Source organism: Arabidopsis lyrata (genome assembly GCF_000004255.2).
Source record: "Arabidopsis lyrata subsp. lyrata unplaced genomic scaffold ARALYscaffold_5, whole genome shotgun sequence".
Lineage (NCBI taxonomy): Eukaryota > Viridiplantae > Streptophyta > Magnoliopsida > Brassicales > Brassicaceae > Arabidopsis > Arabidopsis lyrata.
Window position 1 is genome coordinate 427681 of NW_003302551.1, and position 68981 is coordinate 496661.

The 68981-nt window shown below is 33.3% G+C and overlaps 11 protein-coding genes and 1 long non-coding RNA gene across 17 annotated transcripts in view; 5 read left to right on the plus strand and 7 right to left on the minus strand.

The window, feature by feature from the left end:
- Positions 1 to 11974: 11974 nt before the first annotated feature.
- LOC9311160 lies at positions 11975 to 14307 on the minus strand. Its single transcript, XR_002332230.1, has 3 exons — positions 14124 to 14307; positions 12218 to 12284; positions 11975 to 12133 (listed from the first exon to the last, which is right to left on the minus strand). It is a non-coding gene; the product is annotated as an uncharacterized LOC9311160 (long non-coding RNA).
- Positions 14308 to 15132: 825 nt separating this feature from the next.
- On the plus strand, positions 15133 to 19129 carry LOC9312844 (microtubule-associated protein 70-3). Of its 2 annotated transcripts, none has more exons than XM_021025393.1 (12): positions 15133 to 15318; positions 15389 to 15670; positions 15831 to 15916; positions 16466 to 16531; positions 16613 to 16783; positions 16883 to 17053; positions 17153 to 17308; positions 17417 to 17563; positions 17674 to 17745; positions 17829 to 18353; positions 18449 to 18642; positions 18744 to 19129. In XM_021025393.1, exons 2-12 carry the CDS (start codon positions 15421 to 15423, stop codon positions 18784 to 18786), a joined length of 1881 nt encoding a protein of 626 aa, XP_020881052.1. In that variant the 5' UTR covers positions 15133 to 15318; positions 15389 to 15420; the 3' UTR covers positions 18787 to 19129. The 2 variants fall into 2 exon arrangements, with proteins under 2 accessions (XP_020881052.1, XP_020881053.1); XM_021025394.1 differs by having other exon boundaries at positions 15134 to 15318; positions 18747 to 19129.
- Positions 19130 to 19192: 63 nt separating this feature from the next.
- Positions 19193 to 20009, minus strand: LOC9311161. The gene has a single exon (XM_021025397.1). The coding sequence runs from the start codon at positions 19951 to 19953 to the stop codon at positions 19414 to 19416; it is 540 nt and encodes a 179-aa protein (XP_020881056.1). The 5' UTR covers positions 19954 to 20009; the 3' UTR covers positions 19193 to 19413.
- Positions 20010 to 20093: 84 nt separating this feature from the next.
- On the plus strand, positions 20094 to 21873 carry LOC9312845 (two-component response regulator ARR14). Of its 2 annotated transcripts, XM_002875047.2 has the most exons (5): positions 20094 to 20335; positions 20411 to 20566; positions 20650 to 21051; positions 21134 to 21210; positions 21287 to 21866. In XM_002875047.2, exons 1-5 carry the CDS (start codon positions 20227 to 20229, stop codon positions 21701 to 21703), a joined length of 1161 nt encoding a protein of 386 aa, XP_002875093.1. In that variant the 5' UTR covers positions 20094 to 20226; the 3' UTR covers positions 21704 to 21866. The 2 variants fall into 2 exon arrangements, with proteins under 2 accessions (XP_002875093.1, XP_020881054.1); XM_021025395.1 differs by having other exon boundaries at positions 20094 to 20566; positions 21287 to 21873.
- On the minus strand, positions 21874 to 23773 carry LOC9311162 (vacuolar iron transporter 1). The gene is made up of 4 exons (XM_002876731.2): positions 23391 to 23773; positions 22805 to 22890; positions 22612 to 22726; positions 21874 to 22288 (listed from the first exon to the last, which is right to left on the minus strand). The coding sequence occupies exons 1-4, from the start codon at positions 23720 to 23722 to the stop codon at positions 21991 to 21993; spliced, it is 831 nt and encodes a 276-aa protein (XP_002876777.2). The 5' UTR covers positions 23723 to 23773; the 3' UTR covers positions 21874 to 21990.
- Positions 23774 to 25849: 2076 nt separating this feature from the next.
- On the plus strand, positions 25850 to 30391 carry LOC9312847 (PHD finger protein At2g01810). The gene is made up of 3 exons (XM_002875048.2): positions 25850 to 27630; positions 27702 to 27945; positions 28734 to 30391. The coding sequence occupies exons 1-3, from the start codon at positions 27312 to 27314 to the stop codon at positions 30268 to 30270; spliced, it is 2100 nt and encodes a 699-aa protein (XP_002875094.1). The 5' UTR covers positions 25850 to 27311; the 3' UTR covers positions 30271 to 30391.
- A 1934-nt stretch (positions 30392 to 32325) lies between these two features.
- LOC9311163 lies at positions 32326 to 34553 on the minus strand. The gene is made up of 4 exons (XM_021024080.1): positions 34328 to 34553; positions 33583 to 33849; positions 33262 to 33420; positions 32326 to 32680 (listed from the first exon to the last, which is right to left on the minus strand). Exons 1-4 carry the CDS (start codon positions 34334 to 34336, stop codon positions 32447 to 32449), a joined length of 669 nt encoding a protein of 222 aa, XP_020879739.1. The 5' UTR covers positions 34337 to 34553; the 3' UTR covers positions 32326 to 32446.
- Positions 34554 to 36561: 2008 nt separating this feature from the next.
- LOC9312848 (receptor-like kinase TMK3) lies at positions 36562 to 40137 on the minus strand. The gene is made up of 2 exons (XM_021024758.1): positions 37568 to 40137; positions 36562 to 37399 (listed from the first exon to the last, which is right to left on the minus strand). The coding sequence occupies exons 1-2, from the start codon at positions 39861 to 39863 to the stop codon at positions 36855 to 36857; spliced, it is 2841 nt and encodes a 946-aa protein (XP_020880417.1). The 5' UTR covers positions 39864 to 40137; the 3' UTR covers positions 36562 to 36854.
- Positions 40138 to 41968: 1831 nt separating this feature from the next.
- Positions 41969 to 47557, minus strand: LOC9312849 (histidine kinase 4). 4 transcript variants are annotated; one of them, XM_021025871.1, is made up of 11 exons: positions 47340 to 47556; positions 46204 to 46741; positions 45755 to 45991; positions 45492 to 45661; positions 45126 to 45344; positions 44806 to 45044; positions 44484 to 44713; positions 44307 to 44405; positions 43528 to 44228; positions 42713 to 43222; positions 41969 to 42541 (listed from the first exon to the last, which is right to left on the minus strand). In XM_021025871.1, the coding sequence occupies exons 1-11, from the start codon at positions 47399 to 47401 to the stop codon at positions 42310 to 42312; spliced, it is 3237 nt and encodes a 1078-aa protein (XP_020881530.1). In that variant the 5' UTR covers positions 47402 to 47556; the 3' UTR covers positions 41969 to 42309. The 4 variants fall into 4 exon arrangements, with proteins under 4 accessions (XP_020881530.1, XP_020881531.1, XP_020881533.1 ...); XM_021025872.1 differs by having other exon boundaries at positions 42077 to 42541; positions 46204 to 46736; positions 47340 to 47557; XM_021025874.1 differs by lacking the exon at positions 47340 to 47556 and adding an exon at positions 46868 to 47225 and having other exon boundaries at positions 42077 to 42541; positions 46204 to 46736.
- Positions 47558 to 63905: 16348 nt separating this feature from the next.
- On the plus strand, positions 63906 to 66021 carry LOC9312850 (probable xyloglucan endotransglucosylase/hydrolase protein 27). Its single transcript, XM_021024336.1, has 4 exons — positions 63906 to 64212; positions 64290 to 64390; positions 64509 to 64717; positions 65320 to 66021. Exons 1-4 carry the CDS (start codon positions 64029 to 64031, stop codon positions 65825 to 65827), a joined length of 1002 nt encoding a protein of 333 aa, XP_020879995.1. The 5' UTR covers positions 63906 to 64028; the 3' UTR covers positions 65828 to 66021.
- Positions 66022 to 66604: 583 nt separating this feature from the next.
- LOC9311164 (pentatricopeptide repeat-containing protein At2g01860) lies at positions 66605 to 68681 on the plus strand. The gene is made up of 2 exons (XM_021024335.1): positions 66605 to 66944; positions 67066 to 68681. Exon 2 carries the CDS (start codon positions 67095 to 67097, stop codon positions 68553 to 68555), a length of 1461 nt encoding a protein of 486 aa, XP_020879994.1. The 5' UTR covers positions 66605 to 66944; positions 67066 to 67094; the 3' UTR covers positions 68556 to 68681.
- Positions 68561 to 68981, minus strand: part of LOC110228117 — a 796-nt gene continuing 375 nt past the window's right edge. The window contains exon 1 of the mRNA XM_021024338.1: positions 68561 to 68981. This exon is cut by the window's right edge and continues 375 nt beyond it. Within this exon, the coding sequence (XP_020879997.1) occupies positions 68677 to 68981 (305 nt within the window). The 3' untranslated portion in view covers positions 68561 to 68676.

Here is a 68981-nt window from a genome sequence, read left to right on the forward strand (position 1 = left end):
ATTGTTTGGCTATAACAAAACAAAAGAGCAAAAATTAACGGTTTTCTGCATTATGATGAAAGAAATCTTGATAAACGTAGAAATTATATGCTGATTGATGAGTTTAGGCTATAACAACGATAACGAAAAAAGGAGCAAAATTGACGGTTTTCAACAGACTCCTGAAAAAAACTCTTGACAAACGTAAAATCATTAGATGATGAAGAGTTTGGCTATAACCATGATAACAAAGAACGAAGAGCAAAATTGACGTTTTTCTCCAGGCTCATGAAAAATCACATGATAAATGTAGAAATTATTTGCTGATGATGAGTTTGGCTATAACCATGATAACAAAAAAAGAGGATATTGACGGTTTTCTGCCATCTCAAGAATGAGTTCTCTATAAACTTAAAAATCATTTGCTGATTGATGATTTTGGGTATATAACCACTATAACCGAAAAATGAGTAACACTGAAAGTTTTCTACAGCCTGATAAAAGAGATGTTGATTAACATAGAAATCATTTGTTGATTGATGAGTTTGGCTATTGCCACGAAAACAAAAAAAATTGAGTAAAATTGACGGTTTTCAACTGTGTAATGAAAGTGCTCTTGATAAATGTAAAAATGATTTGTTGATTGTTGAGTTATAATAATGATAACGAAAAAAGCAAAATAGACAGTTTTTCTGCAGCCTAATAAAAGAGTTCTTGATAAATGTATAAATCATTTGTTGATTGATGAGTTTGGATATTACAATAATAACAAAATAACAAAAAAATAAGCAAAATTGACGGTTTTTGTAGCCTAATGAAGGCGTTTCCTAATAATCTTAGAAATTGTTTGTTGATTGATGAGTTTGGTTATAACCATGATAATTAAAAAAAAGGAGCAAAATCGACTGTTTCCTGCAACCTAATAAAGACCTCTTGATAAATGTTGAAATTATTTACTGATTTTTTAGTTTGGATATAACAAAACAAAAGAGCAAAAATTGACGGTTTTCTGCATTCTGTTAAAAGAGATCTTGATAAACGTAGAAATCATTTGTTGATTGATGAGTTTAGGCTATAATAATGATAACAAAAAAAAGAGCAAAATTGATGGTTTTCTACAGACTCATGAAAAAACTCTTGATAAACGTAAAAAATTATTAGATGATGATGAGTTTGGCTATAACCATGATAACGAAAAAAGAAGAGTAAAATTGACGTCTTTCTCTAGGTTCATGAAAAATCACATGATAAACGTAGAATATATTTGCTGATGATGAATTTGGCTATAACCATGATAACAAAAAAAAAGAGGAAATTAACGGTTTTCTGCAGACTGAAGAACGAGCTCTCGATAAATGTAGAAATTATTTGCAGATTGATGAGTTTGGCTATAACCATTCTAATGAAAAAATGAGCAAAACTGAAAGTTTTCTACAACCTGATGAAAGAGCTGTTGATTATCATAGAAATCATTTGCTGATTGATGAGTTTGGCTATCGCCACGGTATAAAAAAAAAATTGAGTAAAATTGACGGTTTTCTATTCACTAATGAAAGAGCTCTTGATAAACATAAAAATTAATTGTTGATTGTTGAGTTATAACAATTATAACGAAAAAAGCAAAATAGACAATTTCTCTGCAGCCTAATGAAAGAGCTCTTGATTAATGTTGAAATCATTTGCTAATTAATGGGTTTAGATATAACAATAATAACAAAAAAATGAGCAAAATTGGCGGTTTTTGTAGCCTGATGAAGGTGTTTCCTGATAAACGTAGAAATCGTTTGTTGATTGATAACTTTAACTATAACCATGATAATAATAAAAAAGAGGAGCAAAATCGACGGTTTTCTGCAACCTAATAAAGAGCTTTTGATAAAATGTAAAAATTATTTACAGATTTATTAGTTTTGCTATAACAAAACAAGAGACCAAAAATTGACGGTTTTTTACATTCTGATGAAAGAGATCTTGATAAACCTAGAAATCGTTTGCTGAATGATGAGTTTGGCTATAACAATGATAACGAAAAAACTATTGACAAACGTAAAAATCATTTACTGATGATGAGTTTGGCTATAACCATTATAACAAAAAAGAGGAGAAAATTTGACGGTTTTCTGTAGTCTCATGAAAGAGCTCTTGATAAACGTAGAAATCGTTTGCTGATTGAATTTTTTTGCTATAACCATTATAACGGAAATTGAGCAAAATTGATAAGTTTTTACAGAATGATGAAAGAGCTCTTGATAAACGTAGAAATCATTTGCTGCTTGATGAGATAGGCTATAACCATGATAACAAAAAAAATGAGCAAAACTAACAGTTTTTTACAGCCTAATGAAACACATATTGATAAACGTAGAAATTATTTTCTGATTTATGAGTTTATAATCATGATTAAAAAAAAAAACAAGAAGAGCAAAAATGAAGGTTTTATGCAGCCTCATGAAAAAGTTCTTGATAAACGTAGAAATCATTTGTTGATGGTGAGTTTGGCTATAACTTGGATAGCAAAAAACAAGAGAGCAAAATTGACGGTTTTATCCTATTTGATGAAGGAGCTCTTGATAAATGTATAAATTATTTGCTAATTGAAGAGTTTTGCTATAAACATTATAACGGAAAATGGGTAAAATTGACAGTTTTCTGCAATTTTATAAAAATGCCCTTCATAACCGTAAATATCATTTGCTGATTGATGAGTTTGGCTATAACCATGATTAAAAAAAAAAAGTTGATGGGTTTCTACAACGTAATGAAAGAGCCCTTGATAAACGTAAAATTTTTTTGCTCATTGATGAGTGTGGCTATAACCATGATAACAAAACAAGAGAGACAAAATTGACGGCTTTTGGCAATCCGATGAAAGAGAACTTGATAAACATAAAATCATTTGCAGATTGATGAGTTTGACTAAAACTATAATAACGAAAACAATGAACAAAATTGACGGTTTTCTGCAAGTTCAAAAAAATAACTTGATAAACGTAGAAATTATTTGCTCATTGATGTGTTTGGATATAAGCATGATAACAAAACAAGAGAACCAGAATTGACGGCTTTCTATAGTCTAATGAAAGAGATATTAATAAACCTAGAAATCGTTTGCTGATTGATGAGTTTGGCTATAACAATGATAACGAAAAAGGAGCAAAATTGACGGTTTTCTATAGGCTCACGAAAAAACTATTGACAAACGTAGAAATAATTTATTGATGATGAGTTTGGCTATAACCATGATTAAAAAAAAAAGTTGATGGGTTTCTGCAACGTAATGAAAGAGCCCTTGATAAACGTAAACATTATTTGTTCATTGATGAGTGCTGCTATAACCATGGTAACAAAACAAGAGAGACAAAATTGACGGCTTTCTACAATCCGATGAAAGAGAACTTGATAAACATAGAAATCATTTGCAGATTGATGAGATTGACTATAACTATAATAACGAAAAATATTAAATAAAATTGACGGTTTTCTGCAAGCTTAGGAAAAAAAACTTGATAAACGTAGAAATTATTTGCTCATTGATGTGTTTGGCTATATAACCATGATAACAAAACAAGAGAACATGAATTGACGGCTTTCTATAGTCTAATGAAAGAGATCTTGATAAACCAAGAAATCGTTTGCTGATTGATGAGTTTGGCTATCACAATGATAACGAAAAAGGAGCAAAATTGACGGTTTTTTGCAGGCTCACGAAAAAACTATTGACAAACATAGAAATCATTTACTGATGATGATTTTGACTATAACCATGATAACAAAAAAAAGATGAGAAGATTTGACTGTTTTCTGTAGTCTCATGAAAGAGCTCTTGATAAACGTAGAAATCGTTTGCTAATTGAAAAGTTTTGCTATAACCATTATAACGGGAAATGAGCAAAATTGATAAGTTTTTACAGAATGATGAAAGAGCTCTTGATAAACGTAGAAATCATTTGCTGCTTGATGAGATAGGATATAACCATGATAACAAAAAAATGAGCGAAACTAACGTTTTTTTCCAGCCTAATGAAACACCTATTGATAAATGTAGAAATTATTTTCTAATTTATGAGTTTATAACCATGATAAAAAAAACAAGAAAAGCAAAAATGAAGGTTTTATGCAGCTTCATGAAAAGCTCTTGATAAACGTATAAAACATTTGTTGATGGTGTGTTTGGCCATAACCAGGATAACAAAAAACAAGAAAGCAAAATTGACGGTTTTCTCCTATTTGATGAAAGAGCTCTTGATAAATGTATAAATTATTTGCTAATTGAAGAATTTTACTATAACCATTATAACGGAAAATGGGTAAAATTGACAGTTTTTTGCAAATTTATAAAATTGCCTTTGATAAGCATAAATATCATTTGCTGATTGATGAGTTTGGCTATAACCATGATTAAAAAAATAAAATTGATGGGTTTCTACAACGTAATGAAAAAGCCCTTGATAAACGTAAAAATTATTTGCTCATTGATGAGTGTGGCTATAACCATGATAAGAAAACAAGAGAGACAAAATTGACGGCTTTGATAAAAGAGAACTTGATAAACATAGAAATCATTTGCAGATTGATGAGTTTGACTATAACTATAATAACGAAAAACAATAAACAAAATTGACGGTTTTCTGCAAGTTCATAAAAAGAACTTGATAAACGTAAAAATTATTTGCTCATTAATGTGTTTGGCTATAACCATGATAACAAAACAAGAGAACCAGAATTGAAGGCTTTCTATAGTCTAATGAAAGAGATCTTTATAAACCTAGAAATCGTTTGATGATTGATGAGTTTGGCTATAACAATGATAACGAAAAAGGAGCAAAATTGACGGTTTTATGCAGGCTCACGAAAAAACTATTGACAAACGTAGAAATAATTTACTGATGATGAGATTGGCTATAACCATGATAAAAAAAAAAAGTTGATGGGTTTATGCAACGTAATGAAAGAGCCCTTGATAAACGTAAAAATTATTTGTGCATTGATGAGTGCTGCTATAACCATGATAACAAAACAAGAGAGACAAAATTGACGGCTTTCTGTAATCCGATGAAAGAGAACTTGATAAACATAGAAATCATTTTGCAGATTGATATGTTTGACTATAACTATAATAACGAAAAATAATGAACAAAATTGACGGTTTTCTGCAAGCTCATGAAAAGAACTTGATAAATGTAGAAAACATTTGTTGATGGTGAGTTTTGCTATAACCATTATAACGGGAAATGAGCAAAATTGATAAGTTTTTACAGAATGATGTAAGAGCTCTTGATAAACGTAGAAATCATTTGCTGCTTGATGAGATAGGCTATAACCATGATAACAAAAAAATGAGCAAAACTAACGGTTTTTTTACAGCCACCTATTGATAAACTTAGAAATTATTTTCTGATTTATGAGTTTATAACCATGACAAAAAAACAAGAAGAGCAAAAATAAAGGTTTTATGCAGCCTCATGAAAAAGCTCTTGATAAACGTAGAAAACATTTGTTGATGGTGAGTTTGGCTATAACCAGGATAACAAAAAACAAAAAAGAAAAATTGACGGTTTTCTCCTATTTAATGAAAGAGCTCTTGATAAATGTATAAATCATTTGCTAATTGAATAGTTTTGCTATAACAATTATAACGGAAAATGGGTAAAATTGACAATTTTCTTCAACTTCATAAAAATGCCCTTAATAACCATAAATATCATTTGCTGATTGATGAGTTTGGCTATAACCATGATTAAAAAAAAAAGTTGATGGGTTTCTCCAACGTAATGAAATAGTCCTTGATAAACGTAAAAATTATTTGCTCATTGATGAGTGTGGCTATAACCATGATAACAAAACAAGAGAGACAAAATTGACGGCTTTCTACAATCCGATGAAAGAGAACTTGATAAACATAGAAATCATTTTGCAGATTGATATGTTTGACTATAACTATAATAACGAAAAATAATGAACAAAATTGACGGTTTTCTGCAAGCTCATGAAAAGAACTTGATAAATGTAGAAAACATTTGTTGATGGTGAGTTTTGCTATAACCATTATAACGGGAAATGAGCAAAATTGATAAGTTTTTACAGAATGATGTAAGAGCTCTTGATAAACGTAGAAATCATTTGCTGCTTGATGAGATAGGCTATAACCATGATAACAAAAAAATGAGCGAAACTAACGGTTTTTTTACAGCCACCTATTGATAAACTTAGAAATTATTTTCTGATTTATGAGTTTATAACCATGACAAAAAACAAGAAGAGCAAAAATAAAGGTTTTATGCAGCCTCATGAAAAAGCTCTTGATAAACGTAGAAAACATTTGTTGATGGTGAGTTTGGCTATAACCAGGATAACAAAAAACAAGAAAGAAAAATTGACGGTTTTCTCCTATTTGATGAAAGAGCTCTTGATAAATGTATAAATCATTTGCTAATTGAAGAGTTTTGCTATAACAATTATAACGGAAAATGGGTAAAATTGACAGTTTTCTTCAACTTCATAAAAATGCCCTTGATAACCATAAATATCATTTGCTGATTGATGAGTTTGGCTATAACCATGATTTAAAAAAAAGTTGATGGGTTTCTCCAACGTAATGAAAGAGTCCTTGATAAATGTAAAAATTATTTGCTCATTGATGAGTGTGGCTATAACCATGATAACAAAACAAGAGAGACAAAATTGACGGCTTTCTGTAATCCGATGAAAGAGAACTTGATAAACATAGAAATCATTTGCAGATTGATGAGTTTGACTATAACTATAATAACGAAAAATATTGAATAAAATTGACGGTTTTCTTCTAGCTTATGAAAAGAACTTGATAAACGTAGAAATTATTTGCTCATTAATGTGTTTGGATATAACCATGATAACAAAACAAGAAAACCAGAATTGACGGCTTTCTATAGTCTAATGAAAGTGATCTTTATAAAACTAGAAATCGTTTGATGATTGATGAGTTTGGCTATAACAATGATAACGAAAAAGGAGCAAAATTGACGATTTTCTACAGACTCACGAAAAAACTATTGACAAACGTAGAAATCATTTACTGATGATGAGTTTGACTATAACCATGATAACAAAAAAGAGGAGAAGATTTGACGGTTTTATGTAGTCTCATGAAAGAGCTCTTTATAAACGTAGAAATTGTTTGCTGATTGAAAAGTTTTGCTATAACCATTATAACGGAAAATGAGCAAAATAAGTTTTTACAGAATGATGAAAGAGCTCTTGATAAACGTAGAAATCATTTGCTGCTTGATGAGATAGGCTATAACCATGATAAAAAAAATGAGAGAAACTAACGGTTTTTTTACAGCCTAATGAAGCACCTATTGATAAACGTAGAAATTATTTTCTGATTTATGAGTTTATAACCATGATAAAAAAAAAATAAGAAGAGCAAAAATGAAGGTTTTATGCAGCCTCATGAAAAAGCTCTTGATAAACGTAGAAACCATTTGTTGATGGTGAGTTTGGCTATAACCTGGATAACAAAAAACAAGAGAGCAAAATTGACGGTTTTCTCCTATTTGATGAAAGAGCTCTTGATAAATGTATAAATTATTTGCTAATTGAAGAGTTTTACTATAACCATTATAACGGAAAATGGGTAAAATTGACAGTTTTCTGTAACTTTATAAAAATGCCCTTGATAACCGTAAATATCATTTGCTGATTGATGAGTTTGCCTATAACCATGATAAAAAAAAAATTTTGATTGGTTTCTTTAACGTAATGAAAGAGCCCTTGATAAACGTAAATATTATTTGCTCATTGATGAGTGTGGCTATAACTATGATAACAAAACGAGAGAGGCAAAATTGACGGCTTTCTGTAATCCGATGAAAGAGATCAACTTGATAAGCATAGAAATCATTTGCAGATTGATGAGTTTTACTATAACTATAATAACGAAAAACAATGACCAAAATTGACGGTTTTCTGCAAGCTCATGAAAAATAACTTGATAAACGTATAAATTATTTGCTCATTGATGTGTTTGGCTATAACCATGATAACAAAACAAGAGAACCAAGAATTGACGGCTTTCTATAGTCTAATGAAAGAGATCTTGATAAACCTAGAAATCGTTTGCTGATTGATGAGTTTGGCTATAACAATTATAACGAAAAAGGAGCAAAATTGACGGTTTTCTGCAGGATCACGAGAAAACTATTGTCAAACGTATAAATCATTTACTGATGATGAGTTTGGCTATAACCATGATAACAAAAAAATTAGCGAAACTAACGGTTTTTTACAGCATAATGAAACACCTATTGTTAAACGTATAAATTATTTTTTTTTATGAGTTTATAACAATGATAAAAAAAAAAAAAGAGCAAAAATGATGGTTTTATGCAGCCTCATGAAAAAGCTCTTGATAAACGTAGAAATTGTTTATTGATGATGAGTTTGGCTATAACCAGGATACCAAAAAAAAAAGAGCAAAACTGACGGTTTTCTCCTATTTGATGAAAGAGCTCTTGATAAACGTAGAAATCATTTGCTGCTTGATGAGATAGGCTATAACCATGATAACAAAAAAACGAGCGAAACTAATAGTTTTTTTACAGCCTAATGAAACACATGTTGATAAACGTAGAAATGATTTTCTGATTTATGAGTTTATAACCATGTGAAAAAAACAAGAAGATCAAAAATGATGGTTTTATGTAGCCTCATGAAAAAGCTCTTGATAAACGTAGAAATTATTTGTTGATGATGAGTTTGGCTATAACCAGGATAACAAAAAGAAAAGAGATCAAAATTGACGGTTTTCTTCTGTCTGATGAAAGAGCTCTTGATAAATGTATAAATTATTTTCTAATTGAAGAGTTTTGCTATAACCATTATAACGGAAAAATGGGTAAAATTGACTGTTATCTGCATCGTTATAAAAATGCCCTTAAAAACCGTAAATATCATTTGCTGATTGATGAGTTTGGCTATAACTATGATAAAAAAAAAATTGATGCATGTGTTTCTGCAACGTAATAAAAGAACTCTTGATAAACGTAAAAATTATTTTCTCAATGATGAGTGTGGCTATAACCATGATAACAAAACAAGAGATACAAAATTGACGGTTTTCTACAATCCGATGAAAGAGAACTTGATAAACGTAAAAATCATTTGCAGATTGATGAGTTTGACAAGAAATAGTCAGTATTACCGACGAGATGCTTTGTTGGTAATTATTTTTTGGTTTTTTTTGGTTCACAATCAAAACTCTAAAGTTGGCGACTGAACGTTAACTGTTTCTGGTGTTCTAAATCGGATGTCATGAATCCTGAAAACTGTTGGGGTCAGATCCCACACATTTTTGGTAGGATCCACTTGGATCTGTCCACGTCACAATTTGGTATGCGTAATCCGGATCTCAGTATTACCGACGAGTTGCTTTGTTGGTAAGTATTTTTTGTTTTTTCCCGTTTATAATCAAAACTCTAAAGTTGGCGACTGAACATTTACTGTTTATGGTGTTCTAAATTGGATGTCAGGAATCCTGAAAACGACCAAGTACCTATCATCACACGCAAGGAGAATGCCATGGAGTGATGATGTTCGTTGATTTCTTATTTTCTTGCAATTTTGTTTAGAAGATGATTTATTATTATTTTCTTAGCATTTATAATATTATTGAATTTTTTAATTTCAACATTTACCATATTTTATTACACTAAACCCTAAACAATTTACCATATTTTCTTACACTAACACCTAAACAATCCCTTATCTCACATGATTTTACCATTCTCACAGCATTATTCCCGCGCATTTGCGCGGGCAATCACCTAGTATACATAAAATGTTAAGAAAATGGTAAGAGCAACCCCAATGAATGAGTCCTTAAAAGGATCCTTAAACATATTTTAATCTTACTTTTCAATAATTTTAAAGTTAAGAGTTTTTGATGAATCCTTAAAATTTTCTTTGTCCAATGGTGAGTCCTTAACTAGGTTTCTTAAAAAATATATATTTTTTAAAATGGAAAATTATAAACATTTTTATATAATAAAACTTAATAAATATTACAATTTTCTAAGAATTTTAAACATAGAAGGCATAAAAGCAAAAAAAAAAAACGGAATAACGAGTAGTTGTTAGCTTAGTTTATGCCAAATTGTCGCCAAACATGCTCAACCAAATCAGCTTTCAGTTGTTCATGCTTAGTCCGATCACGTATTTCGGATCGAGTGGCCATCATATTACCGAGATTTGAAGGCATTTCTGTAGAGTAGGTGAAATCCACTTGTGAAGATGTGGTTGATTCCGGGTGTTCGAATTCGGTGACATCAAACTGAGTGTACCCATCTCGTTCATCCTCTACTATCATATTATGAAGAATTATACATGCTCGCATAATCTTTGCTATTTTTACCTTATCCCAAATAAGAGCCGGATTTTTGACAATGGCAAATCGAGCTTGCAAAACTCCAAAAGCACGTTCAACATCTTTGCGGCAAGCTTTTTGATTTGTAGCAAATAAAGAAGCTTTTTGACCTTGTGGAATAGAAATAGATTGGATAAATGTAGCCCATTTAGGATAAATGCCATCTGTGAGATAGTAAGCCAAATGATAGTCGTTCCCGTTGACTACGTATTTCACTTTCGGAGCTTTACCTTGTAATATATCATCAAAAACTGGTGATCGATCAAGAATATTTATATCGTTTAAGGTACCTGGAGGTCCAAAAAACGCGTGTCATATCCAAAGATCTTGGGAAGCAACAGCCTCTAAAACGATTGTTGGTTTGCCGGATCCACGTGTATATTGCCCTTTCCAAGTTGTGGGGCAATTCTTCCACTCCCAATGCATACAATCTATGCTTCCTATCATCCCGGGAAATCCACGTCCCGCTCCAATATGGAGTAGTCGTATAAGATCTTCTCGTGTGGGTCTTCTTAAGTACTCATCTCCGAACAAATAGATGATTCCATCAACAAAATGGTGTAAACATGACATCGAAGTACTTTCACCAATTCGGAGATATTCGTCAACCGCATCAGCCGCATGACCATATGCCAACATACGAATTGCTGCTGTAGCCTTCTGTAGTGCCGAGAAACCGAGCCTTCCGGTAGCATCTCTTTTTTGTTCAAAGAATGGAACTTCATTGGAGAGTCGATCAACAATACGCATGAACAAGTGCTTGTTCATTCTGAAACGGCGTCGAAATATATGCGGAGGGAATGTTGCATCTTCAGAGAAATAGTCGTTCCATAACTGGATGTGACCTTGTTCACGATCTCTTTCAATATATGCTCGTTTTTTCTTTTTCTTGACTTGTTGACGATCACCATAATTCTCTAATGTTTCGTCGATATATTGATCAAATTTATCGTTCAACATTTCGTTGAGATTATAATTTGAAGAAGATCCCATTTTGAGAAATGGTATATTTTTTTTTGGAGAAGAAAATGAATGTTTTATATAAATGGTTTAGATTGTTTTGGAACAGAAAAAGAATGTTTTGGAGACAAAGTAGAATGTTTTGTATGTAGATTGAGAAGAAGAAGAATGCGTTGGAGAAGGAGTAGAAGAAGATTGTTTTGGAGAAGAAGAAGGAGAATATTGTTTTGGAGAAGAAGAAGAGAAGTGTTCGTTTTGTATATATAGAGAAACTAAAGCACTTGGCCTTGAAGAACAGAAAAATACATTCAAACCAATTTACAAAAGAGAGTCACGAGTGTATTAAGAGATGTCGACATAAAAATACAAAAGAGAGTCACGAGTGTATTAAGAGATGTTGACACAAAAACACAAAAGACTCAAGTGTAACTGTTCTGTCATATACAAGTGATGTCGGCACAACCATATATAGTCTTCCACGTCCCTGAAAACATTAAGACATTGAACTTATAAAAGTCATTAGACCAAACATTACTAATAAAAACAGCAAACACAAACTCAGTTCATTGATCACAGAAGCGAAATACATATAAGTTAACATTGAAACTAAAAACATAAACTAAAAACATGCATAAACTAAAACAGAACCTGAAATACATACTTAAACTTACTTGCATAAACATTAAGACAACTCTGTCTCACTGTTGTCTATTACACAAGTGAAGTCGGCACTAAAGCACAAAAGCATTGGTGTCACATGTGTCTCTTACACAAGTGATGTCGGCTCACCTGCATCATACACAAACCAGAAACTTAAAACAGAAGCACAAAACATTCAGAAACTTTAAGACAACATTAATAGAACATACTTACACTTAAAACATAACCACAAACTTCATTCATTAATCTTAAAATAGTTATGAGCTTGTTTTTCCACGTCCTGCAAGTTAACATTCAAGTTAGTTATCATTGAGTTTAAAACAAGCATGAAAGTAAGAGAATCCAGATAATTCTTTCAGTTTAAGTCAACATTCAGTTTAAGTTAACATTCAGTTTAAGTTAACATTCAAGTTAGTTTAGTTTCAGTTGAAGACAAGCATAGCTTAAACAGAAATCATTTCATTAATAGCAAAACACATTCAGACATACTTCAAACAGAAACTAAAGACATAGTTAAACTTAAAACAGATAATTAAAACATACTTAGCTTAAACAGAAATAAAAACAAACTTAAGCTTAGGACAACATATCCATTATGAGCTTGTTCTTAAGAGTCATCTCTATGTCAGTTAGAGGCTCTGTTTTTAGCATCAAAGTGTCAAGTAGTTTAGTCCTACTAAGCTTCTCCTTAACATTGATTAGCTTCTCTTTGAAAGCTAAATCTTTCTCCTTAATCTCCCAGATATAATGTAACTCCTTCAGAGTCTTGTCTTCTTCTCTAATCACAGTGGTTGTCTTTGCTTTAGCTTTGGCTTTGGCTGCCTTAACACCAGTGGGACGTGGCTCTTCCTCTTCAATGTTGATTGGCATAGAGGATGAGGCCTGTGCAGAGCCGACCTCAGCCCTTTTTCTCTTTTCTGACCCACTGTCTTTACTTGTTGACGATCCGCACCACTTCTGATCATGACGAAGCTCCCTCCAAGCATGCTCAAGGGTGAACTTGGCCTTGTGATCATTGAAGAAAATCTGGTGAGCCAAGGTCACCACATCATTCTCATTTTGGCCACTGGTTTTCTGTTTAGTTGCAGCCTCATAGCTTCCTACAAACTTGCAGACCCCCTCATTTATCTTTGCCCACCTCTGTTTACAGCATAATGGAGCTCTCTTTTACAGACCTTTCAGCTTGGGACTTGCTGCAACGTAGTCGGCTATGCGTTGCCAGAAAGTTGTGGCTTTTTGCTCATTGGAGACTACATGATCCTTGGAGGTGTTGAGCCAGGCACTAATGAGAATCACATCATCTGTTGGTGACCATTTGCGTCTTGTTTTGCGGTCTGCAACAGGCACTTAAGCTTGGCTGGGATCAATCCAAGGTGCACTAAAGCTAAAGCCATCATACTGATTTGGTGGAAGCATGTGATTATCTTCTTGACTGCTTAAGAGGTTTACAAAGCTTGAAGGATTGGTATATGGATTCCTTGAATCCATATCAAACAATGAAGGTTCTGGTTTGTGTTTTTAATAAGACAAGTGAGGGAAAGAGATTAAGTTTTTTTCTGGTTTATGTTTAAGATTCTCTATTTTTTGAAGACAAGTGAGGGAAATAAATAGCTTCAGTAGTTAGTGTAAAAAAGAGCTTCAGTGTTTAAAACGACTGAAGTTATGGTTGGATGTTAGGTTGAAGCATTGATCACAAAGAGCAATCAATAACATTATTAACTTTTATCTAGCCTAATCTAATCACAGAGAGCAATCAATCAAATATATGCAATCAAAGAGAAGCAATCAAAGAGAAGCAATCAATGACATACTAATAAGTATGATTTAGACTTCTCAGACTTTAACCTAATCTAAACAAGTCATAATCATTTATCACAATGCATTCAATTAAAGACAGAACTACATTAATTATGAAAACACCACCAATCAACTCCAAGTTTCTTCAAGAACTCAAAATTAGCTCTCACTACATTAATCACACAGCAGAAAATAAACAAGTCATAATCGTTTTGTATCAAAGATGCATTAATCACACAGCAGAAAATAAAAAAACTGATGTATCTAAATGCATTAATCTCAAAGCATCTCAGGAAGTAAAAGAAAAAGAGGAAGAACTCACTTGCACAATTTTGGAGGACAAAGTGCTTTCTTTATCTTTACATTAGGTCAGTCTTTACATCACTTGCACAATTGAAAACCTGTTTCTCGCCTAGCTTGATGACACTGCTCTCAATCATTTCTCTGTACAAGTCATTGCCTTCACGGGTCCGTTCTGCCACGCCAGAAAACACAGAGAAACCACCTATTCATCACAAGACTGATTCTCTGTTGAACAAAAACATGTCCGGGAGTAAACAAACAATCTATGGCACCAATCGTCTTAGAACATGACTAATAACAGTTTAATAGACTGATTATCTATTCAATAACCCAAAATTGCGTTTACAAATCAAAAACCCTAATTTCTAGAAAATCAAATCTCAATCCACAAACCCTAATTTTGATTACAGCTAATAACCGTAATCAAAAGTCACCGTAACAACTAAACAGAGAGATTCGTACCGTGATGAGGCGATTGGAGCATGGAATCGACTAACTCTCCGATTTTATTAGCTTTGAGCATTGATTAGGTCGGTTTCTGAAGCTCGACACCGATCTCTCCCGAGAGCAATCAACTTTGGTTCGCCTTTAGCTTCCAATTTGATGATGTATACGCCGGTTTCTGAAGCTCAACGCCGATCTCTCAGAAAATCGTCGACGGAGAGAACAAGGTGAGAGAGAGAGAGAGATGCGAGAAAAATGAATCGGGTGTGGTTTTTTTTTGTTTGTTTTCTTTGATTACTAACCAATAGAACGATGCCACGTCAGCGCACCTTAAGAGGCCAAACAACTCTAAAGAAAGAAACGTTGCTTGGGTTTAAGAACTGTTTTGAATTAAATTTGGGCTTAAAATTTTTAAGAAATTAGGCTAAGAGCCCTTTAAGGTGTGCCATTGCTGTAGCAAATTAAGTAGCAAAAAGTGTGTGACGCAAATTATCTCTCTCTCTATTCGCTGTGACTTCATTATTTTTACACACAAAATCACTATTACCAAATTAGCCATAAACCTCTTTTAAATCCTCCTTTTCTTCAAAAAAAAAAAAAAAAAAAAAACTTGCTGATTCTCTCTTGTTCTTGTAGAATCTCTTAAGCTATTTAGCGCCGGTGAAGCCAAAATTCAAACCCTAAACCCTTTTGGTTCCTCGATTCTTCTTGACGATTTCAGTCTTATTTCTACATTTTGCTTTCTCGATTTGAGAATGTGCTGATTTTAGGTATGTGCCTTTTCGTTTGTGTTTTTTTTTTTTTTCATTGGGATTCGATAGTTGGGAATTTGATGTGTAGATTAGAGAAGTAAGCTTTATAGATCGGTGAAAATGGAGGAAGGGGGATATGCGTTTGAGGTTAATAATGGAAAACCAACAGCGAGTGAGTTTGGTACGACGGCGAGGACTTCTTCACCGTCATTGACTATGTCATCGTCTTTCCGTGAAGGAGGAAGTAAGGGTTTAACACGACGGAGGTCAATGAAGCCGAGTTTTGACGCGGATAATGAGTTCATTACTTTACTCCATGGCTCAGATCCGGTTAAAATTGAGCTTAATAGGCTTGAGAACGATGTCAGAGGTATACTCGATGTGTTTATTCTATTGGTTGATTTCAAGTTTCCGTTGACATTTTTGATTTTGTAATTTGGTATAATTGGGTTTTGGATATATGTTTGAAGTTTTCCTTACGTGCATGAGTGTCATTTCTTGGTTTTAAACATTGACTTTTTGGTGCTCAGATAAAGATCGGGAATTATCTGAAGCTCAAGCTGAGATCAAGGCATTGAGGTTGTCTGAACGACAACGAGAGAAGGCTGTTGAAGAGGTTAGTTAGTCCTTCTTAAGATTGTCTGAATTGCGGTGTATCTACTTAGTGGGTTATTTGTTTGGGTCATCTCAATGGTTAGGAAGAAGTTAAATTTGTGAAGCACTGTTTGAATTTTAGATTCTGAAAAGCTGTTATCGTTCGGCTATAAGTTTTTGTTCAAGTTGCATTGGAGTTTTTTATTATGTAGTATAGGTGGTTGAACGAAATAACTCTTGAGTTGGTTTTCTAGATCGTGATTAGTTTTCCGATATGTGGCTGTAGTACTTTTCTGTTACAGCTCCTTTGTAAACCTGGTTTCACTCTTGTTTGGCCTGTGATCAGTCGCTCTACGAAGCATATCTATATATATTCTTGAATCCCTGTTTCTTAATAGATTTGTTATGATTTGGCTCCCGTTATTGGTTATTGCTAGATTTAAGAAAAAAAGTTGTGTTTGTACCTGCAAAAATCATATGTATATTAAGTTTATACACTCTGCTACATATATCATCCTTTTTTCCATCTTTGTATATGATGACGCTCTACTTTTTAATTTGATTGCTTAAGCTTACCGAAGAGTTGGGAAAGATGTCGGAGAAGCTCAAACTGAGTGAAAACCTTCTTGACAGTAAAGTATGCTTGCAATGTTTCCCTCAGTTACCTTTTATTTTTCAATTTCTTTTCTATATTTGATGATAGCACATGTTGTAACAGAACCTTGAAATCAAGAAAATTAACGAAGAGAAAAGGGCTTCCATGGCAGCTCAATTTGCCGCAGAAGCCACTCTGCGAAGAGTTCATGCTGCTCAAAAGGATGATGATATGCCTCCTATTGAAGCTATTCTCGCCCCTTTAGAGGCTGAACTCAAGTTGGCGAGACATGAAGTATTGTACTTCCTTTCAATCAACTATATCTCTTATATCTTGGCTTATTGAGTCTTGGAACCTTTTTATAAAACTGGGCATTGCTTTTTTCATTTGTAGATCATTAAACTTCAAGACGACAACAGAGCATTGGACCGCCTAACTAAATCGAAGGAAGCAGCTTTGCTTGATGCTGAAAGAACTGTTCAGTCTGCTCTTGCGAAGGCTTCAATGGTTGATGACCTCCAGAATAAAAACCAAGAGTTAATGAAACAGATAGAAATTTGTCAGGTATTACTTTCACCTCCTTTACTCAGCAGTACTTTAAATTCCTGGATCTCTCTCCTTCGTTATCGTGAGCATGCCTTGTTTATCAATTGTTTAAATTAGGAAGAGAACAGAATTTTGGACAAGTTGCACAGACAAAAGGTTGCAGAAGTTGAAAAGTTTACCCAGACTGTACGAGAGCTTGAAGAAGCTGTTCTTGCTGGTGGTACAGCTGCAAATGCAGTGAGGGATTACCAGAGGAAATTCCAAGAAATGAATGTAATAATCAACTTACACGTATAGTGCCTCAGTAGCCTATTGCTACCCTTGTACTTAAAATTCAATTCCTGTGCTAATCATAGCTATGGCCATTAATCCTTTCCTTAGGAAGAGAGGCGAGTCCTTGACCGGGAACTGGCTCGTGCCAAAGTAAGTGCAAGCAGGGTTGCAACTGTAGTGGCAAATGAGTGGAAAGATGGTAGCGACAAAGTGATGCCTGTGAAACAATGGCTCGAAGAGCGAAGATTTCTGCAGGTTACTTTTGATATTTTCTTTTTGGGCTTCTGTTACTGCTTCGAGTTGTGATTCATATCCACCGAAACCAAGTGTATTCTTTGACCATTTTCCTGTTTCTTTTTGGACAGGGAGAAATGCAACAACTACGTGACAAACTTGCCATAGCTGATCGAGCTGCAAAATCTGAAGCTCAGCTGAAGGTTTGAATCTTAGTTAGGATCAATATAGCCTTAGTCTTATGTATCAAGGCTTTAATTAGATTTGCTGCTTTTGACTTTTTCAGGAGAAATTTCAACTGCGGCTTAGAGTCTTAGAAGAGAGTTTAAGAGGGCCTTCAAGCAGTGGCAACCGATCGACACCTGAGGGAAGAAGTATTAGCAACGGGCCTTCTCGTAGACAATCCCTTGGCGGAGCTGATATTATTCCAAAATTGACAGCAAATGGATTTTTCTCCAAGAGGACACCGAGTTCTCAGTTTAGATCTTTGAATGCTAGTACAAGTACAATATTGAAGCATGCTAAAGGAACATCCAGCTCGTTTGACGGAGGCAGCAGATCTTTAGATAGGAGTAAACTACTAACAAACGAACCCAGATCGAAGTTTCCATCGAACCAATCTTCTGAAGAAACAAGCGGAGGCGAGTCACCTAATTCAACAAAACAAGGAGATTCAGTGAAAGCAGCAGCGACAAATAATGATAGTGTCCCAGGAGTATTACATGATTTGCTTCAAAAGGAGGTGATAACTTTAAGGAAAGCTGCTAATGATAAAGATCAAAGCCTTAGAGATAAAGACGAAGCTATTGAGGTCAGTCATTGGTTTTACACCTTTCGAGGAAACGTTTGCTTCTATCTATTCATAAATCTCTGTTGGAAATAACTCGGTAGTGTGTTTGCTTTTAGATGTTGGCCAAGAAGGTTGAAACACTAACAAAGGCGATGGAGGTGGAAGCAAAGAAGATGCGAAGAGAAGTAGCAGCAATGGAGAAAGAGGTTTCAGCTATGCGTGTGGATAATAAAGGATCAGATAGTAGAACGAGACGTCCCTCTACTAACTCAAAAGGAGCTTCAACAACTGCACAGTTGCTTTCTGGAAGGTACTTTATTATAATGATCCAATTATTATGATTTCAAGATGGTTAGGTTAGTTCTTTGACTTTAATACGTGAATGTTTTGTTTGCATAATCGGTGTTTTAGCAGAGGCTCAGGACGAATGGGGATGACGAGGAGCACGCAATGATCAAAGAAGTCGATTCCACGAGCAAAATATGAATCTCAATCAGTGGTTAATAGATTGAAGGAATGACAAAAAGCATACAAATGTAGAAATCCAATATGGGAGGTTTGTGTGCTTCTTCTCTAACATAGTAAGATTTCAAGGTAAAAAAGAGAGAGAAAAACTGATTTTTAATTTCTTGGCTGATATGTTTATTGTTTTCCTTATATATATAGAAAAGAGTTAGGTTTGTGTTTTTACTACCAATTTGAGCTTAGTGTGTGATTTATTTTATCTCTCTATCTTAGCTTTGTCCAATTTTCTTGTAACATTTACACATAAATCTGATATTCAAAAAACTTAACTCTTTCTCATTTTGAGGTATGTTATAGATTTAAGAAACCTGAAACCTTAAATAACTAAGTGGTTCTTTTTTTTTTTTTTTTGTCATCTGAATTTATATATAAAAACATAGAAGGATACATTTTGAGATTACATACGCCGGCGGAAATAACTAAGTGGTTCTAGATTAAGTTTTTCACTACTGGCTTTTACTGAAATTAGTTGAGAAACAGAGGTGAGAGTTATTAGTGGGTTTGTAATAGTGAAAAAATGAAATTTTCATTGATCCAAACGCAACATTCATGAACATTAGTTGAACTTGAATCTGGTGTCCTTGAAGGCTTGAAAAGAGATATCCTTTTGAATGTAATGAATCTGTGAAGGATCAAAAGGACCTCTCACTCTATCAATCTTTGTAATCACTGCTCTCTCCGGCAACACACTCCTCGCCGGATCCACCGCCGTTTCTCCGCTCAAGCACGCCGACACTCCTTTAAAGATTACAACTTCCATTTCTTCATCGTCAACAATGGCCGTCACTATAAGCGCTTCTTCTCTACACGACTGGCTATATATCTCCAACATCGCCATCTCCTCGTTGTATCCATACAATTCATCTTCATCTTCACCTCCCTCATCTCTCACCCTTCTCCGAGCACCGCACCGGAATGCTTTCATAGCTCTTCTCTCCGCCACCGGAGGGACGGTGAAAAGGGTGTTTCGGTAGTTATTCGAATTTGTGAGCGAGGGTATTTTCGTCATTCTAGCTTTCTGTCCGAAAACGAATAACCCGGCTATGCCACCGCATAAACTCGCCGGCGTGATAAGCATTGTGATATAGTAGTGCATGAGGACCGTTGGAGAGACCAAAGATTTTGTTTACTTTGTCTCTAGATAAGATTTTTTTTAAGGACTCATCACTCATGTGTATAAAGGGTAGTATCAATTGGATTAATTACATCAGAGTGCCACTACAGCTATTACCAGTCGCTTTCGTTGCCTCTCTCTTCAAACCAGTGGCTACACTTACTCAACATAGTACGTCTTCAATCATTTCTTCTTCTTCTTCCCCAAAATCTCTTTCTCAGTTCTCTAGGGTTTTCAATATTCACACGAAAGCTAATGGCGATCAACGATCAGTTTCCTAGTGGGTTAAGAATTCTCCTTGTAGACGATGATACTTCATGCTTGTTCATTCTCGAGAAGATGCTTCTCCGTCTCATGTACCAAGGTCTAATTCTTTATCAAAGTTCCCACCTTTCCATAGATTTTCTCAAGAAAGTTCACATTTTTCTTCTTTTTGTAGTTACAATTTGCTCACAAGCTGATGTTGCGTTAACCATTCTAAGAGAAAGAAAAGACTCTTTTGATTTGGTTCTAAGTGATGTTCATATGCCTGGTATGAATGGTTACAAACTTCTTCAACAAGTTGGTCTTCTTGAATTGGATCTTCCTGTTATTAGTAAGACTCTGTTTTTATTGTTTGTCTCCAAAGATTGAATCTTTGTATCAATCAATGTTTCTTACATTTGCTCTGTTCTATAGTGATGTCTGTTGATGGAAGAACAACTACAGTCATGACTGGAATCAACCATGGAGCTTGTGATTATCTAATTAAACCAATTCGTCCTGAAGAGCTTAAGAACATTTGGCAACATGTTGTTCGAAGGAAATGTGTAAAGAAGAAAGAGCTTCGAAATTCTCAAGCTTTGGAGGATAACAAGAACAGTGGTAGTCTAGAGACGGTTTTTTCGGTTAGTGAATGCTCAGAGGGAAGTTTGATGAAACGTAGGAAGAAGAAGAAGAAGAAGAGGAGTGTTGATAGAGAAGATAATGAGAATGATCTTGATCTTCTTGATCCTGGAAACTCGAAGAAGTCACGCGTTGTTTGGTCTATTGAATTGCATCAACAATTCGTTAATGCCGTTAACAAACTTGAAATTGACAGTATGATCCTGAACACTAGTCCCTATTGCTTATAGAAATTCAAAGTAATTTGTGCTTATAAGAATCTCTCTTGTTGTTTCAGAAGCTGTACCAAAGCGGATTCTCGAGTTGATGAATGTTCCCGGTTTAAGCAGAGAAAACGTTGCTAGTCATTTGCAGGCATGTTTGATTGATTGATTGAATCTTTATTACTAGGCTCTATATGAGGGTTTTGACTGAATCAATATCATTGCAGAAATTCCGAATGTATTTGAAGCGATTAAGCGGTGAAGCTTCGCAGAATAATGACACGGAGTCAATCAAAAGATATGAAAACATTCAAGCTCTGGTTTCCTCAGGACAATTACATCCACAGACATTAGCTGCATTGTATGGTCAACCAATAGATAATCATCACTCTGCTAGTTTTGGAGTTTGGATTCCTAATGATGATCATCTTGGTAGATCTCAAAATGAACACTTTTCGGTTGATGTATCATCCGCTTCTAACCGTCCTGTTTCTGTGGCGGTACATGGTCTATCTTCCTCAGCAAATTTCAGACAGAGAGGTGATGTTAACAACAACACAGACCACAGAATCACACAAGGGTATGGATCAATTGTTAATGAAGAATCTTGGATCTTGGAAAGATCTTCAAGACAACGATATTGAACATCATGAATTGGCTTAAGAAGAGGAAGCTTCTCGTATTGGTTCTGAAACTGTTTGGATTAAAGTCTAAAGTAAAGTTGTGTGTCTGCAATGTTAGCTTAGGACAAGTCATGTATTTGTAATTTGCTAGTTGCTATTAATGGGAAAGTAATTATGTTACCAATCCTAAATATTTTGAATTATTATCTCTTACTTTATTATGGTTGCCTCAAGTTTTAGCCACAAGGCATGCAACAACAAAGTCTCAAATTAAAAATACATCAAACGCAACATTAGTTTTGTTACTGCTAATGTTGCACAACTTTAGCCAAACAAAAAGCAGCCGCTGAGGCAATCGCTCCTATAAAGGCGGTTTCAAACGCACTTCTAAGGGGTTTGCTGCCGGTGAAATGCCCTTTTGCATAGCCAAATATGAAGAGAGCGAACAGAGTTATAACCACAGACGCCACTACCGCATCTATGGCATGCGGTATCAACATGTAGGGAAGTAAAGGTATAAAACCGCCAAGAACATAAGCGATTGCAATCGTAAACGCGCTTTGTAACGCTCTTTTTGGATCAGGCTTCTCTAATCCCAGCTCAAACCTGTATGAAACAATTAAACTTTCACTTATATAACAATGTAACATGCTTATAGTAGGAATATAAACATTTATGTGATATAACAAAATCATTCGATAATTTTTATATTCACGTAATTTGTTGTTTTCTGTTTGTTAATATTCACGTAATTTATTTGTTGGAAAAAAATATTAAAATTGGAAATCGGACCATATAGAATCTTGCCCACACCTGGAAAGTATAAAGCTCAGCTTTTTGCAGAAAACTAAAAGTATCCCTCGATTTTCTCCTTAATTAAGACTATATAATATACATAAAATAATACTAATGAAATTAGTTAGACTAACCTCATCATGAAATCAAGCCAAGCTTGAGGATTCTTACGAAGAGCATTAACCACAGGTGAATATTCATGTGGCTCTATCCCATACTGTGCCAGAATCTCTGCCACTTCAGCTGCCTCTGTTTAAATCCATATCGTAATTAAACTGTGTTAATTTTCTTATGGATGGCTTAGATTGAGTGTAATTTTGGTCTTACCAGTTTCAGGAACGGCCACGATCTCTTCTTGTTCTCGTTTCATCTCCCTCGCGTAATGATCCTCTTCACTCTTTGCCGCTAAATACCTAAATTTGTTTTCTAATTTTTAATCTTGCAATAAACTCATAGTTACATCATGCACTATTTTTCTTACAATATGATTATTACTTAAGACGAAATATGAAAATTGATTACATATATTGTAGCAAAAAAAAATGATTACATATATATGGATACATGCATGTATATGATCATTGCATGATCTAGGACTATTTTTTGTTTTTTTTTGGGTAAATTAATCTATAGGACTAATTTAAACCCAACAAAATTGATGTGGGACTAATTTCATAAAGAGTTACGTGTAAATTAAAACAAATTAGTATTTTAACAATACCATAATTTATCATACGTAATAAATGTTTGTAGTAATTATATATACCACAAGTAGGAAATGAATCATCATTTGCATGTAGGATTAGTTTTATATGATTAATAAACTGAAGTTTTTAGCCATAATTTCAAAAATTTATAGAGAGTTTACGTGTCAATTAATTAAAACGGAATTAGTAATGGAAAGAAGAAGTACCCGCCGAGTCCCATGGAGATAGCACCGGCCGCGACTTCGGCGATTCCGGCGGTAAGGACGATAGAAGAAGAAGCATTGGCACCGGAGAGACCGGCGGCGAGGGCAAAAGGAACTGTTAAACCATCGGAGACACCGATGATGATGTCACGGACGATTTCTCCGGCGGTGAAGTGTTTCTCGGTGTGATGATCGAGAAGTGATTGCTTCTCCGGTTCGATAGAGATTCTTGTAATCTTGTCTTCTTCCGGCGACATTGATGATCGATTCTCTTTCTCTTTCTCTCTCTCTCTCTCTCGTTTGATTTTTATCAAAGTTGTGAAGTGTGGGAACATGTTATATGTGTATATATATATACGCAAAGAACGAGGGGAAAAATCATTACATGCATCAAATGAGTTATTTTGTAATTTGGTTTCAAATTTACTTAAATTTTTTCAATGAGTTTCATTTTAGTATAATATATTTCATATTATTTAATTATTGATTTGTTACCATTTATAAGAAAGCTACAAAAGATAAAACTAATTAAGTAAATATGCCACAAGTTTCCATGAGTTTGCAATAAAAATGTGTCAAATCTCTTACATATAATTAAATATAAACACAATTTCAAAAAAAAAACTTTAATTCTTTTTTTTTTTGGTAAACAAAACCTTTTAATTCTTTTGTAAGTAAAAGTATATATTTCATAAGTATTATTCCAAGCCCTATTAAAAAGAGAGATTATTTGAAGAATCAATTATGAATTTGCCATTTTTTGTGATGGCATTTGTGGATTTTGCCCTTTTTTGAATAGTTTATGGATTTTGCCCTTTTTCAGGCTACGGAAACATGCGTTTTATTCGTTATGTTTGGGTTTAGTCGGTTGTGGTTGTTCTTAGGGTTTAGTCGGTTGTGGTTGTTCTTAGGGTTTAGTATTTTGTATAAACTGTGTATTTTTACCAAAAAAATATCTGAAATACGTACATTTTTAAGTGTTAGAAAATGGCAAATCCATAAGATTTTTGCAAAAATGGTATTTTCAAAAGATTTTGGTAAAAAAGGGCAAAATCAACAATAATCCCTTGTTTGAAAGCCATTTTCTAATATAATGAAGAGAAAAATACATTGTTATAAATCAATTTTTAACTACGCTAAATCTAAGAGCATCGGCATACCTTATATGTATACCTCATATGGAAAAAAAATTCATGAGAAATTCATGAAAAATTCATAACTAATTTAATGTAAGTATTTAAAAAACTTCTTGAGAAATCAAAACAAATGATTAGTTCAAGAGGGCAAACTCTAATGTCTTTTGGAAGTTGCTTGAAGTGATGTTGAGTGTTTCTTATTACTCTTAATAAGTCGCTAGGGATGATATATAAAGTTTTTCCAATAATCCTCTAATCTTCTTTTTCTTTCTTTTTTTTCCAACATTGAACCATCTCATATGAGTTAATTCTAACCGCTAAAAGTCTTGTGACCTCATCTGGAAAAATTTATCCACCGATTAAGATCCTATGCTTTCCACACAAGTTCTATAAGACAAGAGGAAATAGTTTTGAGTATTGAACTTTTTGATCAGAACTTCAGATAAAATTGAGCGTGTTTGCCACATGCTTGTCCAAAACATGAAGCCACTTATGCATTTTCTACGTGGACACAAGAAACTTTTCTGAAAATATAAAAGAAAGTTATATGAGAAAGCAACAAATCTTATATGAGTCTGCAAAAGAATAACGCATGAGAAAAAAGCTTATTTACATGAAGCCATATGCAACGTTCCAATTCACACCCTTTCATGTATTTCATCTTTAACTTTCTGTGACCATTTATCAAATTATTAGAAACATTCAAAGTCCCACTTGACACATAACATATATAACGAGAATGTTATATCATCAGCGAATTCCCGATGTTCACACGGTTACAAAATAGTTAAAGTTTGGTAAATGTCATCTTCATTTTCTATCCATTGATCCATTTAAAAACTTTAGTTTAGCTAATTAGAATACAAAAAAAAAATTATAAGAAACTAATCTGATTTTTTATAATTTGATTAAGTTTTTAATTACTTCCAAAATTTATCAACTAATTTGGTTGTTGATGTTTTAATTTCTGGAATAAGATAAGTAAAACGTTTTAAGATTAAAGTAAAAAAAAAAATATATAATTGGAAAATTTGAGGTTTGTTTACGACCAAAATATTAATACTTTTGATTGGAAAATTTGAGGCTTGTTCACGACCAAAATATTATTACTTTTGATATGTAATTAAATTAAATGCCTTGAACACATTTTTGGATACATTATTGGGTCTCTATTAGTTAGGATATGGCAAAAATTGAAAAAAAAAAAAAAAAAAACAAAACAAAACAAAAGAAAAATCTAAGCAAAATATAATCAAAATATAAGAAAATGATAATGAACACGTGTAAAAGTACAAATTGTGGATGTTGAGTCAGTTTTAACGCAGGAGTCACTACTTCGTATGCCAAATTTGAGGTATGGAATATATCCTAGCTAGTATATGGTCTATCTACAAAAAGTTCTTGAACACACAAGAAACCGACCTCTATGCCATCAAGTATCGATTGATCCCCTTGTGAAAATTCCAACCCAATGCCATACCTCGCAGTAAAGTATCAGTAGGGAAATCAAAGCTTTGCCATAAGAAACCAGCTGTGTCGTTGTCCCATGTGTTCTTGATAATGAAGTTTCCATCATTAAGAAGCTCTACAACCAACATTGAGCTAATAACTCCCGGAAACTTCGTCCCCCAAACACGGGTTCCAGCTTGATCGACGAGGACGAAGTTGTTGTTGGAAAACTTGAGGATTCCAAAAGAGGTTCATCCATGTTAGCAACCCATACCAAATGCCGACATACCAACGATGGGAAGCGAGTTTGAAGAAACCCAACTCAAAGAGTTCTCTGGGAGACACTATGGTGATTGGTGCGGTTGCTAGTAAGAGTCTCTGTTGACGAAAGCTTGCTGGTAGAGATGGAGAACACAGGAACGAGTAAGCATTTCTAATCTCCATCCGAAACAAAACAGAGGTCCAATTAAAATCATCGTCTTTTAGTTTATTTGCTTCTTCTCTTCGAGATAGGGTGGTTAACACTTTAATTTGTAATTCTGATCCATTTCATTACTATATCTAGCCGAGATGTGCATTGGATCTATGTAAACATTTTCCAAATTGTTTAAAATCTAGGGAGAAAAATAACGATGTATAACAGAATACATGACTACACATCACAAGTTAAGAAATATGTAATCAATTAAACGAACTAAATGTATCGCATGCATACATGTATCAATTATATGATGACATCACGAATATCTTATTCCGGTACGTCGTTCGTCGGAATTGAAATAGCTAGAAAATGAATAGAACAACTGCAGCAAACCAAATTAAACCAAACCAATCCACATAAACTAGAAATTCGCACTCTTCCAAAAAAAAAAAAAAAAAAAAAAAACAGTTCAAGATCGCCGCCAAATGAGCAAAATCGTCAATTCACTCAAACCCCCACGAAAGACCTGTCGCAACAAATCAGCCAATGTCACGTGGTCCCAAACCAAATTTAACCGAATCAAAACCACTTCAACCGGAACTCCCACTCTTGCAATAAAAACAAACCAATGAACCAAAATCGCCGCCAAAAGGGCGAAAATCGTCAATTCACAAAACCACACGAAAGAAGAGAGTCCCGTCACAACAAATTAGGCCAATCTCACGTGATCCCAAACCCACGTAAACCGGAAATTCCACTCTTTTAACTTTTAACAACAACAAACCAAAAAACGATCGCCGCCACAAGGGCAAAACCGTCAATCCCTTATCAAAAACAAATCAGTCCAATGTCACGTGATCCCAATGATAAAACCAATTCTCTCTCTCTCTCTCTTTTCTCGTAGTCCTTTTTCCAGTCATGGCGATAACCGTAAACGACGACGCTCTCACGGAGAGACAAAAAAACCCCAAAATCATCCTTATTAACGATTTTGCCATCCCTTCTTCTTCTTCATCATCATCACCTTTCATCAACCTCGCCGCAACTTTCCGCGACAACATCAGATCGTTCCTCCATGAATACGCCGAGATTGAAGATTACACCATCGACGGAGCCACCGTCTCTACCCTTTTCCTTGGAAACCAAGCAAACGGCGTCGTTTTCCCTCTTTATATCATCGAAGAACAAATCTCTGCTTCTTCTCCAAACCCACTCTGCGATTTCTGTCGATGCGTTGGTAAATAATCTTAGGTTTTGTTTTTGGGAAATTTTCGATTTTGATTTTGATCGTTTATGTGTATATTATAGGTTGGGGTCATCACTATGTATCGAAGAGGAAGTATCATATGATAATACCAAAGATTGATGAATGGAATGAGCCATTGACGAGCAAAAGCTTGAAGCTTTCTTCACATTTGATGCATGGTTTGATTCATTGCAATGGTTTTGGTCATTTGCTTTGTATCAACACTGATATTGATGATCCTGCTTACCTCTCTGGTCACCAAATCATGGACTTTTGGGATCGTCTTTGCACTATTCTTCACACTAGGTACTAACCAAATTTATCTCTACATCGATCACACTTAAAAGCTGTTTCTTTTTACTAATTATAGGCCAGAGATTGTGACATTCATGTTAGATATTCCCACATTGACATATAATGTACTTTTTTGCTATTCTTAGGAATGATTTGTTGTATTCATGTTAGGAATTTCGACGTCGGACGGATAATTTTTTGCTAATCATAAGGATGATGGTAGCATTGATGCTAGGAATTCCGCGTGGAACGGATAGATTTGTGCTAATCATACGAGAGATTGTGGCATTGATGTTAAAAATTCTACTTGTATAAATATTTGTATGCTAGTTATAAGAGAAATTGTGGCATTGATGTTTAGAATTGAAGCTGACAATGAGTGGGGACGCATGAATAGATTTTTGCTAATTATAGGAGTGACTATGACATTGATGTCCCACATCGACAATAAATTGAGACTTAGTCTAATATATTGATTTTGAGATGGAATCACATAAATTTTGACTATTAACCCTTTGATTTTTTTTGGTTTCTTGGGTAACTAAGATTGAACTTGAGTATTTTTATTGAATCTAAATTTCGTTTTGACACAAACTATGGATTGCAACAAAATCTAGTGACATATACAAAAATCCATATGGAAATCTATATTAAAATCAAGCAAATCTGTATGGATTTGAAAATGTTTTAAAATGCAAAAACCAATTATAAACCAGAGTGAATAATGTAAAGTGAGTTGATTGAGTACTGAGTAGTGTGTTTATGAAGTTGTAAATCAATGATTATGCATTTGGCTGCAGGAAGATTTCTTTGGATGATACATCTAAGAAGGGAGCGATCGATCTGAGGCTGCTCCATGGTGTTGCATATGGTCGACCATGGTTTGGGAAATGGGATTATATGTTTTCTCATGGAAGCTTTGGGGTCAGAAAAGATCAGTATTGGCGAGCTATTCTCACTCTTAGCTCTATAGAAGTTGACAAGGTTATTGAAGATTTTTCTGGAACAAGTAAAGGGAGAGTGATGAAGACGATCATCGATTTCTACAGAGGATCCAGTGAAACCCCATTGGCCACTCTCTCTGATTTGCTTCGGTTCATGCTTGCTTTCAGATCAAAAGCTCCCATTCAGAGGAAGACTGCAATGACACTAGTAGCAATGTCTTTAGATCCTGTTTCATATCCTATCCTTAGAGCTGATGAGAACACTGAGGTCTGCACATCCCCTAATCAGGAATCAGATGATAACGGATATGAATCTGGCAGAGAAACTGTCCTTGATGATCATGAAATTAGAATGGCGGGCATAAAGACCCCTGAGTATTACTCATTTGATGATTTGGGCAGGAGAGAAAATTCTAGATGGCCTGGAAGGAGGTTGAATGAGGCAGCCCAAGCAGTTCTCAAAGTGTTTAAAGAGCGAAAAAGTACCATTACTCGTCATGAGCTTCGACAGGCTGTTAGAACTAGCATTGGTGATACAGGATTGATTGATTTCTTGCTCAAACACATTGACAAAGTTCTAATAGGTGACCAGATAGTGCAGAGGTTCACAAACTCGAAAAGCCGGATGTTACAGTTCTCCCTCCGGACAATCAATTCCCATGTTCAAGAGCAAGAACGGAAAAAGAAAAGGAAAATGAAACCGCAGGAAATCAATGAATGGACATCCACCACTCCCGGACTGAGTCCGTACGATGACATTCTCTATCTGTATCAGAATATCTTGTTAACTCATCTTGATTCAGACACATACAGTGAAGCGTCTCAGATTATCTTGAACTGCAAGAGCTTTATAAAAGAATGGTCTTACCAGGAACAAAATCCTTTAACAGTTAGCTGCCAAGTTCTGCCCAATCATGAAGAACTACTTAGAGACTTCACACGGTTATTACCGCCTGGTGAACTCGTGGTTGTTCCTGAAAACGCAACCATCAAAGAACTGAAATTTGCAGCAGAGAAAGCTCTGAGGGACACTTACTTCATAACGGAGACATTTGAAGTGTTGGAGATAAGAAACAGGTATCTGGAGAAGCTAGATGACAACTTGGCTCTAAAATCACAAAGGATTACAGAGTTTCTGGTGAAAGGGTTTGGTCTGGACATAGGCACAGAGTTAAGGTATGAAGGTGGTTTTGATGACTGGACTGTTGACTGCAAATGCGGAGCTAGAGATGATGATGGTGAGAGAATGGTGGCTTGTGATGCTTGCAAGGTTTGGCACCACACACTCTGCAATTCCATCGAAGACGATGAAGCTGTGCCCTCTGTGTTTCTCTGTAACAGGTGTTATGAAGATAGCTTGAGATCCAAGAAACGCAACCTCAGCATTCGCTAGCCCTAGCTTGCGCAGAAAGCCACCTTGTGTTGCAGGAGATTATATATCATCCATTATTGTGGTCAAAAACTCAAAACTTACCAACCATAGCCATAGACTAAATTTTATGATGAAGACTTTTGGCATAAAAATTTATCTGCATCAATATATGTTTAGAAGAAATATTGGAAGAGTGAAGAGTTTAATTTTTTTATAAAGAGAGATGTTGTTATACATGGCATGTGGAACATGCATAACATTGAGATTAAAAAGCACATGCATTACTATTCTCTCGTTTCCTTGAGTTAAATCTGTCATATCCTCCAATTGGCTCACAACATTCCTCTTTTATTTTTTACTTTTTGTCTGCCATAATCATACCCAATTAATAGTTTTTTTTTGCATTACTTTTACTTCTATTTGATATTCTAATTTTCTAAAGTGGATTTTGCTGCCAAAACATTATGACCATCATTCTTCTTTTTCTATCATTGATTTTTTTATTTTTTGATAATGCGAGTCAATAATTATCAATAACAGTGATCCAGCCATAAGACGAGGATGATGCTATATGATTAAAGATTTTTATTTTGTTTTTAAAGATTATCATAGTATTGTTTTTGTTTAATTTCATTCTTGTTCGAGACAAAGATCGCGACAAAGGTCTCTGGCCCAATAAAACGCTCTATGTTGACTAGTGAGCCCCAGGTGGTCAATATTTATTTTTTTGTTTTCTTTAATTGTCTTCTAATTGTTTTATTATTTCTAACTAACACAATTAAGAAAATTTCTAATCAAAATATCTTTAAATAAAATTAAAACAAATTGAATCATATTAAAAACAAGTATATGTTCATCTTTTTATTAGATTTTCAGTTTTGTAATTAAATAAATAAAATTGTATAGACATAAATATTTTGACCTAAGTATAAAATACTTGTTGGATCTGATATTCTTTTTTTAATGGTGAAATTTACAAGTAACATAAATAATTTCTATGTTGTCCTCAATTTCAGATATTTTACAAATTATATAGCATGCCGAAATATTAAGTTAAATCTATATTCTTTCACGAAAAAATTTAAATTAAATCTATCATAATCGTGTTGCTTCGGTGCTTTTATTTTTTGTCAATCGGTTCTTTCTCTTAGTTATGAATTGTTAACATTAGTATATTCAAATATATTATCATAATAAAGAGAAGAAATGATAATGCTGGGTAATACTATTTTAATTGATAAATAAAGTTGTCTGATATAATAAATATATAAAACAAGTTGCCGTAGACCCATTATCATGATCATTTGATATATAATGTACGCATATATCTTCGTATATTTCTGCTAAAGATTGATTTATATTTTTTTGGTAAAAAGATTGATTTATATTTTTTTGGTAAAAAGATTGATAGTACTTTATATCTTTTTCGACGGAAAATGACACATTTGCTAAACACCCAAAAAGTCACGATAACAACTACGGGCCATTGCTCTAATTTGTAACAATGCATATTGACAAATTGAAAAGTCGTTTATTTAAAGGAAAAAAAAAAGAATTGTTACATAAAACGGTATACATAATTGGACTGTTAAATCGTCAAATTTTTCATTTTTATTTTTAACCAAAAAAAAATGTATACACTTTTTCATTTATGTCGCAAAAATATCAGAATCGGAATTGAGTTATGGAGAGTTTACCAAAACCACATAATTTGTATAAGTGACAATTCTCTACGACGAATGTATTCCATTATTTGTCATCAAATTAAAACCTGTATCTATCGGCGAAAAAAAAAAAAAAACTGTATCTATCAATTTATCCTAAAATGCATTAAGAATACTGTGTAATATTCATTTTTCTTATTTTATTTCGTAAAATGTGTGGGTTCCAGTGAATCAACACAATCTCATGAACACCAAAACTTTGAAAACTTTTTGGGCCCATATCTCTCTTTTCTCCATGATGAATAATAAATAAATCACTCATACATACGCCATTACACATTAGTATTATTTATTTTTTTGTCACACAACATCACTATTTCTTAGCCGATTAGCAAAAAACAAAGCATCACTATTTCTCTTTAAAACTTATTAACTTTTAAACATAATATTGATACCCGATATAATATCTTTTTTAAAAATAAAATACACATAATGTATGGTTTGATGACAAAATCCAAAATAAAAATGAAAATTCAATAAAGAGGAGATCTTCGAGAAATTCCTTTTCTCTTGAGTATTCTCATGAGTGGTCTCAATGAAAAATTACACAATAAAACTTCAGAATCTTCTGAAACATCAGTGAGGGACGATGTGCACGATTTTTTTTCTTCTAAGCTTTCTTCTTGATTAGAGTGTTCTTTCTCCAAAACACTCTGTTCCAATTTTGGAGAAAAACAAAATTTATGCTTTTTTGAAGGAGTTGATATCTACAGAGAAAAAATATATATTAAAAAAGGTAAAATATAAAGCAAATGTCTTTCAACTATTAGAGCATGCTCTAAAATCAAAAATAAATTCCTATACTATTTGACCTCAAACGATATACCGCAAATTTAACGTTTTAAAGCGTGTTTAACGTGTATACAACTCACAGATTAAGTAATTTCCAATTTTTATTAAATGATGCTCGTTAATGTAGGTTACGTGTCGAAAATTATATATGGAATAAATATTAAGATAATTTCAAAACAAAATATTTATTTCTAATAAAAAATATTAAAATGAAACACTTCAAAAAAATTATTTGAGCATCTTTTAACCGAAAACAAATGAATATTTGAGTGTGAACATTATAGAGTTTAAAATGTGTGAAATGCAAATCACTGATAAGATCTTCCTATATGTTATGTCAAAATATATGCCTCAAGACTAACATTTTTAGCATATAAAGATTATTCTGTGAAAGATTTTTTTAAACCCTTGATAACTACCAATAGACCAATCAAAACAAAATGCATATGGCAATATAAAACTTTAACAAAAAAGAAATTGAGATACCATATATTACCTTGCAGGAGATAGAGCAAAATCGATTAGGACGATCTTGAATATATCTTTTACAAGTCACACATGAAGCACCATTCTTGGATTTTGTCGAAGGTCTTGCATCTTTTGCTTGTGGCCTTGAATTCAAATGTATTGCCTTCTCTCCATTTATTTTATATGTCTTTTTCCCCATACATAAATTATTGCCAACCAATACCAAAATAAAAACATTAAATTTGGAATTTATAGACTCTAAACAAGAATTAAAGACTCAGCTGGTAATCAAATGATTTTTTTAATTAATTATTGAATGATTTAGATATTAAAAAAAAAAAAAAAAAACCTGAATCTCGGAACAGTCGAAGTAGTGTTGGATATCGAAGAGACGAAGAACATCTTGATAAACGTATTTGCAGATCTGAAGACGACGATGGAGGTAATGTGAATCTGTAACTGTGTTACAACAATGTCTGCAGATTTCCACATTACAATCAATGCAAAACACATTTTTCTCGTTCTTTCGAAGATACTTATGATTCATACATATCCCAAAGAACTCTGAGTTCAGTAGTGTATCAATCCAATCTTCTTCACTTCTTCTCTTCTCACTCTGCAACAAATTATCATTATAATTTTATAATGAATTTATACATAGGTTATATGAAGAAAAAAAAAAAAAAACTTAATTAAAGGGATATAATCCGGAAAAAAATAAAATCTGTAAAAATTTGAAACTTTATTGACTTGATGTGAAGGTTTTATATATGAAGAAATCAGTTTGCAACAACAACAACAAAAAATTATAATTACTTTTTTGATGGATATCGAATCTGCAGAAATTTGACACTTATAAATGGATTATATGAAATAATCATTTCATAACTTTGAATTTAAAGGATAACTTCTGCAGAAATTTTCTTGTTTCTAATATATTTTTTTTGTACTTAAGAGATTTGTTTGCAATAAAAAAAAAAACACTGCAGAAATTTTGAAACTTATTAGGATTTATGATGAACAAATTAGAAACAGGGGATGGATACACATGAAATTAATAAGAAAAATATTAAAAAAAAAAAAAAAAGTTGTACCAGATTCATTTTGGTATGAGAAACTGAGTTCCTTTGATAGATCAAATGAGCAGATTTTATATTTCTCCGATCAAAATCATCCAAAAAATATGAAATATATTTAGGGTTCTTGAGGAAGAAGAAGAAGAAGGCCAAAAGCAAAAAGAAGAAGAGAGATGTGTGATATGTAGTGTGAATAAATAGTAGAAGAAGGCAAACGAAATATTAAAGAAATGATATTAGGAATGTTTCAATTAATTTTTTTTTTGGTGAGAAGGAATGTTTCAATTAATTATATATTGTGTTTTGCGAAGAATAATAAATTAAAAAAGGAAAATAAATGAAAATTAATATAAAAAATAAGGGAAAAATCAAAAGTCCACAGAGTCAACAATAACTGTGGCTCTTTTATACCTAAAATGGATAGCAGGCGGGAATATGAAACGTGTAACTTTTAAGTTTTTAACCTTCACAAAAATTATTGTTTGTTTTTTTCTAGATAAATCGATAAGTATGTAACTAATACTAATGAGGTGATTAATATGCAAATTATAATAATTTAAATGAGTGGACATGATTTGACTTTGAGGGGCATAAAGGTAGTCTTTATAATTTAGATGGTGCGATAAAGGTAAGCAAAGCTTCCTATATTTACTCCGAAATTTCCAAGGAAACAACTTATCAAATTTAGAATTATATCATTTTCAACATACACAGTACATAATAATATATACATAGATAGGAATATTAGATGTCGAAAATAAAACCGCTCCAAGTACACATAATAATATCTTAGCCAAATTCAAATCCAGCACATACATACTATACTTAAGGGGAGACTAGAGTATTGCTTGATATTCGCATACATAGACAATTGAAATTTAAATAGATTGGTGAAATTTGTTACAGATTTAGTTAAAGTATCCTAAGAAATATTTTATCTTTTGTTCATAATTTATAAATTATAAATATTTATCACTTAAAATTTGTAAAGATGAATATTAAAACCAGAAAATAATAATAAAGTATTTTGATAAGGACTATAGTAGCATTTATATATTATAAAAAATAAAGAAATAAATTAAAATTCTAATTTTAGGCAAATGTTTCTATGGCATTCCACCGCGATACAACATATGACGGAAATTTTCCCTATTCGAGATAATACGTATAGCCCACACACATGAATTACTAAAAACGTGATATATACTTTTTTACGTTTTTATGTTTTGGAAATATGATTTCGTTCAATACATACCATTTACAAATACTTGTGATGACTATTAAAACATGAAATAACAAGTGTTTGTTTAATTTATTTCGCACGTTTTAAAATTATAACTAAATTAGACAAACTTGACCATTTACACGTAAAGAACCAGTTATCATTTATAAAACCCTTCACAACTTTTTTTTTTTTATGTAATTAGAGAAGATAACACCAGATGTTTTTTGATGTAGTAATTTTTATGAAAAAGATTAGATATATGAGCTCCAAAAATAATGCAAATTCAACAACAACATTAGAGCCATATTTCACTAAATTGTTGTAGATATATATATATGAAATATGGCTCAAATGTTGTTTTTTTTTTATAGCAAAAACGACTAAATGTCAACATTCCTATATTATGTGGAATTGGTGTGTAACCTTTGATTTTATAAAGAACAATGTCAAGATTGCTGAAGATTGGACATTGTTCTTTATAAAATCAGGGGCAACAAAATCTTATATTTCATTTATTTTGATATTGATCAGTGTTATTCTTGTACTTTTGAAACTGCAGATGTAATGGATCTTCGGCTTGTAATAAAGCATTGTCTCTACTCTCTTTGAATGTTATTTGGCTAAAGAGCTCATTGAGAAGGGGTAGGACCAACTGGCTCAAAGCAAACTGAATGAATACGGAGAGAGTGTTTCAAAGGCTGCTTTGATATCCCAGTGGGTGCATGTATGTATGGTCCAAATCCAAACCACACCGAAATTGGGCTTGGGATATAAGTACATACATCAGAGGTTCAAATGCTTCCAACTAAACATTTAATTCCTTCAGATTATTTCAGAGAAACACCCTAAATGCATTGTGTATAATTTTACAATTCAAATTAACCACTCCTACATGAACTTTAAAAAAAAAAAAAAAACAATTACAAACTTACACTGAAATTATAAATAAAACATCGATGTTTATTAATATTTCGTGTTAAAATAGTCAAATCTGATTTTCCGTTAACTTTTACATAAACGCATTGAATTCAAAATATTGTTTGGTTTCAGCTTTTACGGTTTAGGAGTTGGATATTCAATTTTGTTACAAAATTCGTTTTTCTGACGAAAAAATAATTTTAAGACCTCAAAGATCGTTGTCTTTGCATAAACATAAATACACTAACCAAAAGTTTGCAGTAGGTAAAAACGAAGTCATAAGTAAATGCTTCAGGCAAAAAAAAAAGCGAGAGAGAGAGAGAGAGAGAGAGAGAGAGAGATTTATCACACAATGCTTCATCTTCTTCTTCTACTAAAACGTTTTACGCAATCTTGATTGCTTCAACGTCCATCCACAGAAGTGAACGAGTCAGCAAATCCAGATGGACGAGTTGGGATACTTGTCTGTGTATTGTCTTTGCTTCCATAAGCCGAAGACGAAGAACCCGAGTCATCCGCGGTCTGGCTAAGTCCCTCGAAAGCTTGCCATTTCTTAAGCACTTGCGGAAGCGGCATATCGTAGTCTATCCCGTAGACGTCATCTGGGTCGGTCTCAGTTGGTTTCCATTGGACGGTGAGTGAAGAAAGGACGTTAACGATGTGAGCCATGTCAGGTCTTTGGTAAGGCTCACGGGCACAGCAATGACCAGCAAGCTCCCAGACTTTTTCAATACTGGCTAAGGTATCGTCGTCGAGGCTGATGTTTGGGTCAATTGCGTTTTTAAAGGCATTCTCGTCTTTGCTGGCTGCTATCCTTCGGAACCATGTGACTAGATGAACGCTGTCTTCGGGTTGCGTCTCATCTAGGGCTTTACGACCAGTGATTAGCTCCATAAGTATGACCCCAAGGCTAAAAATGTCTACTTTCGTCGTCACTCTTCCCGTCACTGCCAAAATAAGAGCATAGAGCAATTGCAAAATGATCAAAGAATGAAACTTTGACATTTGGGTAAATGCAAAACGATCAAAGGATGAAACTTTGACATTTGGGTAAATTGCAAATCAATTGAAAGGATGAAACTTTAATATATGGCAAGTACAAAGAGATTACAAACCTGCGTATTCTGGGGCAAGGTATCCGAAAGTCCCAGCGACTCGGGTCTCGATGGAGTATTTGCCATCAGGGGCTAAACGGACTAACCCAAAGTCAGAGACTTTAGCGCGCATATCATCACCAAGAAGGATGTTTGATGGCTTTAGATCCCTATGGATGAAGCTCTGATGCGCAAGTGTGTGCAGATACTCGACACCTCGAGCTACATCCAATGCAATCGCCAGCCGTCTAGTCCAGTCTAGTGGTTTTCTCCCTTCCTCTTTCCAATGAAACAGATGCTGACTCAGTGTCCCCTGAGGCATGTACTCATAGACAAGGAGCCTCTCGTTCCCGTCAAGGCAGTACCCAAGAAGTGCAACGAGATGACGATGGCGCATTTTAGTCAGAACAGTGATCTCAGATTTAAACTCAGTAAGTCCCTTATCACTCACAACCGAGGACTCCATTCTCTTCACAGCTATTTTCGTTCCATCGTGGAGTTCACCTTTGTAAACTGTCCCGAAACCACCTCTCCCGAGAATATTCTCTTCGCTGAAGTTATTCGTCACGTTCCTCAAGACCTGTATCGATATAACTAAGTTCCCAGCTTCCACAACGTGAATATCGCTTGCCGCACTTCCGCTGTGACTGTAGCTCTCACTTCCTCCCCCACTGTTAAGACTAGAAGCTGCAACAGTGAGTTTAATGTCATCGTTGTCACCCGAATGATGTGGATGAATAACCATGTTGCTGGATGGACTCTGAACTCTAGCAGGTCGCTTCCTTTTCTTCGCGTAGAGACACACGCCAAGCCCAACCAGACACAATGCACCAACAACTCCACCAACCACAGGAACAATAATCTTGACATTGCTTGACTTCTTAGAAGTTTCACTGCCACCACTTCCTCCTGAAGGTTTACTTCCTGGTGAAGCTCCAGGAGAACCACTCGGTGAGATAGGTCCGGTCTTTCCGATATTAACGTTCCCTTCAGTCACCAAATGTACAGTGTTCGGAAACTTTGGCACGACTCCATATAGATCGTTGTTAGACACATCGAGTGTCCGAAGCTTAGACAAAGTGGTAAGCTCAGTCGGTATAGGCCCAGAGAGTTCATTATCAGAAAGATTGATAGTCTCCAATGAAGTAAGATTAGCTAAACTCGCGGATATCGTACCCGAAAGATCCTGTTTCCTCAGATTAACCACCGTAATGTTACCTCCAGAACAAGTAATCCCAACCCAGTTAACACACGGATTGTTTCCTTTCCAACTACTCGCAAGCTTCACTGGATATCCAAATGATTCAGCTACAGACACCAAAGTATCCACACGAGGATCACAAGCCTCACCAGCTATACTAGTACAAAAACTATTCGTGTTGTTGAATATATCAACACCAACGGATTTGCCAAACAACGGAGTCGGTCCTTGAAGCAAATTGTTGGTTAAATTCACAGTAGTAAGCGAATTCAAACTAATCAAAGACTGTGGAACAACACCAGTAAGCTGATTCTCTCTAACATTAAACACACGGAGAGATAACAAACCGGAGAGATCAGGAATCGGACCTGAGAACTTATTTCCTTGAAGAGAAACCTCAACGAGCGAAGTCATATTCCTCAATATCGAGATCGATCCATTAAGCTGCTCTCCCACTTGACCATTCAAGAACAGAGACTGAAGCGAAGTACCAGCAAAACTCACCGGTAACTCTCCCTGTAAACGATTCTGAGACAGTTTCAGATTCGTCAGACTCGGAAGTGACTGAGAACCAAAGAAATCTGGGATCTTTCCAAAAATGCTGCAATTGGAGAGTGTAAGATTCTGAAGAGACGTAGCTTCTTTAATGGAGTCTGGAATTTGCCAAGGATTAAACGGATTGTTCTCGAGATACACTTCTTGAAGAGAACTCATACCAGAGAAGAGATTATTAGGTACAGAATCAAAGAGATTGTCGTGTAGATTGAGAGTCTGTAAACGACTAAGACCAGAGAGATCAGGAATGGGACCAGAGATTCGATTGAGAAAAAGCTCAAGAACAACCAATTCAGAGAGTTTCTGAAGATCAGTAGGAAGAGTTCCACGAATCCCTTTTTGTTTAAGCTGAATCTTAGTAACACGATTACTTCCATCGCATTCAACAGATTCCCATTTACAAGGGTTAGGGTTAGACCAATCGACGTCTGATGTAAGATTCAGACTTGATTTGAGAGCTTCCATAGTCGAATCATCGACACCGTTTTGAGAAACTGAGAGATTGATAAAACCCAGTAAAGAGATGAAGAAACAGAGAGTACCCAAATGGGATTTCGACATTTTTGTCGGCGAGAAGAAACAGAGTGGAGCTTAAAGTAGTCGCCTTTAAGAATTTTTGTTGATTCTAGGGTTTTAGGGAGGCATTGAAGAAGAAGATGAAGAAGAAGAAAAGGTTTTTTTTTACAGAGGAAAGGGAGAGACAAATTAAGACGAAGGAATCGGCGGAGATCGAGGAAGATAGAAGAGAGCAATACAGATAACAAGATTAAAGTAAGAGAAGGATCATAAAAGCATTACCTTTTTATTTATTTTTCATTCAAAACAAATACTCCATTTATTCTTCTGGAGAAAATAATAAGGAAAACAAAAAAACAGAATTTAGAGTGTGTGTAAGAAAGTGTATATTTTCTTGATTTTTTATTTATTAATTCAAACGTTATGAGTACAGCTGGCTAAGGCGGCATAATTAAGTGGTAAAAACAGTAATAAAATCACCGAAAAAATCCATAATTATCAAAAAATGAGATTATCTACTAATAAGATCTGAAAATATCAAAAATAAAAATTATGAATAACATACAAATTCTATGACATTTTAGATGTTTTTCAGTTTAGGTAAATATATGAACATTGTATTAGAAGAATTTTACTTTTTAAAGAAGATTTAAGAATTGATTTATGTCAAAATTGGTAATAAGAAGAAAATAATATCTACTGAAGATAAGAAAATGATATGGTGTTGATTTGTTCTTTATCTTACATATGTATGTGTATCTCTATGATTGAGTATATTTCGGCATTTTTCGAGTAACTGCTAATAATATCGATTGTCTTTCCTAATTTTTACAATATTTTTTGTAATAGATCTTGGATTTTTCTTCACATTATTTCCATTTGCTTCTATAAAAAGAAATATTATTCCTTTTTATAAACATTGTGTGACGAATACTCTCCGATACGTGAAACTTATCTGTATTCATTAAAATAGAAAAGCATTTAATACGGTGACGGTGGTTATCTATTATTTAGAGTCAACTTAGTGGATAATTGAAAATTTCATCGTAACGTGCTAAAGACAGTTTAAGATACATCGTTTTATTTAATTAATTTTTTTGACTCAATGAGTCACGACTTCGTGAGTGTATAGTAATTTATTTTTTAATCTTTTAATAAGAGAATTTTTTGAATAAAAAATTTAGAAGATTAATGAGTGGTCTTAATCTTTCTCATGACTAATTTGACCAACAAGATAAATGTGATTATGCAGTCCCGACAAAAAAGTTTTAACTGTTAAAAGACAGACGCCGTGAAATCCGGAGCATATTAGCCACGCATTAATCTTGATTCGGCTGATTTTATAACGGTCGTTATCTGACGCCGTTTACTTTTTTTTTTTTTTTTTTTTGTCTTTTAACGCCGTTTACTATTTTTAATGTTCGTTAGGTTGGGAGTTATTATTACTTACCAGTTTCACTCTAACCTAGAACTATTCTTTTTCTTATGGTATTGAATGTCTGTTTTTATTCACTAATATTTGTAAATTAATAATTACAACTATATCATTTTAAAAATAAAATATAGTACGACATTTGTAACTTCTTGTTAATCTTAAATCTTTAGAAAAAGCTAAATAGTGAAAGAAAGTAGCTAAAGATTGGTGTATTATACGCACCAACCATACTTTAAACTCACACGAAATGTAGATCAAACACTTGTACATAGAAAGATTACGTGACAACAACAACTAGTCCACAATGTTGTTCGCTACGGTCACACATCAACCACATATTTATTTCACTTTCTTCTTATTTAAATCACTTACAATTCTCAATAAATATAAAAATCAGATATTTTATATTCACTCTTCTTGGACAAGTCCTAATTCTTCTCATCCTTTATAGATTACATCGACAGTTCCGGTTAAAGTGTTGTTGATTGGCTTTGGTTCTCTCATTCGGTTTAGTGAGATTGAATACCAAGAGCACACTAAAACGCAGTCGTTTTAAGATTTTGCTCTGTTTCTGCGGTTTGGAAGCTCAAGTCGTCGACTGAGCTATAGCTAATGAAGAGGCAGTTGTTCGATCTCTTTCTCTGTTCTTCATTCACTTCAGTGTAACATATTTGGTTGTTAAACGAGCTCAAAGATGAATCGAAATCGTCTCGTCTCAGGTTATAACAAGATGTTATATAAGAAAACAAGTGACTATTAGAAAATTACACGAAAGTGATGTTTAAACGACTAACCAAATCTGATACAGTACAAGCGATTCCCGTGGGATTAATACTTACGCTAAGATTAACACTGAACAGTCGAGACGTTGTCGTTTAACAACATGCTGGTCATAGCAAGCTACATTACTTAGGTGACAAGAAAAAACCTTCAAAATCTCTGGATTGTGAACCTATATGTACAGAAGCCAAAATGCATGTTTATCCCAATCAATCAGCAGAATCGGTCCATTCTCCCGGCTGCTGAGAGAAAAAAAAAACTCGCCCGAAAATTGGATTACGACGAAGCTGAGATTGGATTAGGTTTGAATGATTTGGCAACGGATTTATAGAGATTCTCTTCTTCAAAAGGTTTGGAGACGTAACCATCCATTCCACTTTTCAGACATTCCTCGTAGGTCGCGTGTATCACATCCGCGGTCATCGCTAGAATCGGTAAATGCCATTCGAGATTCGTCTTCTCTTTAGCTTCAATCTCCATCATCCTTATCTGACGAGTCGCTTCAAATCTGAAAATTAAAAGGGTAAAAACAATCAATGAAGTTTATAACGTTTTTAACCGAATCCAAACCAAATCAAGTTGGTTATATTTCGGCGGAAAAATTTTCATACCGAACTAATCAAAACCGAACAGAACAATCCAAATACAGTATTAGTTGTGATTTAGTCATTTAACTTACCCGTCCATCTGTGGCATTTGAATATCCATGAAGCAAGCATCGAAATTGTGTGGAATCTGAAGCAAACCCAAAGCAACTTGACCACTCTCTGCACAAACCACTTCTGCTCCAAATTTCTTGAGAGCTCCTGCAGCTACTCTTCGGTTAACTATATTATCATCCACCACAAGAATCTTCTTCTCGGTAAGTAAGCTCTTGAGAGTTGCGGGTGATGATCCTTCGGGATGTTGTTGTCTTGTTTTTCTCAGCTCGAGAACTTGCTGCAGACACGCCCCGATCATACTTGCTCTTAACGGTTTCATTATTACCGTATCTGCAAATCCTGCGGATTTAGCTCTGTCGAACTCCGAATTTGTGATGTTTGTTGCGAATAGAGCGAGTTTTGGAGACTTGAGATGAACGTTTCCGTTGAATCTTGAATTCAATACACGTATCTCTGAGTCGATATCTTCAGTTGAAATCCATGAATCTTTCTCTACTAAAATCATATCCAGTTGCGGTTTTGTTGTTCTGCAAAAGGCGGAAAAAACGAGTTATTTTTGAGGCATATAAATCGAATCGAAATGTGGCTAAAACTGATCAGTTACCAATTTTCTTATACCAAACAACGCAAACAGAAAGAACACTTTAAGCTACCATACCAAACCAAAACAGAAGCTCAGTTACAATTCTGAATTAAACCCCCTAAATCGAATTAACCAGAGAGCCAATCCAATCCAAAATTTCAAATGGCCAATCCTTTTGTTATTTCCATGACTTAAGTCCAATGGAACTAGAACAAATGAAAGAATATATTTAAGCTTTCGACGTTTTACCCGGATGGGAGAGGAGAACCGTTTCTACCAAACGCAGCAGCTGCAACCACTGCGGTTTTGAGACTTGTCACGACATCGACATTGATTCCGAGTCTTTTCATATGGTATTTAGTCACAGCAGCTCTAACGGGTTTAGCATCAACAACTATAGCTCTCATTCCTTTAAAAGTAGAAGGCAAGTGCTCCACATTTGGTTTCTTCAAATGGTTAATCGCACTGCATTTATCGCATTTCTCTAAAACAGCTGTGAACCAGAACGTGCTTCCAATATGAGGCCGGCTTATGAAATGTATCTGACCACGCATAAGTTCGACAAGACACTTGCTTATACTCAAACCAATCCCGGTACCGCCATAGTTTCTTGAAGTCGAGCTATCCGCTTGCATAAACGGCATTAAAACACGGCCTTGCGCAGCTAAAGGGATTCCAATACCGGTGTCTTCGATTGAAACCATAAGCCTAACATTGCTAGAAATATCAAACTCCGATAATGACTGCTCCTCGGAGACCAAATGCTTGAATGAATCCCAGCTATTCCGACCATCAGCAGCTTCGTAACCGCTCAACGTGTTGTAACTCGACGGTTTGGAAACAACAATCATTTCTTCAGACACTCCATTCAATGCGGTTTTCGGTTCAGCTTCATCTTTTGATTGTTCCACGAGATGGACTTTGACAAAGATATGTCCTCTCTCTGTGAACTGTCAAAAAGACAACATCTTATCAAACAAAAATCCAAGTTCCACGGAGAAACAAAAACACTAGAAAAAGGAACTAACTTTAACCGAATTTCCAACAAGGTTTATGATTATCTGTCTAAATCTCCCTGAATCTCCTTTGACTATCTCTGGCACTTTGTCTGAAACGAAAACCGCGAGCTGCCAAATTTGAAGTCAAGAAATCAGCAGCAACAACTCCAAAAACACTTATCTTTATTCCTCGGATCGAAAACTTACCTCAATGCCTTTGTTCCTCGACTCTTCAGAGAATAGAGAAAGGACATCATCTAATATCGAACGGATATCAAATGGTACTGATTCCAATTCCAGCTTGCCAGCTTCGATCTTGGCACGATCGAGAACCTCATTTATCAATGCAATCAATGCTTTACCACATACTTGTGCGGTTTGAGCATAATCTCTCTGCGTCGAGCTAAGTTCTGTATCTAGGAGCATAGCAAGCATTCCTGCAGAAAATACAAAAACCAAAATCTGTGAGGCAGATTGAGAAACCAAGATGAAGGGGAAACGTATTGTAACTTATTTGAAGATAGAGTACCGAGAATGCCATTCATTGGTGTCCTGATCTCGTGAGACACGGTGGCAAGAAATTGCGATTTAGCGACATCAGCAGCTTCTGCTCGGACTTTAAGCTCTTGCATTTCATGGAAATCATCTTCAACTTTTACTATGTGCATAGCTGCACCATACAGTATATAACCCACCAAGAAACCAATTGCAAAGAACAATGGCACAGTTGTGAGCACATTCAACGGTATTGGTGCCTTTTGGTGGTACCTGCACTCGATATTGTTTAAACAAGATATCAATTTTTAGATATCAGAAAGAATTACAGCTTAAAGATCTTCTGTGTGGTACCTGCATATCATCTTATGTTTCCTGAAGGGGTCTCCAAAATCAAGCTTGCTCTCATGAGAGAGAGATGTGTCACCTTCTTCGTCTTGATTGCCATACATGACAAGTGGATCTGATGCATTAGTGATATCATACACGTGTACAACAATTGCTTGGTTACCAGCAAGCTGACCGAGTAAATTCTCCACAAGAGACTCCACATCAAACGCACCACCAAGGTACCTGCATTTCAAATTCAGGCATCAATCTTCACATGATCACACACATAAACCAATCTTGAAATCTCAGAAAGCTCTTTCCTTTACATGATGATCATACACATAAAGTCATAAAGTCATAAACCAATCTTGAAATCTCGAAAATCTTTACCCTGCAGTGGCTGCAATACGCTCTTGGACAGTCGGGTTTTCAGGAAGAGAAGACTTGTAGACAGGGAATGTCAACACAACTCCGAGATGGTGAGTTTCCAACAACCTAAAAGGACTTGTCAAGACAGCTTTCCCGGTTTCTCTAGCTCGCAAAATATTCTCGCGATCCTCCTGCAGAAAAGAAAGCCAAAATTCAGAAGATGTGCAGGTGGGATACATAACAGAAAATTCAAAACCAGAAGTGTCGGATAATGTTTATATTACCTCGCCTGACATCATATCGAGTGACTCAAGGTAAGAGAGACTATCTTGAGAGAATATAACAGGAGCATACTCGTCCCTAACCGGTGAAGGCTCTCCTCGGTCCATTGTCTTTATAACCCAATTGTGCTGCCGCTCAAACATCTCCCTCTCAAAATTCACAACTTTTTCAGCATAAGCCACTCCACTTAGCAACGGTCTTTCAAATGCTGTTCTTGCCGTGTATTCCGCAAATGTCTCCTGCAAAATTTCGCCACAAACCACAGAGTAAAGATTATAAGATTTAAACCCCAATCAAAGCAAAGAGCCAAAAATTCCCTTCATTTACTCAATAACCAAACATAAAAGACAAAATTTCAAAAACTTTTAGTTCCAAAAGAAGTCAACTTTGCATTTATGAATCCAAAAAAACTTTCCCTAAAGCTTTGAGCTTTAATAAACCACACACTGACCTGATCAATTGCAGATGGGTTCTTGTGGTAATGAAAAGTGGAGACGAGAATAGCCAAAGCATGAACATGATTAACACTAACACTAAATTGATCCTGCAACATTCTAGCTCTTTGATCACACATGCTCACCAAAACCTCTTCTCTTCTAACCTTGTTAGTATCATCCATCCACTGATAAATCCCACTGCTTATAAACCCAACAATGATGATCCACAGAATCAAAGCTTTTGGTAACAACGCTCGATGGTCTTGTATGAAAGTTGACCCTTTTTTATTACCCATTTGATCGTTATTACTATTCATCTTCACCGCTACTGAATGCTGCTGCTGCATCTTCGCAAAACCCATCAACCCCGAACGCCAAAAATCGATTTTTCTCGGTTTTTCTGTCGAATTCAGAGCACCACCCAGTTGATAAAAATCGCTGCTTTTCAAGTTTTCTAGTGATTCAGAATCAGAAATTTCAATTGTTCGTGGCTCTTCTTCTTCTGGGTTTTCTAATTCTTGATGATTGTTGAGTGCCCAGTTCATATCTGAGCTACAACAATGAAGAAAAACCTCTTAACAAAAGAAGAAACAATGGTGAAATCAAAAGTTAGAGCCTTTTTTTGCATTCATATAACATAAAGCATGCGTAGTGTTGTTATATGATTAAGAATTTTACCATAAACATTGTTTATACTAAAACAAACCCTAGAAACCTGTACACGAAAAAGGACATGTTTTTGCAAATTCAAGAACCAAAGAGAGAAAGAAGAAATTTCTTCTCAACGCATGGTTCTCAAAAGAAGCAACTCTGCTCAGTTTCCAAAGGTTTTCTTACAGAGAAGAATTAAAAAAAAAAACTAATTATTGTCAGAGAAATTAATTAATTAATACTAAAAAACACACTTATCAATCATAAGCTCTTTACAGGCGTGAATGTTAACTATTATTGTTGTTTCTTCTTAGAACAAGAACACAGCTTTGTTCACTGTCTCAAATCCAACAATAAAAATGTCATTTTTTAAAATTAGAGCTTTGACCAAAGAAAGAAAAACATAACACCAGAAGAACAACTAAGCAACACACAAAAATAAAAAAAAATTAAAACTTTGGAGAATCGCAGCACATGGAGAAATTATTTTTTGCATTACCTGTAATGAGTTGTGAGAGGATTGAACATTGCATTATTAAACTCAAAATCTCTTCTTCTCATCACTTAGAAAAAAAAACAGATTCAAATGTATTCCATTTTTTTTCTCTCTTTCTTCTTCTTTCTTATGATTTACTAGTAAAAATGTTAGATGAGATTTATTGCTTTTCAAAGTACAGAAAAATTGAATCGAATTTTTTTAGATTTTCTTCAGATACGTTTCTCTCTCTCTGTCTCTGTCTATATCAGTTTTTTTGCTCTGAACTTTCTTTTCATTTTTTACTCTTTTTCTTTTCTTTTTATATCTCTGTAGCTCTTTTTTTTCTTTTTCTAACTTGAGTCCAACTTTGAAGAAGAAAAGTTTTGGACTTTTTCTTAATGGCTCATGATATGATCCATCCAACAAAAGTTATTATTTTAGCAAAATCTTCTCAAATTTAACATCATTATCCGAAATAGATATAGTTATTGTGACACTAGGTTTGTCTTACTAATTTAACCATCTTAAAATCTAAATTTATTCAATTTCATTATCTCTATCAATATTTAGAGTAACATTTAACATGTTTAAATTTTTTATAAATAAGTAAAGTAATAGTCACCACCTTCACAAATTTATAACCTATTTTTCCTTGGCATATATAAACCAGTTATCTAAACTTTAGAAATAAAACGTTTTGTTTTGTTTGTTTTTCTTACACCAAAGAAAAATAAAACGTTTTGTTGAAAACAATAAAAACAAAAAATATAGGTGAGTGAGAGACTTTGTACGAAAGTCGCTATCGCATATCTTGGCGATAATGACATCGCGACAAAGCGAAGATCTGGCCCCATAAGCATTTTACCTGAAATACCCACCACTCTAGCCTCCTAATTACGATATTACCCCGATTAAATGGGCCTGACTCATAAGCCCATGATATATCCACGTGTAAATCTTTAGACAATTGCATGAGTTGGTGCAGGGATTGTAGGGTTTAAAAATTGTGAATGAATTTCTGACAATCAAAACAAAAATACTATCATCAAATCACATTTATATAAAAAAAAGAATTACAAATATTTTTCTAAGTCAGATTATGAAATTCAAATCAGATTGTATGATATTTGTAAGTCAGATTGTAAAATTCAAGACATTTTTTATTCTGCAATTTTCTTTAAATTAAAGTAAGTAGGTTTAGATTTTGGTACATGATTCAACTGTTGACTAATGAAAATTAAAAGAGAAAATTTATAAGTATGTTTGTACGCAACATTCTTGGGGCTTTTTTCATGGGCAAACATCTTGTTAAACCTAACAAAAATAACTCAAAACAAAATAGAGAATGTGTGAATATATATCATTAGTCAATGCATTGAAAACTTTTTTTCTGAAGTTTGACAATTGGCCAAATGGGTCGATGGAAATATTCTTTTTTTTTGTTATGTATGGTTTATTCAGAGAAATGCCTTATAATAAAAAGTGATGGGTTTGGCATTGACCATTGTTTCCTCTTTATTCTTACACTCATGCTCTTTCATATACTTCTACTATCTTTTTTTTTTGAGCAAACTATACTTACAAAATGTCTCGAACTCGGGCTTGAGACTAACTGCGAAACAGTTTTTTAATTGATCCAACACGAACGCCTAACAAGCAATAATTTCTTTCGAACTAAAGTGTCGTATGTTTGACCAAAACATTGAAATTCAAAGATAATGCGGAGTTTTTCCGATGTTTATATTCATATAAAGCATCTATGTTCATGTTCATGTAGGGCAAAATAATTTTTCGACTAGTTTGCTGATTTTAATCCTTTATTCGCAAAGATGTGAAAAGTAGAATATGTGGATTTAGTAGTACACAAAGAGAGGAAAAAAAGGTGGTACATAAAGGAAGTGGTGCTAACAAAATGTGTGTGTCGGCCATGTGAGATTTTATGTTGACTTTATATCATTAAATCATTTAGTGGTTACAAATTATCCTCTTTTATTTGGATTTTATAAGATTTTGTAACATATTTTATTTTTCGGTGTTTGTATTTACTCTCTAATTATGTTTTGGTCACGTCACATGCTCGACAATCACTCCTTTAAACCAATTCCTTTATTTACTTAATACCAAAACCAATCCACTCTATTTCATAATTTGTTTAGTTAGTTATAATCTCTTAGGATGTTTATAACTTTTAACAATTCACACAAAGTGTTCACTATTTTGAGTCAAAAAAGCAGACCAGTGTAATCGTCCTTTTTTCCAAAGGTTATATAAACAATCACGATTTAATAATTACTATCTCAATCAATCGTAATTCAAAAGTCCAATAGAATATTATATTCTATAGAGATAATATCAACTATATTCATTAAATATGATATCCTATGTTAAACTATAATTATCACTCATAAATCAACATCGATCAATGATTCTTTGACCAAGAAAAAGTTATTGTAATTAGGTGAAAAAATCCAAAGATATCACACTCAAATGACACACAATATATATAACATGGACACATGGTATTTGTTTTCAAGAATCAAGATTGTCCATGTACATGAACAACACAAACGAATGCTTGAAGATTCATATATTTATACCAAAAACATGGTCACAATCATTTATACATTAGATAAAATTTACTAGTTTAATGTATTTAAATGTATAAAACTCATGGTGATTTAGTGGTTGAAAGACTCACTATGAAGTTAAGAGACAAGTGTTTGAGTTTCTATATTATAGCCAATGTTCAAGAAAGCATTAGACGCTAGCATGCGGTAAGTTAGTGTATATCGCTTAAAACGTCTAATAGGGACCTAGATGATTTTAGACGGTTTAAACGTAACATAACCATTAGAAATATAATATTATACATAAAAATTATATAAAAAATATATATTAAAAACATAAAATATTAAATCGCAAACAAAATTTAGACAAAATATTTTTTAAAATTTATATCAAATAATATATGAACATTTTTAACTATGTTTATGGATATAAAACTTATATAGAAATTAAAAAAAAAACACTAAAACGAAATATATGCAATTTTAGGTGGTCGACACTAGGGCTAGGCATAAATATTCGTTACTTCCCTCGTACTCGCCTTGAAAAAACAAGTACTTCTCGTTGGCAAGTCGGGTAACAAGTATCAAAATTTTATTACTTGCAAGTCCAAGCCAAGTATCAAGTCTTAAAAAAAATCATTATCCGGCTAGTTTGACTCGTTACTCGTTTTAATATAAAAAAAACTTTAATAACTTATTTGAATTTATATATTTATAGTTTATAACTTACAAAAACCAAAATTAAAAAGATAAAAAAAAAAAATAGAACTTTGAATGTTTTGAGATTTATATTGTATAAAATTATTTTTATATTCAAGTATTTTAGTTCAAGTAGCAAATCTCTTATAAGTAACAAGTCGGATCAAATTATTTTGTAAGTAACAAAGCAAGGCAAGTTACTTGCGAGTAATTAGATTTTATACAAGTACTTGCTTCGGACAAAGCAAGTATCAAGTCCAAAAATCAATTAATTGATCAAAGCGGGTTACAAGTATTTGCCTTGTGCCCAGGTCTAATCGACACGATCATCTTGCTAAAGTTCTAATATTTTATCAATTTTTGCTACTTGCTACCTTTAAGATACAGTAAAACCTCTATAAATTAATAATGTTGGGACTATGAAATTTTATTAATTTAGAGAGATATTAATTTATCGATAAATTAATAATTATTAATTTATAGAGAGATTTTACTAATTTTGTAATTTCTTAAAATAATTTTTATCTAAAAATAAAAAATTTCTTTATAAACAATATCTTTTAAAAACTAATTACAAGTAGAGAAACAATTATTAAGTTTAAAAAACAACACAAACTTTTTTCGAATAATAGAGTCATATTTCATCAAAAATTTTACATATAATATTTTAAATATATATCATAGTAATAATGTAATATATATATATATATATATATATATATTGATAAGTTAATATAATTATTAATTTATGATATAGATGGGACCATATGTTTACATGAGATTTTCAAAAAAATTATTATCTTATTAATTTATCGATTTATGTCATATTTTACACTGGTCCCAACTCGGGACCGGAAGAATTTATTAATTTAGAGAGATTATTAGTTTATAGAGTATTAATTTATAGAGGTTTTAGTGTATATATATTTGTTTCTCTCTACCGACTTAAATAAGTAAGTAGGCTTTGTACTTGAGATTTCAAATTTGTGCTGGATAGCGATATCTTAAAGACCTTATTGAGATGGGCCGGTTTGAAAACTTATCCATCTCTTATTGGACGTGAATATATAATACGACGACATGGGTAAAAGATATTTTCATACCCGTATAATTTACAAAGGTATGAATTTCATACCTAATACAGTAATACTTTGGATTGATTCCAACCCAAACTGTTAAAAAATTTGAATTTTATACCTAAACTTTAGATTTAATGTTTTTTTCAGAGTCGTAATTAATCTGTATTAGTTAACCGTTACGGTTGCTGAGTCAATTGATACGTGTTTGATGAGTGGCATAAAACCACGCCGTTGTGTTTGTTGGAGTTAGATTACTTGTTTCTTTTTTGCAAAAATCGGGTGTCGAACTCCTGTACCTCACTCGTTTATACAACTCATTACACACGACACGACCAGTGAGGTTTGAGGCGTTCGAGACCCGATTTTTGCAAAAATTATCTACAATTTTAATTCCAACAAACACAACAACGTCGTTTTAAACCATGCCATCAAACACATGTCACTTGACTCAGCAACCATAACGATTGACTAACACTAGTTAATTATGACTCCGAAAAAAACACTAAATGTAAAATTTGGGTATGAAATTCAATTTTTTTACGGTTTAGATTGAAATTAACCATACATATTTGTTCATGTATGAAAACACACTTTGAAAATTGTACGGATATAAAAATACATTTTTCCCATACCACATAAGGGTACATGCATATGACAGAAAATAAAGTCAACGACTATAAGCAAATTTAAATATTGACTTTAGTTTATTAAGAGCACTTCCAACGGAATATCTCAAAGAGTGTCTAAAGAATTAAAAAAATAATAATAATTAAAAGTAAGAGAGAGAATGAGACACCATGTCTCATTTGAGAAACTATGAGACACTGTGTCTAACACTTGACATCATTTGATTGGTTAAAGTTTTTTTTAATTAATTAAAATTTAAACAAATAATTTATTTATTACAAAAGCATTAAATTATTATATTTGAGAAACTCTATTGGAGATGCTTTTAACTACTATGGATAATAATAATTCACACTATTACGATGGTTTATTTTTAACAAGAAATGGTTTATTTTTAGCTTAATGAAATATGCTTGTTAGATAGTAATTGATTCGATTTACCCGCGAGGCCACGCGTGGATATCACGCTTTCCGGTTACGTGAAGAGAGCTTCCGAAACAAAGTTGACATCATTTAGATGTATCGGAGAGGTTTCTCTACGCCGAAATGGATATATTCGGTTGCTTTGATGATTCAAGGAATGGCTGAAGAAACGTTAGAGTCAGCTAATGAGTACTTTAAGGAACTTCATTGATACGTCTTCTTCTTCACCAGAGAAGCTGCTTGATAAAAGATCTAATGATCTTACTAAAGAGACGCTTTCGAAATGTGTTAAAGATCAGTTAGATATCTGATTAAACCGGGGTTGAGTTTGAAAGGTCTTCGAGGTAAGACCGAGATACTGTTTCATTGCATTGGGTGTGGTCATAAGTCGGAGATGTTTGGATTCGTTATGTTTTGTGCTAAGAATTGGGGATACGAGACTTTGATCAAAGAGCTTGTTTGTGTGGCGAAGATTTTTCGAGGTAGTGACAATTGTATCGTAAAGCCGATGAAATAGTGAAGAAGAATTACTCTCTTAAAACTCTCTGCTTCACCATTTTAAGAGAGTAATGCTGATAAAACCTCTCTACTGGCCTAATGGGCTTTATAAATTAAGGCCCATATTCGTGCCCTGTCAGTTTTAATCTGAATGGGAACATTCCAACATTCATAATAGAAAAAACTTCATTGTGAAACAGAGAAAAATTAAAATAGATATTGTTGTTTGATTATAGTATAATTATAACGTACCACTAATACTAATATATAATGTTAATTTAGAGATTACTAATAATTTTTTTATGGTGGTTTATACTTTATGGTGGCTACAGTGGTTGTCACTGTTTTGCCACAATTCTCAAAGCACTCTTCTCGATCTTTTTAGTGCCTTTGTTAATCATTTTGTTTCTTCAAAACTTTCCCAAGACAAAATATACATAATTTGATATTATTTTCTTTTTAACCCTTTACATAATTTTTTGATTGTTTTTTTTCCATCAGACCTTAATTAGAAGTAAAATCAAACTATCTCTTATATGTATAGAATACTATATTTTCTAAACTGATTTTTCATGACCACCATAAGACCATCTCCAATGTGTTTCCCTATTTTTAGTTCTATCTCTATAATAGAGGTAAGTTTTCTCTATTTTTACTCCAATGTGTTTCTCTATTTTTTCTTCTAAAAAGTTTAACTCTATTTATAGGGAAAAAAATAGAGATTCTCTATTATCACCTCTATATATAGAGAAAAAAAATAGAGATCTCTATTTTAGAGATGAGAATAGAGGTGGGTTGGAGTAGATTTGCTTCTAAAATAGAGTTTAAAGGCAAATATAGAGGTGAGTTAGAGATGCTCTAGGTTGATTAATTGAATGGTTATTACTTTTCCATTTTTAACATTTATACGTTTACACATGATATTTATCTACAAAATCATCAACTAAAGCAAAAGTCACACTAATAACACTAATCTCATCATCTTTAAAATGTTACTCCCTCCGTTTCGTTTTAGTTGTCGTTTAAGGTTTTTGCACACAAATTAAGAAAATCATTAAATTTTTTGTTTTACCCTTTATTAATATATTTTATAATTTTTTCATTGGTCAAAACATTAAAACATTAAGGACAAAACATAAATTTTACCAAACATTTGCATTGAAAACCTAAAACGACAACTATTATGAAACAAAATTTTAATCCTAACACGACAACTAAACTGAAACGGAGGGAGTATTAGGAATATGATAAATGCAATTTCTCTTAAATAATCTGCCTAATACTTTGGTCCATAGCTGTCATGAGGCTGCATATACTTTCCTCAGTTTTTTTTATTGGTAAATCTGAGTATCTGACCTTTTTTTTTGTCAACTGCTTTCTCTATTTTTATTTCTCTATAGATAAAGAACTTTCTCTAATTTATGAATGTAAATATTTATCACATAATAAAAATAAAATTTTCGTTTTCTAGGGAAAAAAGTTACTCTCTGATACAATTTATTTTTTAAAATACCCAGCCAATGAAATTCTATCAATTTTGGAGAAAAAAATCATTCAAGTTACATTATATAATTCGTAATCAGTAGTTTCAAACTTTCTTTTTCCGTTGTTAGGTTGCATGGACCCATCGCCACAGGTGTTGCCCTATTTAAGAAGGTACTTCGATCAATCACGATGACATAAAATCAACATTAATACAACGGAGTATATATATATATTTCAATTCGTACACAAAACAATGCATATTCGAACCTTTGAGGATTGATGTTTTGACTCTTAGGTACATAAATGGACCCATTGGTGTCTTTGGTCCACACGAGCTAGTACATTTCAAGCTATATGGATAAGATACAATTTTTCATTTATAAATATATTTGTTTTTAATTAAGAAGCTTCATTGATTATATTCTGGAATCAAAATCGTCACGAGGGTTGCGAACTTTGGTCTTTGGATATTGCCACACAAATGGTTCGAGAAGTGGTGACGTGGCAATTTGAGATTGAGACAAATTCACATCCACAAAACAGTACAAACGCTCTATCCATAACACGACTTCATACTTATCTTAGCTGTCTTTATCTCTCTACCAAAGATTTTATTTCATTTAAGTTACTTGCACGTAACTCCTACTATACCAACAACGACATTATCATTTTATAAAAAAAAAAAAAACAACGACATTATCATGTTTATAAATGATCCTTTATTTATGTTGATATAAGATGCAATAAATCACTACGCTTTTATAAGTAATTGACAAACAAAACCTTGATAAACAGCGTTTAACATATACAAACCGTTTAAAAGAGCATTCATGAAAGAAAAAAAAGAGCATTCATGAATAGTCGAATACAACTAATTTAGTAACACCCATTTAGAATCCAAATAAATAAGATCTGTAGGATCATATTGATGATAGCACATACCATAAAGTTTTGTGAACGTTCAAATTATCTTTTTAGAGATAAAAAAAGGTAATGATTTGTTATGGGATCATCCAATGCTTAATCATAACTATTCATCCACTAGCACTCAGCCACTCACGTTATAAAGAAACAAAAAGGAACTAAAAAAAAAAGCCACTACTATATTAATAAATTTTATCAAATATTAAAAAAAGAAATTTAATCAAATAATTATTTTCATTTATAATTAAGAAGCTAAAAAAAAATCCGCCATGGAGCCAAAAACAAATATTAAAATCTACCAACCAAGTAATCTTGTAATTATATTAAAGCTTTTTATCGTCTATTACATAAAAATGTGTTATAAAAAATTGAAATTATAACTAACAACTTTTTTTTTTTTGATAACAAAAATTAATTTTGTATATAACTAACAACTTCTTATCTCCAATGAGCAAAATAACTAGAAACCGTAAGAACAAAAAAAAAATTAGGGAGCAGTATGTTTCGACGAGCATAAGATATTTTAAAAAGAGAGTTTCTAGAGAGAACTTCGTCTTCTTCGTCAGACTTTTGATCAGAGACATAACTTTATCTTCTTTTTCCCAGGTTTGTGTAAAATCCTTCTCCTTTATCAAATTTTTGTAAGTAAACGTTCGATTCTTATAGTGAATGATGCAAGGAAAGATTACGCCAAGTCAGTGCCGGTCCAGTAAAATTTGGGGCCAAATATGAAAAACAAATTGAGGCTTTAAAAAAAAAAAAAAAACTGCTATTTTTTTAATTTTGCTACTTATGGGACATTTATAATTTTTATTTCTTTATTTTTATTAAGTTTTGGACATTTTTTGCTAATTATGAGACTTTTTGTTATTAATTATGGAAATTTTTATTAATTATGGGACATTTTTTTGTTAATTATAGGGCCTTTTTACTTTTTTTTTTTGTTGATGAGCCTTTTTACTAATTTTGGGAGTTTTTTTTTGTTAAGTTTGGGGCCTAATAAAAAAACAAATTTCTACAAAATGGCCTTCAAAAATTTGAGGATCAATACAAATGTAACATAAAAATTGGTCCAGGGCCGGCCGGCCGAGTCGTATTTGAGTTTAAGAAATTCGTTAAATAGTGACATTTACATTTTATGCAATATGTGATCCAAGCAAGCTCAAATATATACCGCAATTGGAGATAAGTTTATTAACACTGATTTTTATACATATTATATATAGATGATAGGCCTGGGAGTTCGGCTAAACCGGGTTATTCGGGTCGGTTTGTTCGGTTTGGGAGAAATTCGGTTTTTAAAAAATTCCACCGAATAGACCCGAATTGAAATTCGGTTCGGAAGTCGGTTTATTCGGGTCGGTTATTGGCTAAAATTTAAGTTCCGAACATGAACCGGATTTTTAATTTCTTCGGTTTATTCGGTTTCTATTTCGGTTTACATATTAGAAAAGAAAAAAAAATACTCTATTACAAACCCAAATCCAATAAAATAAAACTCAAAAGCCCAATACAATTAACAAAACCCAAATAAAAGCCCAATATAATTAATACCCAATAAAAATTTTAGGGTTTTGACAAGGATATGAGCTGAGCGGCTGCGGCTGCGGCTCCGGTTGTGACGGTGACGGTGAGTCGGTGAAGGTGACGACGACAGCCGCGGCAAACTCCGACCGTCCTATTCCAGCTTTTAAGAGAGATTGCATTGAACGAGGTTGATGAAGAAAGGAGAATGGAGATCGTAGAGGAGAACAAAGAAGATCAAGATGGGTTGAAGGCGGATTGAGACGAGAACGAAGAAAATTAAGATGTAGAGGAGTCTTAGAAAAGAAGGAAGGAGATGAAGAAAGAAGAACTGAAGAAGAATGGAGATCGTAGGGTGGAGGAGATGAGATCTTTTACCTCTAGGAAATGAATTAGATCTAGGGTTTTTAAGTTTTTATAGTGTGTTCCCCTAAACCGACTAAACCGATCGGTAACCGAATACCGAACCGACCCGAACCGAAATCCGATTACCCAATTTAATTTCGCCGATCGGTTAGGAAGAAGCTGTTCGGTTTACGCTGATAACCGAAAATGTCGGTTTGATCGGGTCGGTTTGATCGGTTTGATCCGAACTCCCAGGCCTAATAGATGAGTAGTTGTGACGAAGATTGCATTGTATGTTTGTGATGTCGGGAATATATGATGAGAACGGACCTACAAAGAAAGAACCAAAATTCTTTAGAACAAAATAAAATAGTTATAATTATTAATGAATCTTGTGTACATATGTGCTCTATTTGTTATTGATGAAATTGCACCCTACACCACACTACATAACGTTTGGCCTAATTGCCACTGGTTCGGCGGAATCTAATGATTTAAAATCCATCCACTTGCATACTACACAAAATATGTGGACTACAACGTTATATATAACAACCGAAGAAAATAAATTATTGTATAGGGCCGATTTGTTAATTCAAAACTTGAAGCTCAAGTTACATGAGAAAATACTGAGTTTGAATGCTAAGGTTTTTTTGTTTTGAATGCAAAGTTATCCATGTTCATAGTAAAACAACGATATATACCACATCATGTTTGATTTATATAAACCACATCATGTATACAATAGGTAAATAAATATACAATTTTGAGTTGTATCATTTTGGGCATATACGTTGTCGTCTTACCCTAAATTATAGTTAATGATAAAACTGTTTGAGAACACCAATCATCATTTTCCTACATTAGCTACTATTTAAAGATATGGTATATAACTATATATGATCAGGAACATGTTAGCTAAATACAAAGCAATAATTATTCACATGATGCACTATATAAAGTTGATCTTATTTACGTTATATAATCACATGGTTATTAGCTTTATCATTTGTTGTTTGTGTCACGTATATATTATAATTTAATTACACACCACATTAGAAATAGTGAACCGACTATGTCGGAACTATAAAGTTTCTCAACAAATATTGACTGCATGATAACAAGATATAAATCATCAACAAACGTCTTTTTGATAAAACTATACCTCGTAAATGAATGTTTTATAGTATTTCATAGAAGGTAATGATTTTTTCTCACAAATTTCATTCTCTTATTTTTTGGATTATATTTATTATTTAGTATAGATTTAATTTTTATTTTATTTTTGAACACTTTTTTACGACAATTGATATAGATTTAGGAAGAGAAAAAGGAATATGATAATATTTGTATTTACATAAAATACGATTTGGTTTGGTAAGCAAAAAGACAAGAGACATTGGTTGTAAAGTAGTAGGTGAATCCAACGGAGACAGGTAATATGACTTCACTGACAGGGGCATTTCAGTCATATTCTATTTTATTTACAAATTACAAGTGGCACTAATAATATTCGTTTATCCATTTCCTCTAGTAGTAATCCTTGTTTGAAAAATCGCTAGGCGCTAGTCGGGCGCTCGGCATGAGCCTAGCGATTAATCGGAAAATCGGATTAAAATCGAGGATTAATCGGGGATTAGTTTTAGGGTTATTTTAATATTCTTAAAACATATCAATCCAATATTATTTTCAAAATTGCAGTAAATACATAAAAATGTATTTTTGAGACAAATTTTTATGATTTTTATTACAAATTTATGATTTTTATTAAAATTTGAACATAAGTTATTGTAAAACATTACAAAGTCCCAATTCAAATGATTGAATAACAAAAATTAAAAGTTTTTTTATACTAGCAATCTAAAAATAATCGGGGTATGTAAGATTAGGCGGAGAATAATCGGATTAGGCGGGAAGTAATCGGATTAGGCGGAGAGTAATCGGGTGACTGATTTCTTTAGAGGATTAGTCATTAATTGAGGCGGATAGAGTGGGCCTATCGATTAAGCGGGGAGTAATCGGGTGGCGGGGATTTTTAGAACAAGGGTAGTAATATACTAATATTGAAGAAGATACACAAGTGAAATAAATTTCAGTGATCAAACTATTTTTTTTTTTTTATGTAAATCCGCATTTACCTAAACAATTTGTCGCCGTCTGTGTAAGTACGTGTACATAGTTTTGTATTAGGATGATGATAGTTTTTACTCTAATTATGAGTTTTTTTTTTTGATAACCTCTAATTATGAGTTTGAATGGTAGGTGATCATATAACATTATAACTACATAAACTACACCAGGCTATTCGTAAAATGTTTTTTTTTTTTTTTGTGTGGCTCATAATACAACTGCATTTAAGAAAAATGGAAAGGTTAATATGTTTTTAATTAACTACGCTCAAAGTACATTTTTATTTTTGAGAAAACGTTTTTTTTTCTTATTATTATTTTGAAAATATTTCTTATATATTTCTTATATGTTTTTTTATTACGTTTTTTTCATCAAAAATGTGTTTAAAAATGGAGCTTTTTTTAGTTTATTTATAGATTATGTGTTAGAGATAATGTTTCATAACTGTTTGATGATAGCATGAGTGAATGAATATATACAACATCCAAAAATCTGAATCTTTGGGTCCGATCTTTATGTTTTCTTGTACAAATTGAAAGTTCACTACAAACACTTAATTTCATGTGTTTCATTTGAATTTGGTATTATTCCTTTAGTTTCTTCGATGTGAAATAGAAATGATTTGGTACTAGTTTTTGTTTTTTTTTCCCTACAACACATTTTCAATTGTTCAAAAGAAAGTTTAATGTGAATTTCGCCTGCACTACGATGATGATGCATCGGTTAGCTATCAAGTTTACAAAACAAAAGTTCATGACCATGAAAGCTCTCACCAAAGTGTGGTGGGACACCGAGAACCAAAGGGTTCCTCCAAACATGCTCTCCCATATATTGAAGCTGAAATTCATAATCTTGACTACATAGAGGGTGTTAGCATCAAAGTTATAGGATCTGTTGATCGGAAGTTTTCAAAATGTGTCCGACCAAATCTTCGTGATATTTTTAGTCAAGTGAATTTGTATTTCGTCGGTGACTGTAAGTATATAATATGAGCTTTTAAAATCGTATTTATGTAATATTTTTTTTCTCAAGTGTTATATTCTGAAACAAATGTAATGGAGTCAATGGATAATTGGTTACTGAAAACTATAGATAGTGGATGACTCGAAAACGCAATATTACTTGTAAGAGATATGAGCTACTTAGACACTTTGATGAATGTGATGTGAGAAGAAGTTCAAAAAAAAAAAAAAGGTTCAAATTCATAAGATGTCGTATGATGAGCATATATCCTTAGATAATGTTAGATTTCATATAATATGATGCGTAAATTTTGATTAAAAAAAAATCTATTTTGTACAATACTGAAATATCTAAAGTATTGAGTAAATTTTTCAACAACTTTCTTAAGACATTTCTTCAAGAAAACTGCTATAAAGATCTAATCACAAGCGATAAAAACATGACACTAATGTAATCAACGCTTAAAAACTATTTTGGTGTATAAATTTTAATAAATGTTCTGAATTTTCCTTTTACATTTACAGAAAAAATAAAAAATTTATATGAATTGATTAAAACATATAAATTAATAACACATGATTTTTTTAATTTTTTCGTGTGGATAATATACAGAATTTTCAAAACTCTTCATAACCAAAATCCAAAAAAAAAACGAATTTCCTTTTTTTGACACTAAACAAAACAAGTTGATTCATAATTGCATACGATTTAAATTACATACAAACACGATACTTTCTCTGTTTCGTTTTAGTTGTCGTTTAAGGTTTTCGCGCACAAATTAAGAAAATCATTAAATTTTTTGTTTTACCTTTTATTAATATATTTTATAATTTTTTTATTGGTCAAAATATTAAAACATTAATGACAAAACATGAATTTTTACCAAACATTTGCATTGAAAACCTAAAACGACAACTATTATGAAACAAAATTTTAATCCTAAAACGACAACTAAATTGAAACGGAGAGAGTATTAGGTAAAAATAGGACCCATCTTTCTTAACGCTGCTAATTAACACCGGCACAAGAAACAGTAACCGATACGACACCGGTTTAACCGTTTAAGGATGCATTCATTGGCACAAAACCGTGCGTTTTAAACCCACCCGCTCTACACAATACTCGCCACGTGTCTTTATTTAAACCCCCGTCTCCTTCACGCGTTTCTCATTTAACGGAGCCGCGATTTTTCAAAAATTGTTTACCGTTGGACAAATGTCTTATTGTCCTCTTAATGTCAGCCTTATTTACGGAAATACCATTGGACGGTATTGGGGCGGCTAACCAAATCCAACTTTATGCGCTTTATGGGAAATTTCAATTAATTAGAAATTTAATACTAAAAATATGAATTAAAAATTGAAAATGCAATGATACGTCTTTTATTTTTGACTCCGAAAGTCTCAAAATAAATTGTTTTTAAAAAAAAAAACCCAAATGATTCACCTTTTCTTAAAATGTACCCCGTTTGTCTTCGAGGAGAGATCTCTGGTCCACAGCTTTTTTATTAGACAACTCAAAAAAAAAAAAAATTCTTTTCTTTTCAGTTTTGTATTATGAGTTTTTATTTGGTATTTTGCACTTTATCCCTTCTCAAAGAAAGCTCTACAAAGCAAACACAGTTTAAATTAAACTTCATATTTACCATAAATGATTATATCATGAGGCGATTTTTTTTTTTACCGTTTACGGATTGTACCATTTTCAAGTTTGTGAAAATATTATTTATTTAACATTTTTTTTGCTTACGTTATTTGTAAGTTGTGATTATGTTAAGAAAAAAAAAGAGAAATGCTGACACAGCACCTGTGACTATTTGTAAGAAGCAAAGCCTCTCATGCTTTCTTGTTTCTCTTTGTTTTTCTCTCGTCGTCTTTTATATATCCATCATAATTCATTTATATGTATAATACTTTCTATGTGTTTATTGCTAGAAATTTAAATATCTAAGTGGTCACATATTAGTATATTTTTGTGGAAACTAAAAAAATCTGTATCTTTTTTTCTTGTTTACATAAAAAAGAATTATGGTAATGATTTAGGATCATTACTAGACTAGCAGTACCAAATATCAATGTTTTCGTCTGAAATATTAAAGAAACCGCATCTACACTCTACACATAGAGAGGTCAATTTTGACACGTTTTAGGGTCATTATTGTTATTGCAAAACTAAAATGTAAAATTTTAGTGATTAAAATTATGAATCAATTACGGATTTGCTATTTTTTAACGATATTTATGAATTTTGCCATTTTTTGAATAGTTTGTAGATTTTGCTTTTTTTGGGGTTTTTGTAAAAATGCTTCTTTTTCAAGTCCATTTTTCAAAAATGCTTTTTCTTTAAAATCTTATAAAAAAAACTCTTAAAAATATAAGATTTACCCAAATATGTATGTAACATTATTAAAACATACACAAACTACATTTCTATGTATCTAAAATCTTATAAATACTTTATAAATACCTTATAAATGCATTTTAAATACATTTAAAAACCTTTAAAATATCTTGTAAAACCTTTGAAAAACCTTAAAAATCCTTTAAAATAACTTGTAAAAACTTTAAAAACACCTTATAAAACCTTATAAATACTTGGATCGAGTCTTCAAGTAGTAGTTACAATCCATAAGTACCTTATAAACCTAATAAAACTTTATAAAAATTTCAGATTTAAAAAGGGGCATTTTTGAAAATGGACATTTAAAAGGGGCATTTTTGAAAAGGGACACACCAAAAGGGGCATTTCTAACAATTTCCCTTTTTTTATATATAAAAATGTGATTTAACATGCGTTTTATCCGTTATGTTTGGGTTTAGTCGGTTTCATTTGGTATTTGGTATAAAGTACGTATTTTTAAAAAAAATCGTAAATACGTATATTTTTAAGTGTTAAAAATGGCAAATTCGTAAGATTTTAGTAAAAATAACATTTTCAAAAAAAATTGATGAAAAAGAAAAAATCAACAATAATCCCTAAAATTATTTATCGCCGAATGAAATCCATTGAATACAACACTAAAAAGGAAACATATTAGGTAACATGATTTATTATAATTTTGCCATCTAAAATATGGTTTGCTTTAAATATCTATACTGCTGGACAATATAAAATTAACAAAATTTTGGAAACTAATACCCAATTATATCCATCAAATATAAAAATCAAAATCAAATTATTTGAGAATTCGTTAAAAGATCTTGTTGCCATGTAATGTCACCAATTCCGCGTATTAAAATAAATAATTAAGAAATAATCGAAACAAAAAATAATTTAAAATCGAAAATATAAACCACCCAAAAGACAGATGGAAACCATATTCACTCTCTCTTCTTCATTAGCCTTTCGTCTCCTTCTCCATCTCTCTCTCTCTCTCTCTCTCAAAACCTTCATAGCTTCTATACGCAAGCTCTTAACGCTCTCTCTCTTTCTCATAAAGCTCTTCAATGGAAACTTTGACTCGTTTATTGGTTTTCATGACTCTGTTTTCCGGTTTAGTTTCTGGATTTGCTCTGCAAAACCTTCCAATCACATCTTTTGAAGAAGGTTACACTCAACTTTTTGGTGATAAGAACTTGTTTGTTCATAAAGATGGCAAATCTGTCCGGTTAACACTCGATGAAAGAACCGGTACGGTTCTTTAATATTCCTCTCGTTTCTTGATCTTTAAATGTTTTCTCGGTTTAGTGATGTTTGGATTCTTGCAGGTTCTGGTTTTGTTTCAAATGATCTTTACTTGCATGGATTCTTCAGTGCTTCAATTAAATTACCTTCTGATTATTCAGCTGGTGTTGTTGTTGCCTTTTATGTAAGTAAAATCCCTAATTAAGGATCTTTTCTCATAAATATGATTAGTTTCTCTATTGATTTGGGTTTAGTATAAGTAATAATGATTTATTTTTTGTGGGTTGTTGTTATGAATTCAGATGTCAAATGGAGATATGTATGAGAAGAACCATGATGAGATAGATTTTGAATTTCTTGGTAACATTAGAGGAAAAGAATGGAGGATTCAGACAAACATTTACGGTAATGGAAGTACTCATTTAGGAAGAGAAGAGAGATATAATCTTTGGTTTGATCCAACTGAAGATTTTCATCAATACAGTATCCTCTGGTCTGATTCTCACATCATGTAAGTAACAAATCCTAATCTCTGTTTTGTTTCATTCAAGTTTTTAAAGGAGGTTAGGCTATTGACCCCATTTGTTTTAAAGCTTTATGGATTCAATAATATGATCTTCTATTTAAGGAAACCCAAGTGGGGTTTTAATGATGGGAGGATCTTTTTGTTGAAAAAATATGATTCAAATTCTTGGTGGGTATTAATTTTTTTTCCTTCTTGTGGAAAGTTTTGTGATGCTTGGGACATCATTTGCTTTTGGTTGTATTGTTCCTGTCAATTTCAAGTGTGTGTGAGCCCCTAAAATGGTTTACAGCTTTCGATTTTTGGCATCAACAATGACCCCATAGAGAGTATGTTTTTCCTTTGGGGGTCCAATTCACAAGTTGAGAATCTTTTACTTAGTTCATCAAAAGCTGGAAATTTTTATGCCAAAAATGTAATATTTCTAAGCTTATAATTTCAGGGTATTGATCAAAATCATAATTTTCTTTTTATCCAAAATTGGCATTAGTGACCCATACAAAATCTAACTTACCTTATGTTTTTCTCTTTAGCTAATTATGTTGTGGGTACTGATCAAGTTTGTGAAATTGTTCTTTTTGGTTATGCAGATTCTTTGTAGACAATGTTCCAATCAGAGAGGTCAAACGTACGGCGTCAATGGGTGGTGACTTTCCCTCAAAGCCGATGTCACTCTACACAACAATATGGGACGGTTCTAAATGGGCAACAAACGGTGGCAAGTACGGTGTAAACTACAAATATGCGCCTTACATTGCGCGGTTCTCTGATCTAGTCCTTCACGGCTGCCCCGTGGATCCTATTGAGCAGTTTCCGAGGTGTGATGAAGGAGCGGCTGTGGATATCCGTGCGGCACAGGAGATTACCCCATCGCAGAGGAAGAAAATGGATGTTTTCAGGCGGAAACACATGACTTATTCGTATTGCTATGATCGGACAAGGTACAAGGTTGCTTTATCGGAGTGTGTGGTGAATCCCGCAGAGGCTCAGAGGCTTAGGGTTTATGATCCGGTCACGTTTGGCGGAATCCCTAGGCGCCATCGCAATGGAAAGCACCGGAGCAAGAGAAGCCGGGTTGATGGAACAGAGTCGATATGATAACATATAGTCTATGGTGGTGTTTGGGTGAGATTTGGAGGGGTTCTATAATAAGTCCATATATTGGTTATTTATGATTCAGTGCATTTTCACAGTTAGAGGGGGGCATTTTTGTCATTTGTTGGTTGTATACGAATATAAAAAAGAAAATAATTAATTTTTTTATTTGAGAGATTTTCGAGTTTGAATACTTATATGATTAATTGTTTTTTTTTTTTTTTTTTTTTTTTTTTGTGAATACTGTCGTTTACGAATATTTGCGTTGTAATTTCAGCTGTCTTGGATATATTTAATCATATTTTTTTTGGCCTATTGATCGAATTTATATTTGTATTCAATTTGAGTACTTTATGTGAAGAAAGTTTTGTCTCTCTTGTACTTGTTTTATTCAATGGGTCCAACGAATATTGGTTTAATTTTGTGTGGTCATGTTCATGCACATATGCTACCATAGAAAGAAATTTTTATGTGATCACACATGGTACCTTTCGCATTCGAACCAATTTTGAGCTGAGTAAACAATTCATTTTAGCCTCCAAAAAATAAAAATAAAAAAACAATTTAGGTTTATTTCATTATTAACAAACTTTACGAACAAACAATTTATGTTTACACAAGCCAGATTCGCATTTTGAGTTTTGAATGGTTGGTTTGAGTTTAGACACAATGTAAATAAATATGCAAAAATCTTGAAAACAAAGAGGAAAATATTGAAAAAAAATTATGAAACAAACAATTTATTTTTATATACATATAGGTAGGAATTGGCAGATTTTTAGGGACCATCAAAGAGATAGACTTGTGAAAAACTAGACAAAATTGGCTTACCTCATTATCATTTGTGTTTAGTCGTTTTGAGGTTGACGTTTATTTGCTTTTTTGCCAGCTATTTTCCAACTGTATAACACTCTACTTGCTTCCAAAGGTTTATCCACAAAACTACTTTAAATAATTAACCGAAACAAATATCGAATCGGGTTGGGTCATTTCGGGTCGGGTTGATTGAATCCGGTAATTGAACCAAAAGAAAAAAAATATTTTTTTCTTCTTCTTCGTCCTCCTCGTGTGCTCTATCTCAAGCTCGCTGTTACACTATCGATTGATTCATCACAAGAAGGTGAGCTTTAGACTAATATAGCTCTATTCTTCATGGGGTTTCGTTTCTAGACCTAAAGTTTATTCCTTTTCTAAGGTTTGTGTTCGATTTCAAAACCCTAACTGTTCCCGTTTCGCTCTAGATTTGTCTAGATTTCGTGGTGTTTTAGGAATGATAGTGTATTGTCCTGTCTCTTGGTCACTTAGCTTCCACTTGAATCCTCAAACCAGGAGTCTCGGTAACATAGGAATAACAAGAGTCAACGCGAGTCAAAGGAATCACTTTAAGAAACTCACTAAGAATCTCCGTAATCCACGCCTAACCAAGCTTCCTCCTGATTTTGGTGTTAATTTGTTTCTGAGGAAACCCAAAATTGAACCAGTTGTGGATGATTATGATGCTGATAATGATGTGCAAGATCAAGAATCAGTGGATGATGATGCTGTTGTGTGGGAACCAGAAGAAATCGAGGCGATTTCGTCGCTTTTTCAGAAAAGGATTCCTCAAAAACCCGGTAAACCGATTCGAGTTAGGCCTTTACCACTTCCTCAACCTCACAAGTTACGACCTTTAGGTCTTCCAACTCCAAAGAAGAACATTAGATCAGCTGCATTGTCTTCTGTATCGAAGCAAGTGTATAAAGATCCAAGTTTTCTTATCGGTTTAGCTAGAGAGATTAAGAGCTTGCCTTCTTCTGATGCTGATGTCTCTCTTGTTCTCAATAAATGGGTTAGCTTCTTGCGTAAAGGGTCACTCTCTATGACGATTCGAGAATTGGGTCATATGGGTTTGCCCGAGAGAGCTTTACAGACATATCATTGGGCTGAGAAGCATTCTCATTTAGTCCCTGATAATCGGATTCTCGCATCCACTATTCAGGTTTTGGCCAAGCACCACGAGCTGAAATTGCTTAAGTTTGACAATAGTTTGGCTAGCAAGAACGTTATCGAAGCAATGATCAAGGGATGCATTGAAGGTGGATGGTTGAATCTAGCCCGGAAGCTTATACTGATCTCGAAGAGTAACAATCGAATACTCGACTCGAGTGTTTACGTGAAGATGATTCTGGAAATAGCTAAAAACCCTGACAAGTACCATCTTGTTGTTACTCTTCTCGAGGAACTGAAAGAAAGAGAAGATTTGAGATTGAGCCAACAGGATTGCACAGGTATTATGAAGATCTGTGTGAAACTGGGAGAATTTGAGCTCGTTGAATCTCTCTTTGACTGGTTTAAAGAATCAAACAGAGAACCAAGCGTTGTAATGTACACTACCATGATACATAGCAGGTATTCGGAACAGAAATATCGGGAGGCGATGAATGTGGTTTGGGAGATGGAGGAATCAAACTGTCTTCTTGATCTTCCAGCTTATAGAGTAGTCATTAAACTATTTGTAGCATTGGATGATTTGGGAAGAGCAATGAGGTATTACTCTAAACTCAAGGAAGCTGGATTCTTGCCAACGTATGATATTTATCGCGATATGATTAACGTTTATACCGCTTCTGGGCGATTGACAAAGTGTAAAGAGATATGTAAGGAAGTTGAAGATGCTGGATTGAGGTTAGATAAAGATACTTCATTTAGGTTGTTGCAGCTCGAAAAGCAAACAATGTCTCTTTTGCACTGAAGATAAAGCTCCAATTTTGTTTATACGATCAGTTCCATTGTGTTTTCTTTGGACATTTTAGCATTGAAAACAGTGAAGATGTAATATACAAGAATATACACTAATAATAACGTAAAGATTTCTACTGTTTGAAAGTGTTTTCAGGCAAAGATGAAAGTGGAAACTTGACAATGTCAGAATCAGACATAGCAACACTGTTTTCTTCTGGAACTGATTCTGGTCCATCCATGGATGGTTTTATCACTGTAATGAACAAAATGTTGTAGAACAAGGTAAGAGCTAAGAGAACAAAAGCTGAACTTGTGAGAAACGATCCGGAGATCTCAGGTGGTTCTTCAAACATGATTGGATCATTATTGGTTCTGACCACATCTGATGATGATGTCTTGATGATGATTCTTGGTTTTTCATCAGCTTGAGATTCGA

Bases quoted from the DNA above. Each gene is read 5' to 3' on its own strand.
- LOC9312844 (XM_021025393.1), top strand. From the start codon at position 15,421: ATGGAGGAAGGGGGATATGCGTTTGAGGTTAATAATGGAAAACCAACA. The intron at 15,917-16,465 runs GTTAGTTAGTCC...TGATTGCTTAAG, and splicing joins GAGAGAAGGCTGTTGAAGAG to CTTACCGAAGAGTTGGGAAA. The intron at 18,354-18,448 runs GTCAGTCATTGG...GTTTGCTTTTAG, and splicing joins ATAAAGACGAAGCTATTGAG to ATGTTGGCCAAGAAGGTTGA.
- LOC9311161 (XM_021025397.1), bottom strand. From the start codon at position 19,953: ATGCACTACTATATCACAATGCTTATCACGCCGGCGAGTTTATGCGGT.
- LOC9312845 (XM_021025395.1), top strand. From the start codon at position 20,227: ATGGCGATCAACGATCAGTTTCCTAGTGGGTTAAGAATTCTCCTTGTA. The intron at 20,567-20,649 runs GTAAGACTCTGT...TCTGTTCTATAG, and splicing joins ATTGGATCTTCCTGTTATTA to TGATGTCTGTTGATGGAAGA. The intron at 21,052-21,133 runs GTATGATCCTGA...TTGTTGTTTCAG, and splicing joins TAACAAACTTGAAATTGACA to AAGCTGTACCAAAGCGGATT.
- LOC9311162 (XM_002876731.2), bottom strand. From the start codon at position 23,722: ATGTTCCCACACTTCACAACTTTGATAAAAATCAAACGAGAGAGAGAG. The intron at 22,727-22,804 runs GTAAGACCAAAA...GGATTTAAACAG, and splicing joins CGTGGCCGTTCCTGAAACTG to AGGCAGCTGAAGTGGCAGAG. The intron at 22,289-22,611 runs GTTAGTCTAACT...TGTTTCATACAG, and splicing joins TGGCTTGATTTCATGATGAG to GTTTGAGCTGGGATTAGAGA.
- LOC9312847 (XM_002875048.2), top strand. From the start codon at position 27,312: ATGGCGATAACCGTAAACGACGACGCTCTCACGGAGAGACAAAAAAAC. The intron at 27,631-27,701 runs GTAAATAATCTT...TGTATATTATAG, and splicing joins CGATTTCTGTCGATGCGTTG to GTTGGGGTCATCACTATGTA. The intron at 27,946-28,733 runs GTACTAACCAAA...ATTTGGCTGCAG, and splicing joins TGCACTATTCTTCACACTAG to GAAGATTTCTTTGGATGATA.
- LOC9311163 (XM_021024080.1), bottom strand. The intron at 33,421-33,582 runs GTTTTTTTTTTT...ATGGGGAAAAAG, and splicing joins TCGACTGTTCCGAGATTCAG to ACATATAAAATAAATGGAGA. The intron at 32,681-33,261 runs GTAATATATGGT...TTTTCTCTGTAG, and splicing joins TTTGCTCTATCTCCTGCAAG to ATATCAACTCCTTCAAAAAA.
- LOC9312848 (XM_021024758.1), bottom strand. From the start codon at position 39,863: ATGTCGAAATCCCATTTGGGTACTCTCTGTTTCTTCATCTCTTTACTG. The intron at 37,400-37,567 runs GTTTGTAATCTC...TTATTTTGGCAG, and splicing joins CCTTGCCCCAGAATACGCAG to TGACGGGAAGAGTGACGACG.
- LOC9312849 (XM_021025871.1), bottom strand. From the start codon at position 47,401: ATGAGAAGAAGAGATTTTGAGTTTAATAATGCAATGTTCAATCCTCTC. The intron at 46,742-47,339 runs GTAATGCAAAAA...TCATTGTTGTAG, and splicing joins CCTCTCACAACTCATTACAG to CTCAGATATGAACTGGGCAC. The intron at 42,542-42,712 runs GTAAGTTAAATG...TTTAATTTTCAG, and splicing joins CAAATGCCACAGATGGACGG to ATTTGAAGCGACTCGTCAGA.
- LOC9312850 (XM_021024336.1), top strand. From the start codon at position 64,029: ATGGAAACTTTGACTCGTTTATTGGTTTTCATGACTCTGTTTTCCGGT. The intron at 64,213-64,289 runs GTACGGTTCTTT...GGATTCTTGCAG, and splicing joins AACACTCGATGAAAGAACCG to GTTCTGGTTTTGTTTCAAAT. The intron at 64,718-65,319 runs GTAAGTAACAAA...TTGGTTATGCAG, and splicing joins TGGTCTGATTCTCACATCAT to ATTCTTTGTAGACAATGTTC.
- LOC9311164 (XM_021024335.1), top strand. From the start codon at position 67,095: ATGATAGTGTATTGTCCTGTCTCTTGGTCACTTAGCTTCCACTTGAAT.